We start from the raw sequence: 72,089 nt of genomic DNA, 5'->3' as shown, positions 1-72,089 counted from the left end.
TGTAGAGTGTACAGTTCCAGTTGTAGATGTGTCCAAGGTTCATGTTCAGATTTCCTAGGTTTCAGGTTAATAATGATGAAGACAAGGTTCTTGGGCAGCTTCAGATGACCCCAGGTTGCTAGCCCTTTCCTACTTGTGGCTTATTAGGTCTAGTTGGAACTGTGACATCCACAGGCCTCTGCAGTGTTACGGCATTGCAGTGCAATTTCTTTTTCTTTAAGAAAGCTTATGACATTGGCAGGATGCCACAGTTCTCTTTTAACAGTCTTTCCCCCTTTGTCCCTCTCTGCAAATGTTGTTAAATAGGAGATTCTCAGAGAAACCCACTGCGTGAAGTGTAGTGAAACCATTCCAATGATTTTCTATCTCTACTTCAACAAGTGGTTAGTCCTGATTTATTACTTCAAACCTGCCAGAAAAGAGATACAAACAGATACAAAGAGTGCTATCTTCTTGATTTTTCTGTAGGTTTTTTTTGCAGTTTTCAATATTGTCATATCTTTTTGAAGAGATTGCCCCATCTTGGTCTAGATAGAACAATTTTACAGGTAGTTCTCAACTTACAACCATTTATTCAGTAACTTTTTGAAATTATGGTAGTGCTGAACAAAGGAACTTATGAGCATCCCTAAAGTTAAAATCATTTCATATGCCTTCATAGACACATGACTAAAGTTGGGTACTTGGGTACTCTCCTATACTTAAGACCACAGGTGTGCTTCAACACTTAACTCTTCCCATCTATCTCCCTCCCACCTATGCCTATTTGGTCTTCTGCACTCTGTGACCCATACCAGCCTTCACCGTCTTCTTCCTTCTGCTGTTGACCAAGCATGTCCAGCCTGAGTCTTCACAAGACAGCTGATGATCACTTGAAGCTTTACTCCCCAGGTCACAAACAGCAATTTCCTTGCAAAACTTGGAGAAGATGGCCTGATGTGGTCAGCAACTGCCACGTGATGGACCAGAGTATATTTTGTCAGCAATGGGAGCATGAAGACAGCAAATGTCAGCTAAGGAAGCAGAGGCCATAGAGCACAGGATGGTAAGAGTGACTATGGCTGGGACTGGGATGTTACCATTTTATGCCATGCTGTTGGAACTTCTTGGGGCATGGTAGTTTTGCTTTGTGTTGTACTGCTAGGATTTCCTGGGATGTAGCAGCTTTTCCTTGGGCTGATTGGTCATGCTTGGTCAGCTGAAGCTGTCTGAGGATGGCTGTGGCTTCATGCTGCACTGTAGTTTATGGTCTTCATGGAGCCCCAGAATCATGACATTCCCAAAAAACCCTGTCATGATATGGCAAACAACCCTGGAACTACATGGTTTTGGAGCTGCATGCTGCACTTTAAGACAGGGACAGGGTGACATTGATAGCAGAGGTGAGGGGAATAGGAGCTGAGGATCATTTGAAAGGAATCCTTTCCATACCCTGAAAGAACCAAGGCTTGCGGATGTCAGGGGTGAAGCCCAAAATGATTTGTATTGTGCATTTTTGTTGGTAGAATTTATTTATTCAATTTCTATAGCCACCAAATTCAGTCAATGTCTCTGGGTGACTTACAATTCAAAAGGAATTGTAATAATTTACTTTATAGGGAGTTCTGGGATTGTTGTTGCTAAGTTATGCAGTCATATGTCACATTTTATTTGTCATAGCAGTGGAAATTTCAGTCCCAACTATGGTCATAAATCAAGGATGCATGTAAAGTGATTCAACTCATATACATATGACTGTTTCAAGAAGGTCATGCTGGACATTTCTGGATAACTGTGGTGTTTACATTGTGGAGTTCCAATATTTTCTATGGTTGCTCCCCAGTAATGTATATCTTGCACTTTCTGTACTGTTAATTCAGCATATATGTAGCAGAAACAGTTTTATTTTCCAAATTCTTTTAATATGAGTATCACTGTCTGTTTAACCTATTGCTGCTTTTTCTTTGTTACTTCCTGGGTCCAATTTTCTGCTGAATATTTTTATACCATTTAACATATACTTTAAATATTGTAAGTTATTGTTTTAATTGCTGGTTTTATCGAGTTACTTAAAATAATATTTAACCTATTAAATGTTAAATTTTATAAAGTAACAAGTGAGCCTTCAACAAGGGAGGAGCAGTTGTCTGATTCAATTTGCATTTCGATGGACACTTTCTGTGGTTGTCATACAGGTGCTATTTTATCAGAAAATGATAAAATTACAGAACTAGATGCAATATTGGGAACTATGATCTTAACATACTGATTTATTAAATGATTTAGGACTGAATTGGATGCATTTGAAATTAAGAATAAGAGAACAACCTTTCACCAACTAGTTTGATTGAAGAGTCCTAATAAATATTTTCCCGTGATTAGAAGAAGCTCTAGTGATTTCCAGTCTTTTTCTCACAGTGCTGACATTTTATAGAGAAAAAGTGAATAAATTGCTTTCTAAACACAATGTTTGTTTCTTCTCTTTTCCCTTTTTAGTCCCTAGACATGTTACTTGAAATCTCACAATGGTTCTGGTTCAGATTAGTTCCCTTTATAGCTATCCCAAAGATGTTTTTTTTTCCAAGAGGCAACTGGACTTTCTGCTTTATCAAGCCAGAAAAAAAGCACCTTTAGGACAACCATGACCTGGATGACTGAGAATCTCCATAGACTTTACAGCTATCCCATTTAACATTAGTAAGGCATGGAAATAATTTACCTTGAGAATGCAGATTCAGCCCAATGTTATGCATGTGTCTAATAATTACAGTGCAAACTATTCTCCTATATGTGTATCAGTAACATTTTGAAGAATGTGATTTGGTATTAAAACTATTGTGGAAAGAACATTTTGGATCTAAAGTATGAAGACTTGAAAACTAGTCTTGTAGACATATATTAGAGTCAAGCATTGAGGCAACTGGAAATAAGAAAAGGACAAGGTTTGCAAATCCTTATATGCAATCTTTCTGCAAAAATGATTTTGTTGGTTTTGTGAGTTAGAAAATTACTCCTCTGGGGCATAATATACCACTTCATGAAGTCCATAGGTATCCTGCCATTTAATTAAATGAGAAATAAACTTGTTCCCAAGACCAACAAAAGGGCTGCATCCCAGTGGTATTTAATAGCTCTTTATGTTTAATCAGAATCTTCTGAGTACCCAAATAATGACTTCAAAGGTTACTAAACGTGCTGAGTTTGGGTTCTGGAATTGTGATGCCAATGGTGTCCACAGTATTTTATGGACCAGAATTAATGAATTTTCAGATAGTCATCAGTTCATGTCGTTAGAGTTCATCACATCCATAATGTGCCAAACCACACTTCTATAGACAATGATCACACACTGCAACTTCATGGGGTGATTTTAGACAATAATGCATAAACAGGTACCATTTGAACTACAGCATATGAACAGCAACTCTCTGTGTATCCCTATATGAAATCCTATTTTAGAATCACTTAAAGAAGCTGTTAACTGTTTATGGGTATATACCTGCTGCTTTACAAGTATGTCACTATAGTCACATTTATGAAAGCATGGGGTTTTGGGTGGACAACATCATTTTAACAAACTTCTTTGATCTTAACTTTTAAAAATTAAAGCTCAGGCTGAAAGAGATTGGTTCCCAAAACAAAAAGACACCCAGGTCAAGGAAGAAAGAGTACACAGTTTTTACTCTACTTGGCAAGTTGTCTATTTGCCTTACCTTAAAAAAAAGGTTTTCTAGAGTATTCCTTGTCCTATGGTAACTCATTTTCAGCAATTACTTTCTGCAAATGTTGAAAAGATCAGCAGCAGATAAACATGAATATTATGTTACTGCAGTCAGAGAAAAATATAGAAAGATAAAACCTCCAGTCTCCATGTCACTATGGGTTCATAGTTATTTGGTACCAATGCTGAATCCAGGAGAAATTTGATTGAAGTTGCTAATGTTTGCTGGAATGCCTATGCTAGCACTTCTGATGCTTCTGCCAGTGTGTGTGTGTGTGTGTGTGTGTGTGTGTGTGTGTGTGTCAATGGTGGGTTTCCAATTTTTTTACTACCGGTTCGCTCACGCGTGTGACACTTCTGCACATATATATCCTGTTTCCCTGAAAATAAGACCTCCCTGGATAATAAGCCCAATCGGGCCTTTGAGTGCATGTGCTAAAATAAACCCTTCCCCAAAAAATAAGACCTCCCCAAAAGTATTGCAGCGCAGCAGCAGCCATGAGGTGATCCCGCTAGCTGTCTTCTGCATTTCAAAAATAATAAGATATAATAAAATATAATGAAATGGGGGGTCAAAATAAAATAAGACCCTGTCTTATTTTTGGGAGAACACGGGATATATCTCTATCTCTATCTATCTCTATGTCTCTCCATCTCCATGTCTGTCTGTCTGTCTGTCTGTCTGTCTGTCTGTCTAGCTATCTAGCTATCTAGCTATCTAGCTATCTAGCTATCTAGCTATCTAGCTATCTAGCTATCTAGCTATCTAGCTATCTAGCTATCTAGCTATCTAGCTATCTAGCTATCTATCTAATAAAATCATTTAATACCTCTAAAACTAATATTAAAACTACCAAAAGAAACTTCAAAAAGCTTTAAATCTTTAAAAGGCTTGAGTGAATGCGGAAGGTTCCTGCTCTTAACCTGTCTCAGAATTAAAGACATTTTTTCCACAGTATGATCTTTATTATAAAAAAAGCAGAATTTACTCTTGATGCTAGATATACCAATAGCAGGAGCTGCAAAGAATGTTCCACTAAACACCTAAGTGCAAGAACCAAGTTCCAGAGAAGACTCTCAGAATGGGAAGGTCTGCAGGATACACCACCATTCATTTCTATATTTTAGCATATTCATGATTCTTCCCAATCTGGAAGAATTCTGGATGGTATGCAGCATGAAACAAAGAGAAAAATAATAATAACTAACTCCAGAAAAGAATTAAAGGTAAACATAAACATAGAAAGCAAGGAGAAAAAAACAACTAAGGTAGGCACCTAACAGTCAGGAAGTTGGGACTGAAAATCTGTTGAAATAAAAAAAAAACACTAACCTTTACACTAACAACAACACTAACCTTGAGTATTACAAATATTTTTCAGAATAGAGTATTCCATAAAGTGAGTCTATTACTGAGAAGCCTTTCTTTCTCCTGAGTGTCCTACAAACCTCATTTAGGGAGTTTTCAGCAGGCTCAATCTTGATTACAGGACCAGTTGGGTAGATTAAAATCTGACAAGGAGTTGCTTGCTGCATATTAAAGGTAAAGGTTCCCCTCACACATATGTGCTAGTTGTTCCCGACTCTAGGTGGCAGTGCTCATCTCCGTTTGAAAGCCAAAGAGCCAGTGGTGCATTTTTACATGCTTTCAAACTACTAGGTTGTTAGACCCTGGAATATGTAATGGGAGCTCACTCCATTACGTGGCACTAGGGAATCGAACTGCCAAACTGCCAACCTTTCAGACTGACAAGCTCAGCATCTTAGCCATTGAGCCACTGCATATTGTGTTTAGAGTGTTTAGAGTGTTTATTATAATTTATAGGCCGCCCTTTTCCCTGAGGGGACTCAGGGCGGCTTACAAAACACGGGGAGGGGGGTACAAAGACAAAAGACATAAGACAATACATAATATTAAAAATAAAGCACAACATTCATTCATCATTCGGGAGGGGACAAACTAAGATTTTTATCCCCAGGCCTGACGGGATAGCCAGATCTTAAGGGCCGTGCGGAAGGCCTGGGCGGTGGTGAGGGTGCGGATCTCCACGGGGAGATTGTTCCATAGCGTCGGAGCTGCGACTGAGAAGGCTCTCCTCCGCGTAGTCGCCAGTCGGCACTGACTGGTGGATGGAATTCGGAGGAGGCCTACCCTGTGCGATCTGATGGAACGCAGGGAGGTAATTGGCAGAAGGCGGTCTCTCAAATAGCCAGATCCACTACCATGGAGCGCTTTGTGAGTGGTAAGTAGGACCTTGAAGTGCACCCGGAGATCAACAGGTAGCCAGCGCAGCTCACGGAGGATCGGTGTTATGTGGGCGAACCGTGGTGCGCCCACGATCACTCGCGCAGCCGCATTCTGGACTAGCTGAAGTCGCCGGATGCTCTTCAAGGGCAGCCCCATGTAGAGCACATTGCAGTATTCCAGCCTAGAGATCACAAGGGCTCGAGTGACTGTTGTGAGGGCCTCCTGGTTCAGGTAGGGCCGCAACTGGCGCATCAGGCGAACCTGAGCAAATGCCCCCCTGGTCACAGCTGACAAATGATGGTCAAAACTCAGGTGTGGGTCTGTTGCTACATAATTTTAGAGTTTTAAAACTAATGATCAATACATGGCGTTCGGCATAAAAGTCTACTGGCAATCAATATAGCAACTTCTGTTTAGGTATGATTTTATATTGACAGGACAGTCTTCACAATAATCCTGATCCTACATTTTGTACCAACTAGATGAATTACCACCTGAGGCAGCCTGATATAGGATATGTTAAGGTGTCCAATTAAGTGGTGAACAAGACTGACATATCAGGTCTTTTGTGGACAGTCAATGCATTGACTTGCAGCTGCTGAACAAAAAATGTTACCTTAACTTATGTACATATTAACCATAAATAGTACGAATCTACTTCTTCTTCAGAGTTCACACATATAGTCAATTTTTCATATGAAGCTTAATGCACAAAGAAGAAGGTGAGAACACTTTCTTTTTGCTCATTGGTCCTTTGCTAAATAGATTTCAGTTTAAAAATGTCTGAGGTTTTCTATGCATTTTATTTAATTTTAAGAATCAAACATCTAATTTTATTTAAATATTTACACACCCTATGTACAATTTCAAAGATCTTTGAATAATTTATTCACTTTAATAGCATCTCAGGAAAGTTTCTATTATTTGTTTCTATTATTTGTAGTTCATGCTCTGTCTGTTGGTTTTAGCAACAACAAACTGGCTGGTACACGTCACATGAAATGGCCCACTCTTATAATTGCATTGTTCTTCTTCCAGACAGTGGCTTTAACATTTTACCCTAATATTCTGTGCTACATGTTACAACACCAGCAATCTTAGTGTCAGTAAATGTCAGACATTTTCCTCCTAAGCTTCCATTTTTCCATTTTCAGTAAATATTCCCCTTCAGGGATTATCCTTTTCCATTCATTATAAATCATGAAATAAGTACCCTGTGGTGTCATGTTAACTAAATGGTTATAGATGTATTATCAAGTGATATATGATTTATGATAAGACATAGTCTTGATGGTAAATATCCTTTAAGCATGTCCTTATACTCACTGCTTTCCTATTCACAAATCTAAGCATTCAGGGGGAAAAACATAAATCAATACTACAAACACAAAATGCAGCTTGAAATATTGGATATTTATTCCATAAATAATCAAGCCAGGCTCTTGTCTTATTTTTGTCCATTATCATCAGAGACAAAGAGCTTTTATTTTACATGACCTTAAATTTTCAGTATATCTGAGAGTTACAAAAGCTGGGTACTATGGAAGAATACAATCAAGTCCATTTTTCTAATTGATGTTCCTACTTTGGTTCTGCATTAGATGTACTTGCAAATATCTATTCTTGCATGCATAGTGGATAGGAAATGAGGCTTCTCTTTCCGTGAAATAATGAAAACTGAATAATCGACTGCCTGCACTTGTTACAGATACATTAGAATTTTAATAGTTAATTCAGTACATCTTTAGACATCATTTATTTGCAGTTTTTGAAATACATTGATACAATTGTATTTTAGCTGACTAGCATGAGATCAGTGAGAGTATTAAGAGAATAACACATTTGAAGGTAATAAATTCAAATATAGACCTATTAACTATTAATTTTGCTCTGACTAAATGAATGAGGCATCCTTTGACTCATAGTAGAGTTCATATGTATGTAGTGGTTAAGTACTCTCTATATATTAAAAGTAAAATATATCAAGATGATCCTTTCTGAGGCTAGGAAATAGAGACAGAATCAATCTAAAATGTAGCCTCAATGACAAATTCACTCTCCAGCCGGCTTGCAATGAATAGCACCTTGAACCTGGCAACACTGAATCTCAGCTCTGACAGTTCAGTTAGCCTAACAGTATTTATAATTCCAGCTTTAGCTATCCTACAAAATAAAGCCTTCTTATCACTTGGTCCAAACTTTTCTTCAATGGAAGTAAAAATTATTTTCTTATTTCATAATAGAAAGGGCAAAAGTCTTTAGCAAAATTGTTGATGTGGCACTCAGCCCATAAAAATCTGACGTGGCACTCCAAGGAGGCCATTTCTCACTTGGCTTCATGCGATAGTCACTTAATGATCAAATTAGAGCATCCTCAGCCAAAGATGTGGTGAAATAACAAGGAACAGCTTTGAATCAGACTTCCACTTTAGTTTTACAGACTATTCAGGTGGAGTTCATTATGGTGAAATACCCAGCAGGATATTCTTGACAGTATATATATATATATATATATATATATATATATATATATATATATATATATATATATATATATATATATATATATATATATATATATATATATATATATATAAACTAAATTGGTCCTGGTTGATTATATGGCCCAGCTTATTTAAAATGCCAAGCTTTAGTCTTTCTCCTCAATGCACACAATTATCTATACCAATATACCGTATATACTCGAGTATAGGCCGACCCGAATATAAGCCGAGGCACCTAATTTTACCACAAAAAACTGGAAAAGTTATTGACTCGAGTATAAGCCTAGGGTGGGAAATGCAGCAGCTACCGGTAAATTTCAAAAATAAAAATAGATACCAATAATGTTTTTGAATATTTATTTCAAAGAAAAACAGTAAACTAGCGGTGTATTCAATGAAATACTTCACTCACCTCATGATGCTGATGTCCCGCTGTGATGATGATGTCCCGTGCAGCCGCGGGAGCGATGTCCCGCCTCCTATGACACACGGCACAGTGATTCCTATCATTGGATCACTGTACCAGAGGAGGTGGGACATCGCTATGTGGCTGCTTGCCATAACAAGGAGGAGGTGGGACATCGTTGCAGAGCGGCAGGAGGGGGAGGAAGGGGAATCGTAAGACAGCCCTGCATTACATTAGAACGTGAGGAGGGGGGATGGTGCGGTGCGCGCTGCGCGGCAAACTGACACAGAGGGAGGGGAAACTCACAGGGGCACTGGGCCATTCACGAGTGTCACCCAGCGGCATGGCTCCGCCCCTTTTTCTCCTCCATTTCGGGCAAATTTTTCACTGACTCGAGTATAAGCCGAGGCGGCTTTTTTCAGCCCAAAAAGTGGGCTGAAAAACTAGATTTATACTCGAGTATATACAGTATGTATTTGGAATGCATATACTATCCAAGAAGGTTGCACCATTGCTTTTTGCCATTTTGTTTATATATTATCTAAAATATTTATGAAAGTTGCGACACTAGATGTTTTAGAGTAGGAGTTCACAGCTGCATATTCTTAAGCTGGTGAATTCTTCACCATAAATAGAAAAGTAATGCATATTTAGGTTTCTAAAAATGGCTTAGTTTGAGTTCAGTAGCTTTGCTATTTCTCATATAGCAACCAAAACTCACCGAATAAGCAATTGCCATACTTGCCAGACATGATTACTTACACCTGCTATTTTATGATGAACAAGAGAAAGGATGGAAATGTCGTAACAGTCACAACTGTTTACAGCGAAAGTATGGCAAGTTAAACACATCTCTAGGACCCTGGAAATGATAATAAGAGCAAAGACTGAAGAACTGGTAAACAGATTGGTTCAAGGAGAGGATGGGACATGGCCACATCTGAACAGCTGTTCCTCATGGAATTGTGGATTGAGTATTAGGAGATGAAGGGAACAGTAATCAAGCTCACAACTGCAGTGGAGCCTTTTAAGGACACTAAGTTCATTAACTTCACTTTTTAATCACTTTCAGAGATTGCCTATTTGACCATCAAAGCTTTTGTAGAGCTTTGAAATTACAAGTTTTGACTAGTTTACTTATTGTACTAAGCCATAGTTCATTCAACCATGGTATTAGATTTTTTAATTTGTTGGGTGTGCCATAAATCATGGATTTCAAAAGTCAAGGACTGAGTTCATAAAAGTCATAAAATAAACAGAAGCAAATTGTGACTTAATGAAATGGGTGAGCCTAGTTAAGGAGCATAACCATAATGTGATCACAAAATAATCCTGTCTTGTGCTGATGCTGTTGGATTCTGAACCAGTTTAAGACAATTCTCTTGAGACTAGGATGCTTCAGCAGAGGATTCCCAGGTATTCAATCCAGGCTAACCAGCTATTGGGGTTGCCTATAGAAAAATGCTCATTGTGCCATCTCAATTCTCCATGCCAGAAAATCAATTGCCAATTTATGCAAAGGTCTTACTATACACACATATGGCTTGTTTACAAAGTTAAGCATCAACATCTATATACCTGCAGGAAACAGCTTTAAAATAAACATTCCTTTCTTATATTTCCCCCAGGTTTCACTCTCTAAACCTGACTGCAGTTGTTATTAGAAGCCTCTATCAATAGTGTATAGTTATTTGCTTCACATGCAGAGGCTCACAGGCTCAAAACCAGACAGGTATTTTAAAAATTACTATTTCCCTTTCCCTGAGCTACCTTCTCTTTTTTTGCAAGTTCACCTATTTTATTTTTTGCTATCACTTAAGCTAGAAGCTCCAGCCCAAGTCCAAAACATGTCAGTTGCATAAATATTGTAAACGTATTAAAAAATAAAGAATTCTAAGTTTCAGCAGTATCCTAGAAAACATTTAAATAAGTAAACAAAGCATAATATAAATATAATTTGGGTGTTCACAGTTCAGAGGGCAACTACTGTGTTTTTCTTGTTAATATAATTATGACTCACTGCCTTTTAAGCACTAGCACTGAATATACATTAAGCAGCTAAGGAACCTCACCCTTTAGACTTCTGATCAAAACAGTGTAAATAACAAGAAAAAGGGATAACGATCTGAGAGGAAAATAAGTCAATTCAATACATGAGAAATAAAGATGTTGTAACTGCCAGGTTGGAAAGTTCAACAAGAAGAGTCAAAGGTTTTTCATGTCTATGACAGCTCACCGCAGCCAATTCACTGTGGCCAACTTGTTGCTAGCCAATTCACCACAGGACAACTGTTATACTAATATCAAAGAAATAGTTGAATAGAATCATTAAAGAAAGGATGCCAAAGGAGGTACATAATAAAATTTGAATGTCAAAAATTTCAATATTTTAAATTATTTTAAATTGTCAAATTGAATTGTCGAATTGTCCCACAGCGAGTTGTCCTGAGGTGAGTTGGCCATGGCAAGTTGGCTGTGACAAGTTGTCCCATTCAAAGGTTTTTTTTAATCGTGGTGATGGAGTATGCTGCTAACTTTAAAAGGTAAGTTGATCCTTGATAGTCAAGATATTATTTCTTAATGAATGATCCCATCCTCACTTCTTCACCTGCTTCATTTAGAGAAGATGTGTAATTTCTACATTCCAGGCAATTTCAAAAAAAAGATTAAACATATTATAATTATTTGATGGTATTTAACTTTAGCCTTACAACTTTTTAGATATTTTTACTACTCTTTAACACACACGGACACACACACACACACACACACACACACACACACACACACACACACACACAAAATAATTGACAGCAAATTAGAGACATGTGGGAGACATATCATGACTTTGTATATGCAGGGGTGGGTTCCTGCCAGTTCTAACCTCTTCTATAGAAGAGGTTCCACAAATCTACAGTGCCGTTTAGAACCGATTCCAGCTCCCTCCCCCTGCCCGTCCGCACATCATCAATATGCAGAGCAAGAGGAGGAATTCTCCACTAGAGAAGTCCACAAGTCTTAAAGCTGTCAAGTTTGAACATTCCTTAAGACTTGTACACTTCAGTGCCAGAATTCCTGAACCAACATGACTGGAGGAGGAATTCTGGGAGTTGAAGTCCACAAGTCTTAAAAGCTGTCAAGTTTGAACACCCCTGGGGTTTTTTTTCCTAAAGGGTTAGGAGCGCAAGGGTCTTGTAACTTGACAGCTTTAAGACTTGCGTGCTTCAAATGCCAGAGTTTCAGAGCCAACATTTTGTTTGCTAAGCAAGAGTGTTGTTAAGTAAGTTTCACCACATTTTACAAGTTGGCAATGCCCACCCAGTCACTTGGCTGGTAAGCCACTCCCACCCAGTCATATGACCAGCAAGCCACTCCCACAAAGCAGGCCACACCTACAGAAGACGTTCTAAAAATATTTGAAACCCACCACTGTGTATATGCTATATTTGTATATGCTATATTTTTGCAGTGTTTTTATTATGGTTTCAGAATTTTCTGGTTTACACACACAAACACAGAGACACATGCACACACAAAGACAGATGCAGTTGGTTTAAATTTTCATGGTAGGGCAAGATAGTTTTAAAAAAAACATTGTTCACTCTGTATGCCAAACCCAGTACAAGAGAGATTGAATGATATCATGAGTCAGGGGGCAAAAGAAAGAAGGATTTGAAATAAGTATGCTTTTGAATCTTCAACATTTGGCACTTAAAGATAAAACAGAAATGTTTAAAACATGTTTGAAAACTTTTTGCTCCAGGAGTTTGATTATAATAATTATACATTAGAAACTATCAATATCAGTGTGATCACACAAAAAAAAACCTCAGAAAAGAACTCTCTAGAACCTCATATTTTATCAAAATAAGATTCCGTAAGATCAAATTTAAAATGAGCACTCATGTCAAAATATTTGCAAAATATATGCAGATATTTTTTTTAACTTTTTATACATTTTGAGAACAGAACATACATTATTCAACTAGTGAGGAGAGAAAGAGAAAAATACTGGAACAATAACAACACCCTTTTTAGAAAACTACCTTCCTTCCTGGAAACCTCTATGAAAAAAACATATTTAAAGGAGAACTTAATATAAAACAATAAGAATTATAATGAGATAGTGCTAATTAATACAGAGTGGGAGATGGAGGGTTGACTTTTGCATAGACATTTCAAACTTTGTATCTTCCTTTTAAAAACTTGCCCCCGGTGTTAAAACAGAAGGACTTTATACATATATGCAATGCATGCATGCATGTATGCATACCTACAATAAAATTGTCAGTGTGTTAAGCCATAAATTTCCCTGCTTCACCAGTTTTCATTTCACCATAGCTCTGCTCCCTAAATGGAAAGAAGCTTTAGTATCTTTTTAAAAATAGAAAGAGAAAGAAATGCCCATTTGGAATATTTCAGTGAAACACTTTTTAAAAATCCAGTGGTGTACCATTCCATTGCCCTCCCCTGACTCTGACCCCGAGGGATCTGGGCTACTGAAAGGATGTTGATTATGTGCTTTTGAAGTATGCATGTGTATCATATTTTAGAAGTTGACATAATGAAATTTGTCAATTTTTATTCAGCTTTATATCAAAAGACAAGACTTGACAATAGGACAATATATGGCCTAGCTTGGGGAGCCTATTCAAACATTTAATCATGTTGATGAAATTGAACATTTCAATACCATTTCAATACTTGACTTTTCAATTAATGATCTTCTAAAAATAATTTAACATTACTTTAAAGGCACAGCATAGGTAATATATGCAAACAATATCAAATCGATCAGATGTCTTTAGCTGGGTCTTTGAATATGCTTTTGCAAATTGTATAACTATATTACTATTATAATTATATATTATCCAAGCACCATGTTTGCCCTGCCCACCTCTCACTGATTGGCTGGCTCCCCAATCGCCCCGCCAGCCTCTAAGAGTCCTATCTAAACCTTAAAGTCTTAAAGTTGTCAAGTTTGAATGTCCCTGGGGGTTTTTTTTCTAAAGGGTTAGGGATGCAAGGGTCTTGTAACTTGACAGCTTTAAGATTTGTGTGCTTCAAATGCCAGAGTTTCTGAGCCAACATTTTGGTTGCTAAGCAAGAGCGTTGTTAAGTGAGTGTCACCACATTTCACAAGTTGGCCATGCCCAACCAGTCACATGACTGCCAAGCCACTCCCACTCAGTCACATGGCTGGCAAGCCACTCCCACCCAGTCACATGGCCGGCAAGCCACCCCCATAAAGCAGAAGAGGTTCTAAAAAAAATTGAAACCCACCACTGGCTCACACATATGTGCTAGTTGTTTCTGACCCTAGGGGGTAGTGATCATCTCCATTTCAAAGCCGAAAAGCCAGCAGTGTCCAAATACGTTTTTGTGGTTATGTGGCTGGCATGACTAAAAGGCAAAGGCACAACACTGTTACCTTCCCATCAAGATGGTCCCTATTTTTCTACTTGCATTTTTACATGCTTTCAAACTGTTAGATTGGCAGAAGCTGGGACAAGTAATGGAAGCTCACTCTGTTTCGTGGTGCTAGGGATTCGACTGCTGAACTGCAGACCTTCTGATTGACAAACTCAGTGTCTTAGCCACTGAGCCCCCATGTCCCTTTCAGAATGTAGGAGTAATAACTAGTAAAGAATATGAATTAGTAAATGAAAGCAGTAATAGTAAGTAAGCTGTGTGTCTGTGAAACCAAAAACCAAAGGGGGAAAGTTGTAATTGATCTGAATGAAGGTAATCTGAGTGGAATTACATGTTTTTTGGGATCAGTGTGGGTGTTCGGATTTAGAAGCTGAAGACTTTGCGCAGATGGAGTCTCAGGCTACACCACAGGGATAAACAAAACTGAATGAATTGGTGGAAGAGGAACTCAGGAAGATACAGGTGCAGGCTGAAACAACAGATTAGATCTTGAGTTAGGCAAAGTGCCAATGCTGGCAATATATAACACATTACAAAGAAGGACAAGCCACCCACTTGAAAGAAATAAACTTGACCCAGCAAATCAGTGAAACTGGTAAAATGACAGCTTGACTAGCTCTTTGTGACAAAGAACATTACTTCCTGAAACCGTGCATGTGTTGTGTTGAATTGGATCCTTTCAGAGTCTTTGATTTGTCTCTCTTTTCTCCCTGCTTTTTATGACTTACAGCAGGATGCTTTAAGTCTGCAATGTGCTTTGTTACTACAGCTAAAGATTTACAGCTGCAATAAGTGCCTAGAATTTGTAGCAGATGCTGTCTATGTGTGTAGTTAGCAGCTCAGAATGAGATGTAATGGTATAACTTTAATTATGAATGAAAGGCTAACATGTGTCTCTGTAAATATGCACTGATGTCATCTGGGTGGTGGATGTGCATGAAAATAGAAATCTATCCGTTAGTGGTATTGCATAGTGATAATGGAGGAACCAGAAATGTGGGGGGAAAGATTATTGGATCAATGTATTCCAGAAAAAATATATTCACCAAATGAATTGAAAGGACTGATGAAAATGAGACTGGAGAGAACAGATGTAGTCATTAAGCTCATTTGGAGACCTCAGAATGGATGAAAATTATGACAAATGAATATCTGCTTAAAAAACTATTTGTTTTGAATATATGTTTTAAGCCTAAGTCTATTCATGTGTACATGTGACAATGAAATTAATATACATCTAAAAGCATTATTCACTCCTCATGATGAAAAAATGAGAAAATGAAGGATACAATGAGGAAAGGATACACAATCGTTTTAGGTAATTGTTTTAAAGTTATATATGGAGTGAGCACCTGCAGTGGATTGGGCTGAATCCCAATGAGAGAGAGTGCCAAGAAATGATCTTGAGGGTAAGTGTATTACAGAAAAGGAAATAAGTGAAAGAACTGTAACACTGTAGAAAAAGAAAATACAAGTGTTATATGAAAAATATTGGAATACGGCCAACAGAATGAATGAAAACATAAGGAAAGAAGATATAGAAGCTACTTGCTACAGAGTGAGAAATAATGCTATAGGTGGCACAGAAGTGTATGAAACTCTGCTAAGAGAAATAGGAAAAAAGAAGTTTAATTGAATGAAAAAAGCTGTGGATGAAAAAATGTTCTGTGAAAAGAATGATTGCTGCAAAAATGAAGATGAGGAAAGCTTACTGTACAATTGAGTATGGGGAAACAGATAGTTGTAAAGAATGTGATCAGGGAACAAGGAGACTAAAGGAGGTAGAGAAAATGAAATGAAGTTTTGATGAAAATAAGTTGTGTTGGAAGTGGGGAAGAGCTAAATGTCAATATGTTGATGATACTGATTATATATCTTGATCTTGGGTTAGCAGGTGATGTAAGAGAGTGAAAACAATCAGGGATTGAATGGGTGAGACTGAATCACAGCAAGGTTGAGTGACTATTTTACTTTACTGGATGATTGACTGGCCTCTTCCCTGTCTTTGCAATAGAGCTTACATAGGGGTGCCTTTGAAGACCACTTTAAAATTTTAGTTGGTTTAGAATTAAGCAGTCCACATTCTGGTCGCTGAAAGTTAATTCAGTAGCATCACTCTTATGTATTAGACATATCATTGGCGCAATAAGTTTCTCCAAGACCATAAGAATATAGTCTTATTTGACTTGTAAAGTCCTAAATTCAAGCTTAGTTTGATGATGTCTTATTTTGATACTGCCTTTACCAAAATGTAAACGCAGTACAGCAAAGCTATTTTGGGTTTCCCTTTTTGGAAGGTTAGAAGAAATTGGAGACCTAGAAACAGGATTTCTTGTTAATGCTGCCAGCCTTCTCAAGTTGCTGGCCTGTTGAGGTCAAGATGTCTCCCACTGTGTTGACATTTTGGAAACTGGTGAAACCTGGATTATATAATAAGTATTAAAGCTTAAGTGTCTAGATATCAGCTGTACAAGCTGATAAATTGGAATTTGATAAATTAGCAGGATATGGGTGCTTTTGGTAAATACATAAAGTAAAAGGTTGCAAGAATGAATGTAAAATGCTAGGGGAAGGGTTGAGAAAATATTTTGTGGAATTCTAATTGAAAGAATATGAGATTAGTATTAATATTTAAAAAGAGTACTGCAAAAGATTTGCAGACTAGATATATTTTTATCTTTAACAGGTTATAGAGAAAGGAATGAATGTAAGAAAAATTTATTTAAAGAAAGCATAATGAATAAACTGGGATTATGGAATATTTGAATGAATAGGGAGTTGAACGTTGATTGCTAAGTGTGATAATAGCAGTGTATCATGGAGATAAATTGTATATAGCATAAATTGTATGCTTAGTGAATGGTTTAACTTTGAGAAAAAGTAAGAAGGATGTATGATGTCCCCTTGGTTATTTAATGTATTTATACATAAATGTAAAAGGAATACTTGTGGTGATGCTAATGTGCATTGGTTGAGAATATAAATGTAAATGTATTTACTTAATGCAGAAGAAATTCTGTTGCTGGCTCAAAACCTGAATGATTTATAATGAATGTTAGACAGTATGCATGATACAATAAGAAACATGGATATGAAAATTAATGTATCACCATAATTGACAGGGAATCTAGAGTGAAAATTGCAAGTTAAATATAAATAGCATAAAACTAAAGCAAGTAGTGGAATTTGTGTAACTTGATAGAAAATTTACTAAAAATGAGACAATGGATGGAGAAATGTAAATATATGCAAATATTTCAAATGGCAGTTGAATGTAACAAGAGAAATAAGAGTTGAAAAGAAAAGAAAGTTGAATGGAATATGAATACAGTTTTTAAGAAATGTGTGTGGTAAAACAAGATGTATCAAGAATGAATGGGTAAATGTTGGTTCAATACAAATGTGATTGACTAGTATGAAAAAAGTACTTTGATGTAGAGTGATTATGTAGAGAGAATCAGTGAGACATCAATTGCAAAGCAAATGCATGAAGAAAATGTGAATGTGTATCTACACTATTAAGTTCCCCCATTGAGACCATTGACAAGGAATCAGTTTTGAATGGTAGGAATGGACAATGTTATGTTGAATTCATCCTTCAGCCACCATGAAAGTGAACTCTATGCACAGTTTCCTATTACATTGTCTTGCTCCTGTAGCTCAAGTGCGTCTAACTGCTTTGCTGTGGAGTTTTCTTCCTAGCTATACTCTCATTTTGATGTGTATGTACCATGTTTCCCTGAAAATAAGACAGGGTCTTATTTTCTTTTGACCCCCCCCCCCCCAAATAAGCGTTTGGCCTTATTTTCAGAGAGGTCTTATTATTTTTGAGGTGCAGGAGGTGGCGAGCATGGTCACCTCATGACTGTTGCTGTGTTGCAATATTTTTGTGGAGGGCTTATTTTTGGGGGAGGGCTTATTTTAGCGCATATGCTCAAAAGCCCGATTGGGCTTATTATCCTGGGAGGTCTTATTTTCAGGGAAACAGGATATATGTGATCTATACTATATCATATATATATATATATATATATATATATATGTATGTATGTATGTATGTATGTATGTATGTATGTATGTATGTGTGTATATATATATATATATATATATATATATATATATATATATATATACACACACACACACACACACACATATATACATATACACACACACACACACACACACACATACACACATACAGACATACATACACAGAAGCAGCATAAGTATGCACTGTAAATACAAGAAGAGAAAGTCCTAGTTGTATGGAGATGGCATGGAGATGATCCACAGGAAGTGGGCACAGTAAACATTAAAATAAACACCTAATCTAAGAAAATTCCTGTTGAAAAAATGAAAACCACAATGATATTTCCTGTTGAGTTTGGGCCAAAACACTATGCAATAAAGCTATTTTAACTGGGTTGCAAAAAGCCAGGAGTAGGAGCAGCAGAAGCAGAAGGCTGATCCCCTTGCCAAAGCCCAGTTATCACAGAAAAGGCAGAGATCTCAGCAGACCACTTGGCAATGCTCAGTGCAACTTCTGTTTATGAAGGCATTGTCTATTGTAATCAGACTCTGTGTCATTAGGGATTAAAGATCATGATTAGCACTTTGTATTAAGTTCAGAAGTTTACTAACAACCATTGCAGCCATTTAGTGACATTAAAATCAATGTTATTTTACAGTGATAGGGTTGAACTGCCATTTCTCTACTAGCTATGTGTTTGTATATGTTGTATTTTTGATAATTTCCAAAGGTGAGTTACCCTTAAGATAAAAAATATCGAATAATTATAGTCATAAAAGGATAAGGTGCCTCATGGAAATGGCAAAATGGAAAAAGAAAACAGATAAGCAGAAGCAACTAAATATGAATTAAATAACAATAGTATATTTGGAAGGACTCAGTAACAGTAATAATAGTACACCATCAAAAGACCTGAAGGACCAAGTAAGATATAGATCATCATAGAGAAAATCTATTTATGTGATCAATAGGAATTTACACCAGTTGGATAGCACATGTTAAATATAGAGAATGGCTTTCAATAATAAGAAATCAATAATAATAAATAGTATCAATATTAATTATTGTATGAACAGATGTTTACTGCTAAGCATTATTTATGTGTAAAATTAGAAAGTGACCACCCACCATTTTTACACATTCTTTTTTTTAAAAGTCATTTTAAAGAGGACTTTGAAGGGGAAATAGCTCTTCCGGTGCTTTTTTTTTTTTTAAGAAACCTGCATTGAATGTTTGATATGGAAATAATAAAATGTATTGATGAAAAAGAAAAAGAAAAGGATTATCACAAATTTTTGAGAACATAAATGTGCATCTGTAATCTGTCCAATTAACATTAAAAACAAAAACTAAACATAAAGGTTACATCTTACATTATTAGCTCTACAACACAATATAGAATATTATTATTAATTTACAAATAATGTTGTAAAAACATCAGATGCTTATCAGATAGAGTTGTATATTTATTTTTCAAGATTTCATTTTGTCTAGGGTATTAATTTTAGTAACAAAGAAACTATTGAATTTTCATTTATATCCATTGCATGTTCTTATCTATGACCACTGGATTAATTAACAGTGTATTTTTATTATCACTTTTATATGCTACATAAATGATTTATTGCACCTGAATTTCAAGCCAGATTAGAATTGATTTCGTTCTGTATAATAACAAACATGTATTTTTTTTAAAAAAAGCACAAATATTTATATTATTATTTTTTCTTGGAATTGATCTATTTCCAAAAGTCTTCAGTATCTTCTTCAGAGAAATAATATCAAAATGTGAGAATTAGAAAGAAGATCAGTAATTAATAAAACATACTATCTGCAGAAATTAATGGTCAGTTGTATTGCAACAGCAGATTATCATTTTTGGGGTTTAGATAGCTCTTTTACAATTATTTGAATGTGCAGTGAGCCTTTAAGGACTTGATAACAATACATATTTGATTTCTTGCTAAAACAGAAGGAATCTTTTTCACCTAGACTTTTTGTATGCACTTTGTAGAAAACAAGCTTGATACTGCTATCAGTGGCTTCAGTTATAAGGGCACATAATACTCCAACTCCAGTTTTCTTATAATGTTTGAGAAATTTCAATGAAAGCAAAAAAAAAGCTACTTCTATGTAGGAAACCTCTGGATAAAAGTAAATAACTGTAGCTCAGAGGTGGGTTGCAAATCCCGGCACTACTGGTTTGTTTGTGCTCATGTGCGCATTTGCACACACGCATACCACTTCTGCATAGAAATCTCTGGGTGGTGTGCAGAGCCTCCCACCACCGCCATTACCAGTTCATCTGATCCAGGCCTTACCGAGAGCAACTCACCACTGGTGTAGCTTTCATGTTTATTCCTAGTAGATACATCTCTTGTATTCAGTATAGCAGCGGGCAAAAGAAAGCCAGCAGCGGACTGGTGCTTTTTCTTTTGCCCAGAGGTGGGCAGCTCAGGTGGGCTGCCACCTCTGGACAAAAGAAAGAAAGCACCAGCCTGCCGCTGCCTTTCTTTTGGGTGGGCTGCCACCTCTGGGCAAACGAAAGAAAGCCATGGACATAGAGGTGGGCAAAAGAAAGCCAGCCGTGTGCTGCCACTTTCTTTCTTTTGTCCAGAGGCAGGCAGCTCAGGCGGGCTGCCACCACTGGGCAAAAGAAAGAAAGCGCCAGCCCACCAGCCCGCCTGAACTGCCCACCTCTGGGCAAAAGAAAGAAAGCGACAGTCCGCCAGCAGAGGCGGGCAAAAGACCCGCCTCTGCTGCCAGGCTGCCCTGGACACAGAGAAAGAAAGCTGGCTGGCTGCCCTTCCTGCCTCTCCCTCCTTCCCTCTCTTCACTCTCAAACAAACTCTCTCTCAAATTGAGAGTTTGTTTGAGTGAAGAAACAAACACACACACAGGCACACACATACACACACACACATTACATACAATTACTTACAAATTACATTAATTTTGAATTCCTCCCCCTCCCTCCGACCCACATACCTTTTCCAGCTGTTTCACAGTGGATTTCAACTCTGCTCTTGCCTCCCATCATGAAAGTGTAAAAATGTAAAAGGAAAAAGGCAAGAGCTGCTGAGGTCAGGCTGGGCTAGCTGCTGCCAGAGTCCCCAATGGATGACTCTGCTTAACTGTTTAAAAAAGCCTCTAAAAAACACCCTCTGCAGAAGGAGGCAAGAGAACCACATGCCTCATCTACATAAGGAATTTTTTGGCTTGTAACCCTTGCTTAACTCTGCTTGAGTGATCATAAAGTCAGACTAAATGAGGCACGTGGTTCTCCTGCCTCCTCCTGTAGAGGGCACTTTTTTAGAGGCTTTTTTAAGCAGTTAAGCACTAAGCAGACTCATCCATGGTGATTCTGGCAGCAACTAGCTCAGCCTTTTTCCTTTTAATTTTTTTTTCTTTTCATGATAACAGTGGTGAGGCTCTGCCTCCCCTGCCTCCCCTGACTGCACATCACTACTTGTATATTTGTATTTTATTCTATGCAGTGGAATTTGTTTTAAATTGAATTTTTAGCCTGTTGTCTATTAAATGCCAGCAAAACATGCTATTGTCCAAGCCATTTAGAGTTCTGTGACTCTCTTCAAAGATTGGAATTGATAGCAAAAATGAATGAGAATCTGTAGTCTGAATGGAAATTTTCTCCATATAAAGACAACTTTATGTAAACAATTCTAAACATATAAAGGACATTTTCACTGGCAACAATTATGCTTCATAAATTTTAGCGAACTATACTTAAAGCCATATTTAAAACTGGATTGCTCATGCCACTTCATAAAAATACTGCATTTACCGTCTGATCTGGAATCATGAGAGGCAGAACCATTTCCCAAGATAATCATATTTAAAGTGAACTGAAACTGTATATGTATACCACAGCTGCTAAAATAAGTAGTTCTGATTATGTCAACAACAATAAAAGAAAAAAAGTAATGTGAAAATAGGTTCAATTGTGCTTTCCATTGCTATTAATGCAATGCTTGTAAAAGCTATGTATATTTGGTTAGAGGCTAAATTGAACATCTGGTAAATTGGAGCCTTCACACCTGTTTTTTAAATGAATAAAATATTAAATAATTGGTTTTGAATAATAATTTCTTTATTGTGACAAAATGATGTTTGTATAGAAATTCAATTCATAATGTAATATATACAAAAATAAACTAAGGCATTAAAAATGTTAATAACTACTTTAATATCAACTCTGCATTTATATTGAATAAAGCTAATAAAAAATTTGTAAAAATTTGTAAAACACGTTTGTAAATGAACCAAAAGCCAAAATAAAATGTATCAAGCTGCAGCAAGCAGATAATCTAATTGCTCTTGATTTTAAGTAAAACTGCAAAACAATTGACAAAGTAATTCTAGAAATAAAGACCAGTACAAATGTATCAAAAGTATGTCATTTTAAAAGAAAGAGGGGACAGGAGGGACCAACATTCTGCAAAAGAAGCTAAGTAGAGTCAAATATGTTTTTGAGTAGGAGATGATCAGGAAATTTCAGGATCGTGGGCTGGAATAAGAAGAACACAATGGCAAGCCACTTCAGAGTGAGTCATTTATCTTTAATTTATGGACATTGTCAGTATTTCCCATTATCAGTCTGGTTTTTATGAATTATAGCTCCAATTTATTTACAGTTTAAGTATATTAACTTTCTAAATGTAAGATGGATTTTGACATGTTTATACCTTGCACTGTAAGTGTAGTACGGTGGTTAAGAAGTTGGACTGAAAGGAAGAAGGCTTAGGTTCAGTTCAACCCTTAACTTCAGTAGCTTCAGTGGAAACTACTGAAACTTTTTAAATCAATGTTTTAGTGGAAACTACTGGGTGAATTTTGAACCAGCCATCTCTTCTCAAGGTAATTATTGTGAGATAAAATGAATAGAGACATCCCCCCCTCCTCTCTCTCTCTCCTACATAAAAGCTATATTGAATACTTATGGGAAAAGTGTAGTACAATTTTGTTTTTGTCACCAATGTTAAAGTCACTGATTGAATGTTGCTATATCACCCAGATACAATTTTGTGACATTATCCAGTTGCAGCTTTACAAACTTTCAGCTTCTAGTAAGATCAGGGACAGTTGCATGTGCTAGTTCTTTGCATGGCCCTTGGATTAAGGCGCTGCAGAGGACTTTGTATAGGATTTGGAAGACTGATTTAAAAATAATAATAATAAATAAATAAATAAATAAATTTTCCCATTAGGAGGAACTGGACTGGGGAGAGCATTGACAGCAGAGGGCAGATACTTTAGGGCTGTTGTAGATCCACCCAACATAATATGTCATTATATTCCAAGCAAAAGTCATGAAGAGTGAGACAGTCTTATGATGGAAATTGATTGCTCTTAGATAAGAACTAGGGGAGATTGGTAAGGATGGAGTGTATGGAATGGGACAACCCTTAACCATTCTAGTGAGATAGGTTGGTGGGAAAGGCCAGTGCTGGCAAGTTGTGTAAGGAAGGGAGTTGTATATATCCTGAGAGTGTGAGCTTAAATTATCTGGAGGACTCAGCTTCCCCATATTTTAAGATGAATGTGTGTAAGGGAGAAATGTGGGGATCCCCTGGTTTGGAAACTGAATGTGGTGTAGTGTTTGGAAATCTTGTATGGACCAGAAAATCACAGCTGTGATGGGCAAGGGAAAATATACAGTAGTATGCAGGCAGGGGTGGGCCACTCACTTTTGAGAAACAATAGCCCAATGTCTTGTACTGGCTCATTCTGGGCCTCAGTTCTAAACTTGGGTTTCTGGTCAGCATGCATTCAGAAGCTCTGGCTTTTGTTACTAAATGGCATATTGGCCTTTAATAAAACCTCCCTCATTTGTGATTTAATTACGGATGAGAGAGATCACCTGTCATATATTACTGAGACCTGGCTCGGTCCAAAGTTGGGATGTTTCCCCTTTGGAAATGTTCGCAGAGGGGTTTCAGGTATGGCATCAGCTGAATATCCAGGCTGGGCTGTGGCTGTAACAGCTTTCAGGGGTGCTTTTCCATAGTTGGTGGATGTGAGACCATCTTTGTTAAGTTGGGCTTTAAGCATCATTCAGGATTGTTGCTATTATACCAGGCTTTCTGTTTCAACTTCCTGCCCGAGTTCCTTGATTCTCTTTTGGGATTCTCAATGGCTTTCCCCAGGTTTATGGTCTTGGGGAAAACCAACCTGCCTTTTCTGAGAGAGAGTTTATGGCCTTCATGCCAGCCATAGATCTGTCCAAGGTCCCATAGAACCTGACCCAGGACAATCTGTGGTCAACTTGCTGGGGAAGCCAGCCTAGAAAAATTTAAATGGTGATCTTGCAGGACAGTTGGCAACTAACCATAAATGCATTCATTCCACAGCTTTTGTAATTGCAAACAGACATTAAATGACAGGTTATAAGTCCAAGACTAACTATTTCAAAGTGATAGTACTTCACACCCCATTGTGTCTGTATATTACTATCCATTGGCCTTGTTTTGGTTGATCCAAGACCTTTTGGGGAAGGGGAACCCCAAAATTCAAGGCTGTGCAGAGGAATTTTTAGAACATGTGTGAGAAAAAAATCACTCAAATTTGTTCTCAGTTAGAGGCCAGCTATTATGAGGTCAGGTGGAGATCCCTGGAGCACAGCCTTGCCCTGTTATCTGGGAATAGTTTGAAACTGCTGAGTGTGAGGAAATGGACAGGATACTTTTGAGTGTGAATTTATCTAACTCCTCCTTAGATTGATGCATTTCCTGGCTAGCTAAACGTTCCTGAGAGGGTACATGTGACTGGGTTCTGATGGTGGTTAATTCATCCTTGAAAAAGGAAGTTGCTCTATGACAACATAAGCTGAACAAAACAAAACACTTAAAAGTTAGACATTTTTCTGCAAAGTAGTGAAAAAAGCCTTCCATGATTGGTTCAGGTCCCATACTGAGGCCTTTACATTAAAAACAGGAGCTTCATTATCCCTTTAATAATCCCAAAAGTGCATCTGTGTGTATGAGGTGTAACATAATGTATACTATATGTTCTGTAGACTGTAGCATCGTTGAAATGATTAGTCACATTTAAAACTCTACATTTCATATTGCCATATGTTTCTTATATGGAAAATGTTATTAAAAATAATTGTCAAGCTTAATTAGCAATGCAAGCCTCTTCCAATTGCTAAAGATACATTTTTTATTGGAACTAGAACTTGTTTAATGTACTTTATTATAAACAAGCATGCTTTTCTTTTCTTCTGACAGGCATACCAGCCAAGAGACGCCAGCATTAAAAATGTATTAGAGTTGGAGGTCTAGACAGGGTCCAAAAGATCCCAAAGAGATCTTTTCTCACATGCCTACAGAAAAAGATTAACAATTTTCAGACAATGCTGGGCTATTAAAATTGCATGCGGCTGTACAAAAAGAACTCCAGAAAGAAGGTTTCTTAAAAAGCCTCTGGATATGCTATGTTTATAAAGCAGATAATAAAAAAATCCCTCTTTATATTGAAAAGACAATACAAGACTTTATCCTTGGAAACACATTAAATCAATCAATCAATCAATTAATTCCTCTTAACAAAGACTTCAATCTTGTCCTTATAATTTAATTTTTATTCACTACTGTCAATATTACAATTATTGGCTATTTATTTATTTGCCAAATTTATATGGCTGTCCATCTCACACAAAGTGTGACCCTGGATGGCATACAATAATGCCAAGAAATTAAAACATTACACAAAACCGATTAAAAGAATAAACATGAATAAAACGAGACCAAGAGAGGGGAAATATTAGATATAATGCATCTAAGGTGCGGCCTCCCTATTTCCAGGGGGACTCAGACTACATGAAAAAACATGTTTTGAGAGCCTTCTAGAAGGCCATAAGGGTTACAACTATCCTCACTTCAGGAGGTTGATGTTCTGGAGGGTGGGAAAAAAAGATCCCTTCCAATGTCACATCAGATGGCAATCTTCCATAGGCAGGACATGCATCAGGCCTCACCTGTCTGATCTGATGAATGAGATTGAATAAGGTCAGGAAACCATGAGACTTCATCAGAGCTACCACTACTCTGCAGAGTGCCAGGATTACAGGTCCTGTGCCTTGAATTTTCTGGAAAGCTCCAGTTTATTGCATGGTCGGCTGATGATACATATTTGATCATAAAAATTAACAGCTTTGCTTTCTGCATGTCAAAAACTGATGTAATATTTTTATGCAATTGGCTTTCCATCATTCCAATGGCCATGACAATAATGCCAGGGAGATTTTCATATAGGCTTCAGCAACAGAGGTTTTAAGTATTTTTTTTTTTCAAGGAACCAAATAGCATTTTCTTGGAAGTTACTTAATTTGCTAAACTCTTGTCACGAATTAAAAGATTGCATCTTATAAAGCCATATGTAAGAAAAGAGAGAGAGAGCCATAGTAAACAATTAATTGTCTACGAAAGAGAGCCAATTAATCATCCAGCTACTATTTGAAGAGATACTTATGAGAGATTTAAAGGGCAGCATTAGGGTTTATGTTGCTATCTGTTGTATTAGAGATGTTCAGTGGTGGGTTGCAAATCCCATTCCAACTGGTACAGTTGGAACGGGGCCAGCGGCATCTTCATGGATGTGCGCAGTGCACACATGTATCTTCGTGCCTCCTCAATGCTCCAACTGCTCTGCAGAGTGTCGTGCAGGCACTGTACATGTGTCTGTGTGGAAGAGCAGAAGCCTTTAAACACCAGTAAAAAGCTCGGGTGGGTGGGTGGGCCCTCCAGAGCACTGTACCAGTGCTCTGGGCTGGCTCTGGTACGCCCCTACCAGGGCATACCGCCTGCAACCCACCACTGGAGATGTTTTATATTTACTTAACTTTGCAGAGAACCAGAATTTTATTCCTCAAATAATTTTTATGTCAAATCATAAGAACATCGTATCCCTCTATTTACATATGTTATGTTGCAAAAAAAAAAACCATCAAAGTTTCTCTACTGAGAACAAATAAACTCCAGAACAAGAGGATAGTGAAGAATCTGTCCTCTCCAATTAGAGATGATCATGATAATTAGCAGCTGGTGATAGCAATTTCGTCAATGAGAGGAGGGCAGGATTTTCATTTCTGCTTACTGCCATTTACCTCCCAGAGACCAATAAGATCACACAGATTGGGCCTCCTCCGGGTACCATCGGCCAGTCAATGTCGGTTGGCGGCTCCCCGAGGGAGGGCCTTCTCTGTAGCTGCTCCGGCCCTATGGAACGATCTTCCCCTAGAGATCCGGACCCTTACTACTCTTCCGGCCTTCCATAAAGCTATTAAGACCTGGCTGTTCCGGCAGGCCTGGGGCTGTTGATTATTATCCAGCCCCACTCTAAGCAGTATGCATGTTGTGTAATTTTAATTATTGTATTCTTATTTTAATTTTTTATATGTCCCTTGTCTGTGAGCCGCCCAGAGTCTCTAGGGAGTGGGCGGCATACAAATGTCAATAAACCTAAACCAAACCTAAACCTTAGCTTCTCTTCACTTTTTGCCACAATATAATCCCACTGTTCATTTTGCCATTAGTCTTTTTCATCTTTGTCCCATATGAATAAAAACTTGATTCACATATTTCATAGTTCCATGATGGCGAACTTATGGCACGCATGCCACAGATGGCACCCAGAGCCATTTCTGAGAGCATGTGAGGCATTGCCCTGTTAGCTCCAGCCTGCATGTGTGTGCTGGCCATCTGATTTCCAGGCTTGATTTTTGGTTATTTTTCACCCTCTGGAGGAATTATGACACAATGATTGGGCTCCCACAAGATACAATATGAGTTACAATAATACATGAACCCAGTCAAGGTATAACAGATGGAATGAACCAAACTGACTTTATAATAACTGATCAAATTCAGTACATATCCAACTTGGCTCAGAAATTGCATTATAATGTTGCCCTTCAGGAACTTATATGGTTCCTTTCAGAAAGTAGAATTCTCATTGTATTCTTTGATAATAGCATATCAAAGTCATCCTGAGATATGATGTTGGCCCAGTTTTTAAGCTTCATTTTTTCAGCTCCAAACATCTGACCTGAATCCAATTATCTGACACTGAGATTAGTGTCACTCTGAGGAGTCAGCTATCTGAACAAATAACATTTTACAAAGAGATACAAGAATAAGATTATATTCATTATAAGATATTCTTTCCAGATTATTTGATTTATTAATCAAATTTATATAGCCACCTCCCTCAACAAAGGCAACTCTGGGCACTGCAAACAGATTATTAATACTGCCTATAATAATTGCTTGGATGTGTCTCAGTGTCACCACTACTATTTGTCTATTTCAATAATTCCTTTGTCAGCAATATTAAACAAGTCAGGCCTTAACTAATAAACATCAAAATCATCTGCCAGACTATCCTACCTTCTTTACATGGATGTTTGAAGCTGTATGGAAAAACACAATTTGAAAAGGAATCACTGCTTAACACAGTCCAGATATACAGCCAAGATTTTGCAATAGAGTTTGAATTGGATACATTCACTCTCACTATTAACAGGGGGGAATGGTAAAAACTAAAGGAAGCAAGATGCCTTTTGGAAATAACATCAAGAGTTTTGATGAAGAAGATACATGAGCATCGTTCAGGCTGATGACAACAAGCACAGTGATGTCAAGAAGAAGTTATAGTGAATACGTCAGAAGTGTAAAGAATATCTTAAAGTTCAAATTCAGTGGCAGAAATTCCAACAAGGTGATGGCTGCAAATCCAGTGGTTAGATACAAAGCTGGACTAATGGATTTTACTATGGTAGGACAAAATATTACATGGCCAGCACATAAAACAAATAGTAGACAAAGCAAATAACAACATGACCTGACAATGGATAAAAGTGGAAAAATTGAAAAGAGGAAGTTGCTAATTCTGACTGCACAGGTCAAGTCTTCAGAACAAATGTATATAAAGACAGAATTGTAAGGATAGAGTAGTTACAGGTACAAATGCCACCTGTGAAAAGAAACTGAAGAAACATGGACCACCGAGTTAGCTGCTGCAAAAAAGATGACACAGATTACAAACAATGGCATTACAAAGTAGCAGCAATGATATATTGGAATACCTGCAAGAAATACCATTTGTCTGCCAGCAAGAACTAGTGGGACCACAAAACAAAGTATAGAAAGTGAAGAGGTTAAAGCTGGGTCTTTAGAGTTCAGACAAGCAAGCTCCTGTGACATAACACCCCAGACTTTAAAAGTTGTTGATGAGAAATAGTCTGGATAGTAAACATTGCAATACCTGGAGATTGCAAAATAGAAGAGAAAGAACTGAAGAAAAACATAAAATGTAAGGTTCTACAAATAGCAGTAGAACAACTGTGGCAAAATAAAGCATAGATAGTGCAAATAGTATCAGGTATCTTGGGTGCAATCCTAAAACAACTGGAGCAGCACTTAGCAATAGCAATAGCACTTACCATATTTTTCAGGCTATAAGACACACTTTTTCCCCTCAAAAATGAGGGGAAATCTGGATGCATCTTATACACTGAATACAACATTTTTTGCCTCCTGAAACCCTGCCCTTCACCAAAATGGCCAACATAGCCTTTAGGAAGCTTTCAGAGTGGCTGCGGAGGGCAGATGAGGCCATTTTTTTTCTTGTTTTTCTACCCCCCAGGAGCATTCTACAAGCCTCCTAAAGGCTATTCATGTCCTCTTTTTGAAAAAAAATGGGGCTGTTTTTGGAGGGAAATGGGCCGTTTTTGGGAGGTCTGCAGAATGCAAAAACTTTTTTTTTAATTTGCCTCTTCAAAATCTTGGTGCATCTTACACTCCGGTGCATCTTATACTCTGAAAAATATGGTATATACTCAGTGCCGGATTTAGAGGAAAAGAGCCCCTAGGCTATTCCACTTATGAGGCCCTTTCACCTCCCATTTTTAAGTTTGTAAATTACATGAGAGACAATAAAATACATCATAACTGTGATATATATCAATATATATCAATATATATAGCTGGCCTCCCGACGGAGGGCGTCTCTGCTCTGTGGCAAAGGCAGCGAGGCCAGCCACCTCCCCTGCTGCGCTCAGCTGCCCGGCTCGGCCCCCTTGCCCTCAACGGCCTGGCCGCTGGTGGGCTCCGCATCAATGGGGCGGCTACTGGGAGCGGCCATGCCTCTTGCCTGACCGCCGGTGCCGGGAACGCAGGCAGGCTCCCCAACTGCCGCGGTGCTGGAATGATCTTAACCAATACATTTTTATGTTTGTTTATTAGTCATATGCGTAGAATTTCTCCTTATTTTCGGTTCAATGTTTTAGTGTTCACTGTTTTTAGAATAGTGTAATTTTAATTTTGCTAACAATTTGAATGTAGGCCCCTCTTGATCTTGAGGCCCTAGGCTGAAGCCTAGTTAGCCTATAGGAAAATCTGGCCCTGTATATACTGCTTCATAGTGCTTTACAGCCCTTTCTAAGCTGTTTAAAGAGTCAGTGTATTGCCCCCAACAATCTGGGCCCAATTTTACCAAAATGGAAGGATGGAAAGAAGAGTTAACCTTGATCCTGATGAGATTCGATCTGACAAACTGTTGGCAGCTGGTGATCAGCAGAAGTAGCCTGAAGTACTGCTCTCCAACCACTGCACAACTGCGGCTGAACACTTGAAGGCCATTGGTATTGATAAAATAACCATCAATCAATTGCAAAAGGCAATTTTACTTGGAACAGCTTACATCCTATTACAACATATTTAACACCATCAGACAACAACATCTGCCTATCCCAGGTCCTTCTGAAGGACTCAGTAGTTGGATAAAAATGCCAAATCCAGTGTAAACATGGCTGACTGTGTGATCAGCCATAATAATAATAATAATAATAATAGACAGATATGACATTTACAAGAAAGAAGTATGGATAACTGACATTACTGTAGCTGAAAATAGAAAAAAATCAAAGAGAAAGAAGTACTAAAACTAAAAAATAGGAATAAAAAACATAAAGACCTTCAAATGTATGAAAAAATGTAGAATAAGAAAGTTGTAGTGATGCCAATAATAGTTGGAGCACTTGGTGCCATTCCAAAATATCTGAAAAAGTATTTGGATATAGCAGGAATGGACAGAATCTCAATTCATCAATTACAAAAGCTGAATTACTTAAAACAGCAATTATATGCTGATATATTTATCCTAAAACTTTGAAAGGAATCCCTTAATCAAAAGTGTCAAATTGTAACTATTTTCCAGACTGTGGTTATATATAAATTATAACAGTAATAATAAATGATAATAGTATGGACATTTTTGAAACAATAGTCAAAACAGGTTTATGCTTTGGTTGACTTGGATCTCTAATATGTTTTTGATGGACGGCTCCAGAAACCTTCCAGAACTCTGTGCTGATTGCTGTACTTTTATTTTGCCATATAGGAATCTGTTGTGGCTCGGCTGGAGCCTTTGGAGCTGTTATCAGACTCTGACAGCGAAGGGCCATATGATTCATGCTTGGAAGAGGAGGAGGGCTCTGGACAGGGGTCTGCCTCCGAGCAGGGCTCAGAGAGACTAGTTGGTCCCCAGGTAATGACTGAGCCTTGGATCAGTGGGGAGGAGACAACAGAGGTTGAGAAAGAACCCTCCTGTGAGTTATTTCGGGATGCACATAGGAGAAGAACTGACCAACGTAAGGAACAATTGAGGACTCATAGGAGGTGATAACACACAGCTGTTGCTCGTTAGAGTCTTCTCCTACGTATAAAAGGACTGATGGTGCCATGCCCTGGTTGCAGAAGTCAACGTCGTTTGTTTGTTCGTGAGTTCAGTTCCGTTCCTGTTCAAGTTTGTGATTCAAACAGGCACTTGGATAAGTGATTTGCTTTCTATAAACCTGGTTTGCTGTAAGAGTTTTGTTTTTGCATTTGTTGTGTGACTTTTTGCCAGAGACTTTATTATCTATGTTTATTTTGATCTCGCAGCCAGCTTGAGCTGGGACTGATAAAGACATTCTTTTGCACGCTTCGTGTGGCTGTAGTTTTGGAACAGACTAAGTGGGGGCCAGAACAGGAATCATAGAACCAATCTGAAGAAGAAGTTAAGGCACTAGGCTATAAACCGAGAGTGTGTGAGTTCTAATTCCACTTCAGGCAGAAGCCAGTCACTCTCTTTCAACCATAGGAAGCAGACAACAGCAAACCATTTCTGAAAAACAGCTTGCCCAAAAAACCTGCAACAACTTATCCAAGCAATACGCCAGGAGTCAACACTGACTCGAAGGAAGGAAGGAAGGAAGGAAGGAAGGTAGGAAGAAAGAAGGAAAGAAAAGGAAGGAAGGAAGGGAGGGAAGGAAGGAAGGAAAGAAAAGGAAGGAAGGAAGGAAGGAAGGAAGGAAGGAGTGAGTGAGTTCCGGGTTTATTTCCTAACTATGTATTTTGTCTTAGCATTTCTATAGCTGTTCAAGGCAAAAGCTTAGTAGCACAGGTATATAGTCTGCCACTGGTTATAAACTATTCAGCCACTGTTTGGAAGCCTGACTGATGTAGTGCAAAGTATAAAATAGTTACCAGCCTTTTTGTTAGACTAAGTAGCTACTAAGAGACAAGACTGTGCTGTCTTACCTTGAATGGAGGATGGGAGGACCAATACCCAGCCTGGATCTTGATCTCATTGTATACTGCTGACTGCTTGGGATTTGAAAGTATCAGCTACAAAGAGGTCTGTTTCAGGGGTGGGTTCCGGCAGGCACTTCTGCTGGTTCGCTCATGGGCATGCTGCACACGCTTGATGCATGCTGGGTGTGCATGTGCAGTGCAATAAAATTGTTCTGTGCATGTACAGAAGCAAAAAGCAAGATGACAGCAGCTGCGGCTTTACCTGGAAAACTGGTTCAGGGGCATGGCAGGCCTGGGTTGCTGCCGGTTCCAGCAACCCAGGCCACCAAATATTACCAGTTCTGCTGAACTGGTCTAAACTGGTAGGACCCCATCAGTGGTCTGTTTGTATAAGAAACAGTGTTTAACAGTTTATATTGACTCTACCTAATCATTAATGAATATCCAATTCATTCCTAAATTTCCAGAGCTTCACAACATGAGCAAATTTGGATGAGGTATAAAATGTACCCATTTGTAGACTTTAAGGTCAGTCTTCTCATATGATTTTAAAGCAAGAGCACTTAACTTATCTGCTTATAACTTCTGCTAGGTTTGCATGGGTTGTTTGGGGTCTCAGTAAGGAGAGTTTGGACTTAAATAAGCTTAATTTTTATAAAATGTGAAATAAATATCTTTTGACCCTCTGCAAAGTTTAAAACACCCCTCCTTCAAAAACAGGTTGGTTGTTTGGTCCTGTTCCTCTCTGCTGGAGTTCTGGAAGCAACAAAATAGATACTGGTAGGATACAACCTTTCTTTAGGCTACATTTTTAATACATCTGACTGAAAGGTGGGATATAAATTAAGATATTGTAACTATATCTTCATTTTAATAGTTGTTTATTTTTATAATGGATGTATAAAGGCAATGCCTTTATCTAGACTTCAGTTTCCGCCAGCATGTCCAGTTTCCTTAAAATAAAGAGATTTTTTTTTTGCAGTGTGAACATTCACAAGCAGATGGTCGACATAGGGAGCCATATGTTCAAAATGTTTGATTTTTCCCAATAACAGAGAGCCTGCCTGTGGATAATATGCCAGCAATATCTGTGCACTCGCTAGTGGGCTAAGGAGAGCATTGATTGTTAGCAGCTGTAGAAGCCTTTTGCTCAGCTCCCTGCTAGAATAACAAGTACAAAAGGCCTGTGGATTTTACAAGAAATGCTGGGAATAAAAAGCTGAAGCAAAGATAGGGGTATTTTTACAATCAAAGTCAATCTCCATGAGCACCAAGGAAAAAGTGGTCAGTTTGCCTCTTGGAACACAATGGTTATCTGTATGGTCACTTCAGGACCTACTGGCAGTTCTTACATAAACCAGCTGGGAGACATTAGTTCCCTAATAGCAAAACAGTTCCCTGAATGATGTAAACATGTTCTCTGTCTCTGCGGCATGCCCAACTGCCTACAATTAATATAATAAATATTATGAGGCAAGGAGAGTCAGCATATTCTGTTAATTGTGTCCCTCTTAATGCATTATTCCTGTGGGTGGCCGAGGACCACATTGTTTCCCATTCCTGAGGGGTCTGCATCCCCTGATCCAGAGCAAGGCAAGGTTCTCTTGAATTCTAGCCCTTTTTGACAATCAGAAACCTTGATCTTGTAGAACCTGCTACTTGTCCTGCCCGAGCCTCTGTTTGAAAAAACAGAAATGAAAATAATTATACCTCGAAGCCTGAGCTGTGCAAAACTCCTTGAATCTAAACCAGAGGTGGGCTGCTCCCGGTTCGGGTGAATCGATAGTGGCGGTGGCTGAAGGCTCCGCCCACCCACCCGGATGCTTCTGTGCATGCGCAGAAGTGTTACGTGCATAAGCGCATGCATATGCACAAGTGAACCGCTAGTAAAAATAATGGAAACCCACCACTGATCTAAATGATGTGAAGATTGAATCAAGTTGAACCAACCCTTTTACTATGGAATTGTTTGAAGCTCAATCTGGCCCCTTTTTCTTAGATTCCCTGTTTGGGAATTGGTTTTTCATTATTGATAAATATTTTTTCTAAAAAAAGAAATGAAAGATATGTTCAGTATTTGTCTTACACTAGACATTCAAATAATAAGGAACATACAAATACACCCACATCTTTACAACCTCCCTTTTTTCCTTCAAATCTGACTTCTTTTTACTAACCAATATTGTTATGTAGCAAAATCTAATAGACTATATGTGAAACAAAAAAGAATATGGTGCTGAAGCTGGAGCTGTCATTTTCATACACAGCACAATATTTTTATCAAAACTATATTTAAGACTCTTCTGTACAGTGAATTAAATATTTTCAGAAGTCTTTCCTGTCCCCCAAATATTGCCTTTTAGGATAGATTAGATCTGGGCACAAAGTCTTCTGTGATGATTAAAGCTTTACAGGATACATTCTCCTGGGCATTTTCCCAAATGAAATGGCCAAATGAACCAAAGGAAATGGCTGAAAAAATCCAATGAAACAGCTAAAAGACTCGATGAAGCATACAAATTCTGACTATTTAATATAATCAGGTGGGGAGTTCATATGATGTCATGTTACACTTCACTAGGAAATGAATCAAAGTAATTGTCACAAAATGAATGGCAGAGAACTTAAGGGAGAAAGATACAATTGAGAAGATTCATCAAATGATTTAATAATGTGGCTGTCAATTGCAAATTAAAAAAGCAGAATAACTAAATAGCCTATGGGACCGCCATAAAATTCAGGTAATCAGAAGTATGGATAAATGGGAGTCATGTTTACACAAGAAGCCTACAGTGAATTTGGAGACTTGTGGGGAAATTTTCATACTATGGGCTTACGATCACTCTATAGTGAGAAACTGTCACATTAGTAGAACAGTGAGATATATTTTTGCATACATAGTTCTAAAAAAAATTACAAGTAGAAGTGAAATAGCAATAGCACTTGGATGTATATACTGCTTCATAGTGCTTTATAGCACTATCAGCTTACAAATGACAGCCTATTGCCTCCACCAATATGGGTCCTAATTTTACTGACCCTGGAAGGATGGAAGGCTGAGTCAACCTTCAGCCAGTCAGGATCGACCCTCTTCTGTGGGTAGAGTTAGCCTGCAATACTGCATTCTACCACTGTTGCAACCACAGTTCCTAAGAAGAAAGAAGTATCAATTTTTGTTGATTTGCTCCTTCCCCCTACGGTGTCTCAGTCTCCCACCCCCAATAGTTTTTGATGAGTGTAGCTGTCATGGGGAACTTTCAAAACAATGAAAAGTAGGAATGTGGCCAGAAGGGAACAATTGTTGCTTCAGCAGGAGCTTTATGATAAATTATAGTCTCTGAAAATAACAATTAAATATAAACACTCAAATGCATAATGCTAAATGTTTTTTTTGTTTTTAAAGTCACATGCATGAAACATCTGACTAGCAACAATTCCGTACAATAAAGTTCAATTTAAACTTTATCAGTTTAAATTCAAATGCAGTACCTTAACTGAAAGCTGAGTTGTAAATAATAATAACAAATGATACTAAATTTTTATGCTTGCATTTTCTTGCTTTTATAGTTGTTCAGCTATTTTTAATTTGCAGTTATTTTTTATTTTAGTTTTTCAGTATTATTTTAACAGTAAGTAACTTAGAGTCTTCTTTCTTAAAGGTTCCCCACTGATCTAATAAATATACATAGTTTGCAGATTAAGCTGAACCATTAATATATGCATATGTATATACCTATATATATACGTACGTATGTACGTACCTACACACACACACACACACACACACACACACACACACACGGGATGCAGTGGCTCGGTGGCTAAGACATTGAGCTTGTTGATCAGAAAGATTGATAGTTCGGTGGTTTGAATCCCTAGCACCGCGTAACGGAATGAGCTCCCATTACTTGTCCCAGCTTCTTCCAATTTAGCAGTTCAAAAGCATGTAAAAATGCAAGTAGAAAAATGGGGACCACCTTTGGTGGGAAGGTAATAGCATTTTGTGAGCCTTCGGCATTTAGTCATGCTGGCCACATTACCATGGAGACATTACACACACACACACACACACACACACACACACACACACACACCTTGTAAATTTCTGTGCTACTAAATAAAAACTGAAGCTGAATATATTATTTTTCGATTCTAAATACAAAATGGTCGTCCCATTGTTAGAGTCTTCTTCTATAATGTAGAAGTGTCTTTTTCTTTATTTTCTGACACTTTTCAATAACATATGTAACTGTCTTAGTATGGCTTTAAGATAGTTTTGCAGTCAGATAATTTACTATACTGCCTAAAAGATGAAAACTATAATCATTGGCCATCATTAAGACTATCCTGACTCTCCACCACCAATGGACATCCTTGATGAGTTGTTTGGATAGGAAGTAGTGAAGACAAATAATAAAAGATTATTAGATTTTTTTAAAAAAAATTAGCAATCTAAACTAAATTGTGTAAAATCCCTTTCAGAAATATAGCCATAAAAATATGTATACAATAACCTTAGCTCCAGGAAGACAATCCAGCTCAGTGTATTAAAAAGATATTAAAGCACCTTCAAATTACATAAGATAAAGAATGACTATAAATTATTGAATACTGAACAGCAGTTTTGCCTGCCTAAAACTAAGAAAAAATTGAGCCATATCATGCTGGAATAGCAGACATATTTGTTGTCTTTGACAAATTATAAAAATGTAACAATCTTACATTTACCAAATCAATACCGAAAAGAGATTGCAATGACACACCGTTTAGTGATTTAATTTGTTTAAGTTTAGGTTGTAACCCAATAACACTCCTCTGACAACCATGCACTAGATATGATTGTTTATAAAGAAACCTTAGCACACAAGCAGCTGGCCAGTTTAAGGAGCTCCATATCATTGGGGTATCTAGTTATGGGTAGGTCCTAATGTTAGTGAGTGCTTGATTAGCACTAATTAGCATTAGTGACAGAGAGCCCTTATATGTGAGTACTTGATTGTGCATTAAGTTTCTATTACAAACAACTGTGCCAAACACGTTCTGATCAAGATACCAGCTAATCCCAAACAGCTGCTTCTAATTGCATATTCCAGATGTTTTAAGCATAACAAGGTGGTGACAGGAACTTTCATAGCCTAGAACTTACTTTACCCAAAGTTTATATAGTGTTGCAATGAATAATTATTATGGTACTTTAGGCCTGGGAAGTTAACAACCCTACAATGGGGATATTGGTACAATGTCATGGCCCAATGAGAATGAGCATCCTGTGAAAACAATCCTCTTAACAAAGCTAGGTGTGTGGGTGTGTGTGCGTGTGTTGTGAGCACGTGCGTGAGCACGAGCAAGCGTACATGCATGTGTGCATACACACACTCATGCAGAGTCATTAAGACACCTTTTTTTGCATGCTGGTTGAGATTGTAGAATTTCTAGCATTAATTTTGGAATTAATGTAGGTTAAGTTTCTTAAACATTTAAAAATTGCAAGTAAAGTATCTTCTATGGAGTCCTTAGTGTTGTCTGGACTAGGTTGATTTCTTGTAGATTTTTCTGCTATCCAACTAGGTAACATCTTCAGTGCACCAAGCAGCACCAAGCTTAATGAGCACCAAGGATTCCATATTTCAATTGTTACCTACTTACATTCTCTTCTGTTTGGTCCCATTACAGACAAGACAGCCAACAGGAACATTCAGATGTGAATGGGTGCACGCCTGCACACAAAGGAAATTATGATGGTGACTGCAAAGTTCTGCCTACTGTGTTTCTCTGAAAATAAGACAGGGTCTTATTTTCTTTTGACCCACCCAAATAAGCGCTTGGCCTTATTTTGGGGGAAGTCTTATTATTTTTGAGGTGCAGGAGGTGGCAAGTATAGTCACCTCATGGCTGCTACTGTGTTCCAATATTTTCGGGGATGGCTTGTTTTTTTGGGAGGGCTTATTTTAGCACATGCACTCAAAAGCCCGATTGGGCTTATTATCCAGGGAAGCCTTATTTTAGGGAAACAGGGTATTTGTATGTTTATTCCCATTCATAGAAATAACAGACACACATCAGGATTTGTTCATAGCAAGACCTGATGAAATTATGATATTTGATAACCAGGGACTTATTTTTCTTTCAAAATCAGGGCTGCACCTTTTTCTACTTATCTTCTATGTCCTCTGATAGTTTATTTCTAAACAGCCTCTTCATGCATACTTTGCCTTACTGTAAATAAAGAATATAGATTGCAGCTTCAAGGTAGCATGCAGATGTTCTAAGCTTTGAGCTTGGAGTTTGGAGCTTGGAGTTTGGAGCTTGGAGTTTGGAGTCTCCCCAAACACCTCTAAAAATGGTTTCCCAATTGTAATAACAATGTTAGAAAAGCCATATGTTTTTTTTAATACATGAAATGTAATAATATGACTTAATTTAATGAAATGGTCTTGATGCCACCAAATTTTTGGACTAGTCCCCAAAATGCTAATCCTAGTCTAAGAGTCCTTGGCCTGACAAGGATTGTTTACTCTTGAATACAGATTTCTCTCATTAGCAATTGTACAGAAATTTTCAGTAATTGGTGTTCAGTAATCTGCTTGGCCTTTTCTGAGCCTTCAGTCATCATATATTTAGTTGCTGTGTTGTCTTTCTATGCATACGTTCATCAATCCTACTGTTTAGTGGAAGCAGTGAGATGGGCAGCAAACAAATTAAACAAACAAACAAACAAACAAACAACTTTATAAGTTATTATAAGACTTGTGATTTATCTAAGACTTATTTTCTGTGTTAGACACAAACTTGATTGGTTATGATTTTCTGTTTAGAAATTTGTTCATTTCTAAATCTAATCAGTGGAAGTTGGACAAACATAACCCCATAGGTTTATCTTTTATCAGCATAATTTTGATCTTACCTTTCCAGAACAATAAATTCATTAACTTGCTGCTACTGAATATTAACATAAAAAGTAAAATAAAGTTGCTTTTTAGTGGAGATCAAGTCTTGGCGAGTTCATGGAATTTTCTTAACAATAGTATGAAAATATCTCTCCTTTGTTTTCTTCCAAAGTGTTATTGGTTTGGGTTTTTTTTATTTATTTATCTAGCCTACTGCCTATATTATATTGTGTATTGAAACATGTGGGTGTTAGGAATAACTTCTGTCAGTGAAATGCAATTTCTCCCTGCCAATTTTCAGTTGTGTGCAGAAAGATAGCAAAAACGAATAAAAACAGAACCTGACAACTTTCCATCAGAACACACACATTGAGATGTTCTGCATTACTACACCTACCACCATTCTCGAATATGTACCCAAGCATTGCATTTGCGACAACAGTCGCAAAAATTCCAGGTCATAGCCATCCCACAACAGTGTGGCATAAATATACTGTACAAGGTCCTATGGGGCTTGTTCTTGTCACCCATTCCTTCTCTCCACCACCCACTCCTGTGAGGTAAGGTAACCGTATTTGGGCAGCAAAAAGCCAGATAACCTTAAATGACAACCAAGACTTTGAGCTTTTTATTTATTTTTGGTATGTCTAGTGCTGGTCTGGATTTTTCCAGCATAGAAGTGGTATTAGGATAGAGAAAAAACAATACTGAAAGAAGGCACGATTAAGTGAAAGAAGAGATATGGCTACTACTATTATCCTCTCCCTTATCTCTACATCTGAGTCAATCATTGTTTTAGCAAAAGCAACATGTGTGATATGTAAAGCACCAATGGATTCTTGGTGATCTGAGCTGGCTACTTTCTTTCTTCTTGCTGTTTGTGAAGGAATCTGAGGAGAGCAACCAGATTTCAACTGCAGAAATCCAAAATACCTATACATGGCAGCAAAGAGATACCAGTCAGATGCTATGAGAGTAAGGGAAACTTTCAGGGAGTTGAAGGGAATCCAATTTAATGTGTGCTGGAGATGTGCATGCAAGATGTTGTGTGTGTGTGTGAGAGAGAGTGATACTTATGGTGACTAAGGTGCTACAATAAAAACCTTGTACAGCTTGTTTGCTGCTGCTGCAACAGTGATAGAACACAGATAATCATGTGACTGCAAGAATATCAGAATTAGACCTTTCACACTGGTGAATAATCCTGTGGGGGGGGGAGGAGATATTGCCCCCAAAAGTGTCTGTATATCCCCGTGTTCTGACCGAGGCTTCCTCAGAAAGCAAGAAGCAAAGTCTTGGTCCCGACAAAACCTCTTTTATTTACACGACTGTGAATTCCTTTCATTCACAGTCAGCAAGGCTTTAACAAACAGTATTTTAGAGGAATGTTTATCCACACGCACCTTATCTCATTTGAGAGTGCTGCCAGATAACTAGTTTCCAAACACAGGACAAAGCAAAACTTGGCACAGAGTCTCTTATAATCACAAACAAAACTTTCCAGACCAAATGAATGAATTGTTTCCTGCAAAAGCCCATTCCCCATTCGGTCCTCTTTTGTTTCCTCTGGGAGGGGCCAATCACCTCCAAGGTATGGCTTTACTCTTAAGTCAGCCCTGCTTTCTAGTTGTTTTTATCTTCTGGCAGCTCTGTGCATGAGCATATTAGGAACAGGCTCCAGCTGTTCTTCTGTCTCACTGATGTCTAACTCCCTCTCAGTCTCCAATGCAAAGCCCTCGTTTCAGCTTCCCTCAGGCCCCAGGACTACCCCATGTTCTTCCCCAACCTCCTCACTGTGCGACTCTGCTGTCAGTTCCACTGGCTGCCAGCGGGCCACAATACCCCGTGCAGAAAATAGATGATTTCTCCCTTCTCCTTCACATCAAATATTACATGTCCTGTGTTGCTCTGTGGATGTGTGGTTGTGACTGTCCAGTTTTCCAGTTTCTGTTTTTCAGAACAACCTGGAAGGAAGCCATAAATGCATTTGGGAGTTACTCAATGTAAGCACCAATTGGGAAGTGCATGGCCAGTACAGCAAGTTAGAGATGATTTGTAAATTTAGGGGTCAGAAATGGCAGCGTTCATGTTATCATAGCCCTTGGGACATGACTCTGTATGATGATGTCACTGTAGATAAAAAGGTTAATTTTAAATAGACGTCTTGCCTGACTATTCAAGGGGTCCAGAATAAAATCCCACCAAATGTTTATGAAGCATCAAAAGTTCTTTTTGTAGAGGTCAATATGATTGCAATAATTATAGTTTTAATAAATGTTCTTATGTTTGAAGTATTAGACTGCTTGCTTAACTGAACTATCAATAAATGGTCTATTTTGAAAGACTCCTGAGTTTGTATGAATAGTATATTGTATGAAATATAACTGAGAACTAGATGATAAACATTCTAAATCTCTCCTTTTACAGGAAAATTTGGTACTCATTCAGCTTATGGAACCCTGCTGGTACTCTAAAGAAATTTAGAGTTGACCTTGGGGAATGTATGAAATTGCCATTAATAGGGAAGGTAAGATAAGCTGTTAAACAGGACTTTGATGGTGATTACACAACCCAAGATAAAAAGAAATGTGAAAAAAATCCACTCAAAATGTCCTTACCTTGATTTTATTTAGTATAAGATGGAACAGAAAAAAACTTAGGAAAGGTTTTCAATATTCTGTAATTATGCTCTACAATTGGGGTGGGGCACTATGGCCTTTTCATAATTTGTGGACTTCAACTCCCAGAATTCCTGAGCCAGCCAGACAAATGCAACTCCCAGGAATTCTGGGAATTGAAGCGCACAAGTCATAAAGGGACCATAGCAGAGTCACCTCTGCTCTACAACAATAAAGTAGTACTCCTGGACACCATGCAGTATTTGTTTCTTGATCTGGCCTAACTTGAAGGGGTGATATAGCATTGAGGGGATGTTAAATGGTGAACAACCCCCTTTTAAAAATCACAATCATCTTATTTTTGGGGTAATGCCCCTGCAGACATTTCTGTATTTTTATCTACAACTGGAGAACTGGAAAATCAATTGAACTTCAAAGAATCTTTCTAAAGCAGTATATTTAACCAGTTCATTCCATCCGACTATATATAAAGCTGTGGTTGGTTAGAATCTTGTTGCAAAAGCTGTGTTTTTCTGTTAAATGAAATGGCATATACAACATTGTATTTGATTATCTTGAAGCTAGTGAAAAACCTTGCCTTTTAACAAAAATTAAGAGCATATGTTTCAGAATTCAGTCCTAATTTGCAATGAATTGCTTCGGTAAAGCCACTTATATCAGTATTGTTAATCTTAATGGGTTCAAGTGACCCATGTTCTAATAATCCAGACCATCAGTTGAGCATATTTCTCTCTTTTTTTAAAATTAAAACTATTTGACCACAAGAGGGAGTTCCTTGCCAACTCTTTACCTGTCATGAAAGAGATGTGCAGTCCACCACAGTGGCTTTTAAAATGACTGAAATATAGCTAAAATAGCTCCACTTTCGTACAATTTCCAAACAGAGGAATGAAATTCATTGAAGATATGCTTAAATTGACATAAGTAAGCACATTTACTTGGGTAAGTAAGAGGCGCAAAAATAAAAAATAAAATCTTTCAAAATTATAGAAGAAAGGATTTGCAACAAGTTGTTGCAGTGTAAAGTACAACTGTTCAGGCACTCCATTTCACTTTCTTATCCCCAGTTTTTCATGCTTTTGAGGCAATATTTCGGTGGAATTGAGCACACAAGAAGCTCTGTCTGTCTGGGGGAAAATAATTAGGTCAGTATCAACAACCATCCATGGATTTCCATTCTTTTCAATGGCAAGTTGTTCTTATATGCCAGATACTACACCTGCATCTCTTTTCTGGTTGCTATGAACTGAATATTCACTACTCAAGAAATATCTCATAATTCTCTGGACTATAATTCTGCAAAGGTATCTTGGCAACCAACCTTATCTTCTTGCCCAGCCTCTCTGTTGTATTTGAATTTGAAAGCTAACTTAGATCCAGTAGTTTGAAGGCTGAGTGACAATTTTCTAAGCATTAATATCTTATGTTTATGGAAAAAGTCTGGTTTTTCTTGTGATGCTTATTCCCCCATATCTATAATCTCACTTTTAAACCAGGTCCTTGCAAAAGCACTTCACTTGTTTTTAGGAGAATCTCCTAGGAAATAGTTTAGTTGTTGTGTTGTCCTACTTAATCTTCTGAAGTTGTTCTGTTTTGGCTTATCCCACTAACTGGTGTTCGGGCTACCCCACTTTTATCCATTTGACCTAGGTTTTTACCTTGGTGTAGGCTAGTGCACTTTTTTTTTCTATCTTTATTGATTTTGCTTGTAGGGTTGAGGTGTTTGTTTGTTTTTTTGTCCTATGCCACAGAATGGCAACAGTCACCTTGAATTACGGTCAACAATCTAAACTCTGATATTTGATATATTGCTGCTTAGGTATAGAGGTGTTTTGTTTTTCATACCCTTTCTTTTGCTGACGCTGTGCCAAATCTCTCATGGAATATATTGCTAGCTGCCACTATAAATCCCTTAAGCATAAATAATAAGGTGTCCCTCTTGGGTTTTCTGAGTTATGTCCTGGCATATTCTGATGCTATATTTGCCCATAGTGCTAGTAAAGAATTTTGTTTCTAGTAAGGAATATTATGTTTAGTATTTTAGTACAAATACTCCTGAAAGCCCAGTTTCATGTAGCAGTTAAGCCATCAAGTTAGAAACTGGAAGAATTAGATTTCTATTCCTACCTTAGACTAAAAGCCATTTATTTGATCTTGAGCCAGTCACTCTCACTCAACCCTAAGAAACAGGCAGTGGTAAACAACTTCAGAAATCTTGCCAAAAAAACTCTATAGGGGATTGTCCAAGTAGTCACCAAGAGTCAACAGTGATTTGAAGGAACAGTTAGTTTTCATTTAATATCTGTTTCATTTAACAATATTTGCAGTTATGGTAGTGATGAAAAACATTATTTCATCAATAACAAATATGAGCCAGCTGTGCACTGCAGCTGCTAAAAAGGCCTACACAATCCTAGGCTTTATTAACAGAAGTATAGAATCAAGATCACATGAAGTGTTAATACCACTTTATTAACCTTGGTAAGACCACACTTGGAATATTGTATCCAGGTTTGGTTGCCACAATATAAAAAAAATGTTGAGACTCTAGAAAATGTTGAGACTCTAGAAAGAATGCAGAGAAAAGCAACAAAGATGCTAAGGGGAATGGAAGCTAAAACGTATGAAGAATGATTGCAAGAATTAGGTATTTCTAGTTTAATTAAAATAAGGACTTGGGGTGATATGATAGCAGTGTTCTAATATCTCAGGGACTGCCACAAAGAAGAGGGGGTCAACCTATTTTCCAAAGCACCTAAAGGCAGGACAAGAATCAATGGATGAAACCAATCAAAGAGAGAATCAACCTAGGACTAAGAAGAAATTTTGTCATAGTTAGAACAGTTAATTAGTAGAACAACTTGTCTCCAGAAGTTGTGGATACTCCAACACTGGAAGTTTTTAAGAGAGTTTGGATAACATTTGTCTGAAATGGTATATGGTTTCCTGCTTGAGCAGAGGGTTGTATTAGAAGACCTCCAAGGTACCTTCCAACTGTTATTCTATTATTCTATGTGAAAATTGTAAAGCAAATATGGGGATTAAGGAAAGAAATGCTATTATTACATACCTTGTATAGCAATATGTCTATCTTTAATTGTATCCCTGCCCACTTTTCCTGATGTAGATATACTGGGGAGAACCAGTTTTATGCATATCAGCTGTGGAGGAACTTAAACTAGAAAGCTATACATAATATTCACTGGTCTGTTTTTTAATTTCAATCATCCCATTCTCAGGTTGCCTACATTGAACAGTAGATCTCCTTGCTATCTTGAATTCCACAACTGACAATCTCTATTATTCAACTTTATAATTCTTAGACTAAACTGCTTGAAATTTTATGTACAAGTTCTAAATGTTTTTTTTTTAATCTTGGATTCAGACACCAGCTAGAGCAGCAGTAACTAGGCTCATAACCTACCAGCAGAATATATGTAGCACATTTAATTGACTCAGAAAATAGATAGCCTGTCAGAAATACAGAGATATTGTGTTCTTTTGGGAAGGAGGGAGATAAAGTTCTAAATTGTGAACTATTTGGGATCACAATAAGATAAAAGCATTTTTTAAAATCTCACTGCAGAATTATCTCATATTGAAATTATTTCCATCTATTCCTAACAACTTGAGCACAATGCCTTTTCTATAGGGAGACAACAAACAAGTCCCCTGTTTCTAACCTAATTCAGGCACTGGTTGGACCATTGCTTTCTGGCAATTCTTTCAGGAAAGTTCAGTTGATTCATTCTCAAAGTCATCTAAAAATTCTTTCCACAAAATAGTAGGCATTTTCTAGTTAACAATAAAAGCATCCATTTGTACTCAGGAGAGCTTCTTGGAATCAACAGTAAATCTTTTATTTTATTGTTAAACGTGTCACTTGATTTTCTTTTGCAATTTTTTAAAATATGAAATTTCCTCTCTATATTGCCAGCGAGACATTTACATTACTCTGAACAGATGTGACATATTAAAATTGTATTGTAATGTGACTTTAAAGCATTGCATTACCATGGTGATTTTATCTCAAGTGTTATTCGTCTAATAATTGGACAGATTTTGTTACTTGGTGACAATTTTAAGCTAATGCTTTTTTTAAAAAAAAAAATATTAATATTCCTTATGCTGTGATCCAGAAAACAATTCCTTGGAAGTAACTTTCATTGAAATTTACAAGATCTACCTGGAAGGAATTGTATTATTAGAATTATATTCTATTCCCTTTGTTTCAAGATAGATTTACATTGATTCTTACACAAATCTTTTCTACTTTGCTGTTCTTCTAACTCTTCTACCTGCTCAATGTGCAAATGGAGAAATAAATTCAAATTCTAGGAAAGAGACTTCCCCAGACTGCTTTAAACTATTGCTGACATGTTATATCAGACTAAGTCAATTGTTTTGTGCTAATTTGACAGAACAGAGCAGGCAGAAGAATTACTGTATTTTGTTGGTTTTAAAGATGAAACAATATATATTTCTGTCCAATTGTTCACATTAAAATTCTTTGAAAATGCAACTGCTTTACAGCTGCATATATACACACTGTTCAAGAAGAGAATAATCAGCAGATAGTTAATTTGTCTTTTTAGGCTTACACTATGCTTATTCAATTTAATTAGGTTCTTGCATTATATTCTTATTTGAGCTTGTTAATTAACCTTAAACTGTGCTATGTCTAGATGTACACATTTATTTTATAATAAATGAAATAATTTAAATCACGCTTCCTAAGGGATTTTACTGTGCAGTTTCTCTCATTCACAGAATATTATATGGGTCCCAATATTATTACCTTCCATTTTAACTCTCACTTAATTTTGTACTATTTTTCCAAGTTGTAACTAACTGCAGAGAATCTATTAATGGGGGAAAGACATTACAAAATATCTTTTGGTTAGTAGAAATATAGTGCTTTTCAAAGACATTCCAACAAATGGATACACATAGAATTTTATCAAAAAATGTCTGACTACTCAACCCATAAGACCACAGCCAACATAAGCTATGAAAAGGATAAGACTATCAAATATCAAAACTAGAATAGAAAAACAGAGTTGAAAGGGACTTTGGAGGTCTTCTAGACCAACCCCTTCCTTAGGCAAGGAACCCTACACCACTTGGTTATCCAACATCTTCTTAAAAACCTCTAGTGTTGGAGCATTCACAAGTTCTGAAGGAAAGTTGTTCCACTGATTAATTGTTCTTCAGGAAATTTCTCCTTAGTTCTAAGTTGCTTTTCTCCTTAGTTTTCACCCATTGCTTCTTGTCTTGCCCTCAAGTGCTTTGAAGAATAGCTCGATTGTCTCAAAAACAACCTCAGACTATTGCAAGCACACAGCATTACTGTAGCACACAATTCAATTAACTCCCCCAAACATCTTAAGTAAATCAAGACACAGTAACCCAAGAAAGCAAAACAGGAGTCATCTACAACATACATACCCTATGTAAGTTAGGTAGGAAGAAGGCTAGTGGACATATCCCCTTTACAGCAACTAGAAATGAAGATATGATGAAAGTCCTTTAATCTTACCACATTTGGGAAGACTCAACCATAGTTTCAACTGGGAAACTGAGAATACTTTTTCTTTCTTTCTGTTCAATCATGTTCAATTCTCGGACACTGCTTGGATGAGTCCCTGCAATCCAGGTTTAACTTTCTAGACCTAGCTAAATCCAAAACTGTTAGTAATTCTTAGAAGCTTGGTATTCAGACAAATCGATAGATACATAGAGGTAGACCACATTTACACACCATTCAGAAGAGACAATAGAAAAGCTAAGAAGCAAAAAGACCAAAACAATTCCTTTAGAGTAGTCTACACACAGAGAATTAGAGATTAACAACAGACAAAAATCTTATTAAAGTTTACAAATACAGATTAAAAAATTAATTAATAAAGACAAGTGGAAAAAGATTGAAAACAGGGAAAGAACAGAAAGAAAAAGATATTTCAAATAAATATCTTCCCATATTGCTCATTCCTCATTTGATGTCACAACACTCTCTACATGCATAAACACAGAATTAGCAAAGGAATTCATTACAGCACTACACTGCAGCACACTTGAAGATTGAAATATCCAGAATCATGGCCTCATCAATCTTTGCCTGGCCATATTCTTCAATTTCATGGAGAAATATACCAACAAATCAAAGGAATACCCATGAGATCACCACTTTTAGGACTCATAGCAGAAACAATAATACAACACCTAGAAACTATAGCATTTTCACACATACACCCCAAAGTATGGATCTGATATATAGGACACTTTTGTCATAGTAAAAATAAATGACTAGAGAAAAGACATGAAAATATCAGCAAGATCTTCAAAGGATTAAGATTCAGAAGAGAAGAAGAAAACACGTTAGCCTTCCTGAATATCCTCATCGGCATTGATGGTAAATTACAACACAAGATTATAAAACAACTACCCACAACCAAGTGCTCCACTACCAAAATAACAATCCAACCTCCCACAAGAGAAGCTGTGTAAGAACATTATTTAGACGAGTCTGCAGCAACTCTGAACATCAGGAAAAGAAAGCAGATCATCTATATCTTTCAACAAAATGTATATCCATGTACTTTAGTACTTTGAGTGCCTAACCACTCAAACCATTATAGCACAACCAACACAAGTTGTGAAAAGGATAACATTGCCATATATCAAAAACATCTCAGAAACTATCAACAGACTATTACAACAACATGGTAAACAAACCAACTAAATTCCTCAAAAACGTACTTTAAACTTTAAACTTTAATAGGATTTGTATGCTGCCCACTCCCTAGGGACTCTGGGCCGCTCACAACAGTAAAAGCACATTAAAATATTTAAAAATACAAAATTAAAATCAATACAACATCCATTCCATCAAGTGGGGCTGGAAATTAATCAACAGACCCAGGCCTGCTGGAAGAGCCAGGTCTTGGTCGCTTCACGGAAAGCCGGGAGAGTGGTGAGGGTCCGGATCTCTGCAGGTAGCTCGTTCCACAAGGCCAGTGCAGCTACAGAGAAGGCCCTGCCTCAGGGAGCCACCAGCCGGCATTATCCAGTCGACGGCACCCGGAAGAGACCCAACCTGTGTGATCTTATTGGTCATTGGGAGGTAAATGGCAGGAGGCGGTTTCTCAGGTAGCCAGGTCCAATACCATGTAGGGCTTTAAAAGTAATGACTAGCACCTTGAAGCGGGTCCGGAGACCAATGGGAAGCCAGTGCAGCTTGCAGAGGATAGGTATAACATGAGTGTACTTCAGTACACCCATTATCGCTTGCACGGCTGCATTCTGGACCAGCTGTAGTCTTCGGACACTCTTCAAGGGAAGCCCCATGTAGAGTGTGTTACAGTAATCCAGTCTTGAGGTGACGAGGGCATGGGTGACCATTCGAAGTGCCTCTCGGTCCAGATAGGGCCGCAACTTGTGCACCAGGCGAACCTGGGCAAAGGCCCCCCTGGTCACAGCCGACAAATGGTATTCTAACATCAGCTGTGGATCCAGGAGGACACCCAGATTGTGAGCCCTCTCTGAGGGGTGAATAATTTCACCCCCCAGGCTAAGAGGTGGAATATCAGGACCATCCTTGGGAGGCAGCATCAATAGCCACTCGGTCTTGTCTGGATTGAGTGCAAGCTTGTTCGCTCCCATCCAGACCCTGACAGCCTCCAGGCCTTGGCACATCACTTCAACTGCTTCACTGAGTTGGCACGGGGCAGACAGATACAATTGTGTATCATCCGCATATTGATGATATTTAATCCTGTGCCGCTGTATGATCTCACCCAGCGGCTTCATGTAGATATTGAACAGGAGGGGGGACAGGACCAAACCCTGCGGCACCCCATATTTGAGGAGCCTAGGGGTCAATCTCTGTCCCCCAACCAACACCGACTATGACCTGTCCGAGAGGTAGGAGGAGAACCACCTTAGGACGGTGCCTCTCACTCCCACCTCCCGTAACCGTCGCAGAAGGATACCATAGTTGATGGTATCGAAGGCCGCTGAGAGGTCAAGAAGCACTAGGATAGAGGAATGACCTCTATCCCTGGCCCGCCAGAGATCATCGGTCAGCACGACCAAAGCAGTTTCAGTGCTGTAACCAGGCCTGAAACCCGACTGAAAGGGATACTAAGTAAACCAAAAGATCCAGCAATCCCTAGAAGAAGAAAAAACAGAAGCCGCCTACAACTTAACTGTACCATGTAAGAACTTTCAATGGCCAATATGTAGGACTGACAAAAGACTTGCAGAGTGCATTCATGGACACCAACTAGCAGTCAGAAGACATGATAAAAACTTTTTTAGAAAGTTCTTAACTCAAAAGAAACCCTTAATAAGCAATTTCATTGAGTAATTAAGACAGGAAGTAGGCAAACCCAATGTATCTTTGAAAGGCACTGAATGAAGCTTAAGCAAGATCATCAGCCTACAGACCTCTCAAATCCAATGAAGATGTCGACTTCATAAGGAGCATCTATATGGAATCAAGCATGAATAATCTTGTAACTCTTCTCCTTAATCTGGACAGGAGTTCTGAAAAACGGACCCCTTCACCAGGTGCTATTTCAAGTTTTGCAAATAACAGTATTGTGCTCAGTCCACCATGTTACCATTAGAAGCACCACAAATCAAGCAGAAAACAGAATCTAATAAAGAAACTATCAAGGGGAAAATAATTCTCTTCCTGACACTGTCTACTATATATAAAAGGGAGCAAACCCTACATTCACTAACAATGATGATGTTACCTCTTTGGGTAATCTGCAAGGAAATAGTCAAGGTCAGAAAGACCAAAGACTACAAATTATTTTGTGGGAGTTTAGAATTAATTCAAAGTTAATTTAATTCACCAACCCTTGAATTTAGGTGGTAAATTAGCAGAAAGAAGATCTGATTTACAATAGTAAGTAATACTACTGCTAAAAAAACATGATTGGTATAATAAGACAAATACTTCTATTTCCCCATTTTTTAAAAACATTTGAGATCTGTGTTTGCTATACATGTCAGTTTGCTATTCATTGGATCCAGTTTAGAGTCAGTTTGGTTTAGAGGTTAAGATATTCAGCTAGAACCAGAGGAAACCATGAGTTTTCGCCTTGGGCATGAAGCCAGCTAGCGACCTTGGGCCAGTCAATTTCTCTCAGTCCTAGGAAGGAGAGCCAAGGTGGCGCAGTGGTTAAATGCAGCACTGCAGGCTACTGCTAGATCAGCAGTTCAGCGGTTCAAATCTCACCGGCTCAGGGTTGACTCAGCCTTCCATCCTTCCGAGGTGGGTAAAATGAGGACCTAGATTGTTGGGGGCAATATGCTGACTCTCTGTAAACCGCTTAGAGAGGCCTGAAAGGCCTATGAAGCGGTATATAAGTCTACTGCTATTGCTATATATTGCTATTGACAAGGGCAAAGGACTTCTAAAACATTTTGCCAAGAAAACTGCAGGGAATCACACAGGGAATCTTTGAAAATTGAATATGATTGAATGGAAGAACAGTTTATCAACTCTGTATTCTTTCTCTAGTTTTGCATTATTTGTAATAATTCAACATTACTTCTCAAAGCATATTGTCACAATGACATAATTTATATGTGTGTGGGGGACATGGGCAACTTGTCTCAGCAAACTGCTTTGTCTTATTGAGGTGCATCATTGCTTGCTGATGAATAGTCAAGGCTTGGACAATGCACACTTGTCAATCAATCTGCTTCACAAAGACCTCTGAGTTGTGAGTCATGTACCTAGAAACCACTGTTGCCAAGTAAAGTGACCACACAGGAGCTTCACTTTGTAGTGCTGTTTCATAAGAGCACTTTTCTCAAATTTGCCAGAAATTTGGAGTGTCTTTTTAAAAGTCTGAATATCCTAATCTTAATGTTGAACAAGACTAGGTCTTTAACTTAGCAAAGAGTAAGGAACTAAAGCACTTTATATTATAATATGAGTCCTTGAATAATCTGTGAAAGAATTAAAATGGAATTAAAAGACCTGGAAATCATATGCACATGCAAAGTAACTAGGCATAAATAGTTCAATTTATATTGCCATAATAAGGTTGAAAATTATTTAATCCTGAGAGGAATGCTATACTGTGCAAATTAATCCATTCAGATGCATTATAGCATATTTGGGCATAGAATATGGATCCTTGTCAATTTTCCATAATCTTTACAGAAAGTTTTTAGGAGGCATATTTAGGATGATCATATCTGAACTATACACAGCTGGATCACCAATAGATAGAAGCAAAGAGATGCAGAACCATAGATCTAGTGTGAAGCAGAGGAGTTCTTGTGAGATGACAATATTCTATCAATGAACATATAACAATGAATATATAATATTCATTTTAGGATTACAAAATTTCCAGTTGTAATGCCAATTTGTTAACTAAGTTTCCTATTTTTAACTTTTACCTGTTCTAGAAACTATGGTGTTTCTGAATAGCATTTGCTGGCATTCAGAAGACAGAAAACTTAATTTCATAAACAATTGTCAGACTTAACCATAGTTTCAACTGGGAAACTGTGAAAACTAAATCACTTGAGAGTTCCTGGAAGCCTGGTATTCATTTAAATTGGCCATCAACAGGCACATAGGAATAAACAACATTTATATTCCATTTAAAAGATATAATCAAAATGCCAAAAAGGAAACAAAAAGTCACAAACACCACCTTGTCAGCAATCAACCAGATAAGCAAGGATTAAAAACAGGATTAATACCCGATCAACAATGAAGCAGTAAACAACCCCCCAATCAAGAAAGAATAAACTCAAATTAACAATCTATCAGTAAACAGCACCATGATCAAGGAACTACAAAGAAGAAAACAATACCGTGGCAGAGTAAATCCACTCTATAAAAAGAGAGAGCAAGTCCCAACCCCTTCTAGCATTGAAAATGTTATCTAGTTTGGTAATGAAACATCTGTAAGAAAACAGTTCAGAGAGCACATGGACTCCACAAAAACATGTTGCATGGATCAATTGCCATGCAACATGCCATGAAGAAGTTCTCAGGCAATGGGAGACTTCTAAATCTGTTGAAAATAGAGAGACATTCTTCACTGCTCTAGGGTTAGATTTCTCATATCTATAGAACTTGCAAAGTGGAAAAAGAATAAATTAAGACTGATCCTGGATGATTCCACTGCTGTAGATGGCACAAGATCTCATCTCATCATCATTCCTGAATCTTTCATGCAAGGATCCCAGACCATAAGATTCAATAATTTATTTACAATCCTTTCAACTTCCAACACTTTCTCAATTGGAAAAGGCCCCTTTATTTACCATATATTTTACTCAATAAGAACCCATCTCAGTGGCACATTATGGTTTAGAAGGCTGCACTCATTGCCTCCCAGCAGGAACATTATGGCATGAGGAAAGCCATATACTAACATAAGGAATATTGACAAGATATTTCCTTTGCATTGTTTCTTCTTTTCTATCATGGACTGGAAAAGTGCAACAAACTCTAGCGTCATCTATTGACAGAAGGAATCAAAGTCTAGTAATTGCTGTTCAATCCAGAATCACAGCAAAGACATATCAACCTGCCCCAAATTTCAAATAAATAAAAAAGTGGCTTTTCTCATCTATTTTTTCCCCTATACTCCCATACTTTTTTATTTTTTATTTTTACTTTGTAAACCTGATAAAATGATTGGTCTTCTCCCTTCCTCTTTTAAACTGATTGATATTTGGGAAGCAAATCATTCTCAGAAGTAGCCAGAAAGTTCAATATAGAACAAATGGACCCAAATACATGCTTAAATTATACCAGTGATAAGCAATGGGGCTGTCTTACTGATTTTAGTCGGTTGTTACAATTGAATATTTGGAAAAATAAGTTAAACTTTTTCATTGTGATAGTTTTTAATGTAAAGGTAAAGATTTTGCCTGTGCAATTCTGTCTGACTCTAGGGGTTGGTGCTTTTAGCTGTCCATTTCATAGTTGAAGGTGCCAAAGATACTTCTGTGGCCATGTGGTCATGTGGCTATGTGGCCATGACGTGGAATGCTGTTATGTTCTGCCGAAGTAGTACCTATTTATCTATTCAAATTTATATGCTTTCAAACTGCTAGGTTTGCAGGAGCTGGGCAAGTAAGAGGAACTCAACCTGTTAGATGGTGTTCGGGTCTCAAGCACTGGCTGTCGGAATTGCAGCTGACAAGCTGAGCATCTTTAACCACTGAGCCATTGCATCTCCATTTTTATTGTATTTATTGTATTTTAATTAATTGTTATATACCACACAGATTCATTTTTAAATGAGATGGACAGCTACACAAATATGATAAATAAATTCCACAGTGCTGCTATATCAGTGACATTTATTTGTTCATATTTTAATTCTAAGTTTCTTATTGCAATTACTGGTTTGCATATGCTAGGTGAAAAGTGGTATATAATTTGATAAATTATAATGTGGTGTAGAATATATGTGATTTTATTGTCCTTTCTTTATTTAATGCATTCATTATTTAATTTCTACTGTGATTTTCCCAAGGGAGTTCATTGTAGCATTTTATTCTCAAAATAATATCATGATACCTTATAATCAGAGTAAAAGATGCTTGACCTGGTATATACTGTGGATGAGTTGTGACATGAATCCGAGTTTTCTAATCCTAGTCCTGCTCCTTAACTACTTTATAATCCAATTTAACCTGAGGGACTTGTTGTATGGCTTCACAAAAAAGGATTAAGGAGCCATCAACTTGAATTTTAGCATTTCTCCTTTAAGAAAGCATAACAAATTCAAATTCACTGCATATCTCTCCTTAGACAACACTGTTAAAGTCATGCCAAATATCTTACCTGTTTCAATATATGCATAAATAACCATCACAATGTGTCCAAGACCATCTAAATTGATTTCACACTTCAGCATTATCTTCAGAAGGTGAAAGCAAATGCACTAATTATTAGAAAATGCAAACTGACAGAAGTGGTCAACACATTGATGAGCAAATGTTCTATAAAGTGACAAGTAGATTAGAGACAAAACATTATGATTCAGTGGAATAAACAACCAGGCTAGCTTCAAATTTTGATAGAAGCACACATAATAATTAAAATATTCAGGTAGCTGGGAATCTACATTGTTTGTTTGTAAAGGACCATATGCTTCTTGGGACAGATGGAGAAAGTTCTAGCATGTCATATGATACATCAATGGTTTGAGAAGGGAGATCACATTTTAATTCAGACTTATCCTACATAAATTCATCAATCTAAAGCACAATTTTCTAAATTCCATGATGAATTTACCAGACTAAAATTGTATATGTTTTTGGGGGAAAACAGTTAATGTATGCTTGAAAGTGATACTTTAAAAAAAATCTTATAGTAAGAGAAATTGCTGATATATATAAAACTAATTAGGACAGAAATTCATGTTCTGTAAATAAGAATTAAATTAGCTATATTTTGCATAGAAAAAGTATTAAATAAATTGGAAATCTGAAATAAATATGAAATAGACTTTCAATCAGGTTTAGTTCATCTGTTGGGATTAGAGTTCAGTTGACAACCTTATGCTGTTGCAAATATACCCCACAACTGTCAATCCAGGAATGATTGATGGAATTCTATCATTGCGAATGCCATTATTGAAATGACAGGGTAACATTCTGTCACTGGTTCTGCATTAACAGAATGATACTTCAAACCAATGCAGTTAATCTGATTCCACACAGTATTTACATTGTGGACAAATAAAATATTTAAATGCATACTACTTAAGAGCAATGCAAAGAACATAAACGGTCATATTTAAGAAAAACAGAGTACATTATGAGTCTTAGTTAATTCACTTCCCTGTTTATTAATATCTTCACTAGTTTTGAGACACTGCAGTTATCACTTTCTCCTATCTTTGAAATACACTGGCAAAGTCCTGTGGAAAGTTCTTTCCTCTGACCATGTCAGTATACTTTCCTTCCTCCTTGAATCTGGAGAAAAGTGTATCAACATAAATTGCATTGGCCATAGTCCACTTCCCACAATTTAAGTCAGGATAGCTTCAGGATAGTGACTCACTGTCATCCTTCTCTCTCCCACCCAGCATCAGCAACTGGTCAGGAAATCAACCAATTGTTCTCTTCAGTATGAAGGGAGCAGTCTTAATATTTGTTATTCCCTATGTGCTTACTTTAACAGAGACAATAGAACATGTTCAAAAAGACAATTCATGTGCTATTTTGGTTTTACATCAGTCAGTCATCAATTAGCTTTCTAGGAAAGGCCAGATGGATATAGGCTGTCTGCTAATTACTCACAACTTCTGTGCTGGTAAACAAACTGCTAATAGGTAAAGTCCTAATTTAAGCATGAAACACAGATAACACACTTAGAAGCCTCAGAAGCATCAATGTGACCCAAGCCAAGCGTTTATAAAATGAGTAGGTCCCCTATTGTAATGTCCCAAATAGGTTTTTCATAGCTCTTTCTGATGCAGAAATAGCAGAGAATATTCTTACAAAAAATATTCCTTTAGCACATAAAATACCTCAACTTCAGATATGAAGATTACCAAACTCAAAACAAGAAAGGGTAGTCACAGAATCTAACATCTTTGTCTTCTCTAGTTGCAGTCTAAAGTGAGTAAGACCATGCATATATTGATATTGGATTAATCTGACATTTAAGTCTTAGCATTGATAAATTGATACGTGTCTTAAAAATTGCTACATTATTCATGTGTTTCTATTTTTTATTTTCCTGGAGTATAGTACTTAATGACTCTTCTTATTGAGATCTCATTCAAAATAATTTCTATTTTAAATTCTTCTGCTTTTTAACAAATTGTGACTTTGTATGGATGAGCATTAGCCATATAATGCATTGCAGCATATAGAAACAAAGTCCATCAAATTGCACAGTAATTTCCGACATCAAGTACAATATATTGTGTAGCCTATTCCCAGAATGGCTCAAGAAGGTTTGGACATCAACCTGAAAACAAGACAATCACCTCTAAGGAAAGTGATAATTTAATGAAACATTTCAGAGGTTCCCACAAAAAAATCATCTGATGGCATCTATTAAATCATTTCATAGGATTTCCTGGGAGATCAATTTAGTTCTGTTACAGAGTATACAAAATAACCTGGACTGAGTGACTTTTCTTCCTCTTGAAAATAATTTACCCCACACATTGCTTTTAATAAGATAAGAAATCTGTTCTCTTTCCTATCTCTCATTCCATCATGTGTGTATGTATTTCTACACTTTTCCTATTTTATAAAGTCTATAGTATAACACACAAACCAAATAGTAAGATTCCTGACTGACATATCTGTATTCCCTTGAACATTCAGTAACTTATTATGAATAAAAAACACACAAAAACAAAATGGTCACACATTCATCAAATGGTAAAGTGGGAGAATACCAACAACTTCCTGGGGCATTTGGAGCTTATCAGATGATTGTTCCTAACTATGTAGTTCCCAAAATTTTCTTCAAGGTGATGGGTTGTCTACATGGGAAGGTTTTTCTCTATAAAAATAGAAAAATAAATTGTAGGTTGAAGTGGAGGATTCATGTATGGCATCATAAGGGTATTTTCCTTAGAAATAATTAGTAAAGTATTGATATGTTGTTAAGGATCATCCTGGTCTTTACAATTAGAAGCTGATGAGCTTAACTAACTTAACTGAGCTTAACCAGGTCTCTGGAGCCTGGGGAAGGCAGTTTTTGCCCTCTAGAGGCTCTAGGAAGCTTCCAGAAGGTAAAAAATGGGCTTACTGGAAGTTCTGGAAGTCCAAAAATTGGTCTGTTTCTAACTTCTGGAGGCCCTCGGGAGCCCTGGGGAGGCCATTTTCGCTCCCCAGGAGGCTCAGGGAAAGCCTCCAGAGCCTGGGGAGGGCAGAAACACCCCACTCTGTGGTGCAGGAGGCCAAATAGGCCATGCCACCATGGAGGCCCACCATGACCACACCCACCCAGCAACTGGGCAGAGAACTGGTTGCTAATATTTTTGAATTCCAATGCTACCTAAGCCTCATCCTGCACCACAGGAATTAGTTGAAGAAGAGTATACTGGAGGAAATATAGCTGCAGGTGGAGTCAGCTATTTCAGAAGATAAGCTATGCAAGGCCCTGAGCCCAGCAACGGGTCACAAATTGAAGGAGCAAAGGAACTCAAGCTGTCCACTTGAGAGAAAGAAGTGTGATTCAGCAAATGAAGATAGTAGTAAGGGTTATATCAAGAAAAAGTAGACTAACTTGTTATTAAGAACCTTAAAAACAACTATTCTTAAATTATTTTTGCACTGGCGTTTTGTTTTTGTTTTTTGAATTTCCTGAAAAGTATTTCATTTTCTAAGTACAAATTTTGCAAAATGTAACATGTTAATATTGTTAACGTTCAGGGTTTACAGCTGCAATAAATACTTTGTATCACAAGCTGGATGTATGTGTGTAATTAGCAGTCCAGAACATTGCTAGTAGGCAAGTAGGAAAGCACATTTAGAAAGAAGAGATATAATAATCTCCATTGAAAGCTTTTTTGTATGGATATTTTCCACGAAGGATTCTGTTTTTTCAGAATACTTGGTTTTATAGAATGTTGCTATAGACAGGTATGACTGAATATTTATTCCAGCTTTCCTTAAATTGAAACAAACCAATGTTCTTTCTTAAATGTTAGGAGAGAGTACAATCTCTTTGGATATGATACCTGATAAACCTGTCTGCTAGGCTTATGTCTACTATATTTTATAGAACTGAGATTTCCCAAGTTCTATTTTATGCATCAATCATAGGCCCACAGCGCTGAAACTTAATGGAAGATCTACATAATTATAATCAGTTCCACCTTGGGTTTTCCAAATCTGGACATACTAGATTCTGTCTCATCAATTACAACATAGTCTTATCTATCTAATTTTCAAACCCAGATAATCTCTTGGCATTATTTCCATTTTCCTTCAGGACCTAGAATGGTATTTATGTAAGAGGAAAACATATAGAAAAAGTTGCTCTGAAATTGATGATTTTTGAAGAGGATTTATTTTTAATCACTGTAAAGTTTTCCGTAGCAGAACCATTCAAAGCTTGTCTTGAAACTTTATACTACTGTTTGATGTAAAATCTTGCTTTGCTGCAGCCCAAAGTACAGAAAAGAGCTGATAGAAATATTTACACTTCACTATACTTTTAGATATATTTTTTGAGGGAGAGAAGAGGAAGAACTCTTCCAATCAAGTAGCTATTGAATGAAATAACGGGTTTGATATTCCTTCCAATTCAGGTCTCTCATCCTATAAGGAGGAAAACAAATATTTGATCTGACATGCTTAATGAACCTATTACACTGGCCACATGGTTTTGTGCAGATCCCAGTGTGCACTTATATCACCTCTCCTGCGGAAGCTGCATTGGCTGTCGATTTGCTTCTGGGTGCAATTAAAGGTGCTGGTTGTCACCTTTAAAGTCCGTCATGGGATCAAGTTATCTGAGGGACCGTCTCTTGCCAGTCACATCTACCTGATCTATCAGTGAGTGAGATACACCTGGTGGAACTTAGAAGAAGGACCTTCTCTGTGGTGGATCCCTCTCTCTGGAACACCATTCCCCTGGAAATTACAATGGCCCCCTCTCTAATGTTGCAGCAAATTGAGGTTTGTAATCTACTTACGAAAGATCAGGACTTGAGACCACGAAGGAAGAGAAACAGGTTTATTGGATGCATCGAGTTCAGCGTGTTCACACACCAAAATCTGAACTGAACTGAGCTCTGCCCAGGATCCTACTTTTATGCCGTGTTCCACATGGTACATTCTCAAGGCGTTTCCATACACGAGACAAGCATGACATTTCAAAAGGGGAAGTTCACTTGGACTGTTACAGCAAAGTACATAGGAGAAATATATAAAAAAAGAGAAGTTCCTATTTCGTCTTAAGCTGTCAGCAGCTTTTACCTCTGTTCTATCTCTCACCCACGTCTGGCTTCCTGTGCCTCCACTTTACAGGGTCTTGCCACACAGTTCAGCCCTATTTGTAATACTTATGAGGAAGTTGGGGAGAAGGTTCACTCCAGCTAAAAGTCAACTTTGGGACTCCAGGGCACTAGAATGAAAAGCCAAACTAAAATGAATTTATAAGGTCCATTCTATTAAGACCACCTAATCTGGCCAGCCACTGGTGGGTTTACCTGTGCAACCCATGCTGCATCATTCCCCCCTATTGAAACTTCACCTAATCCTAAGATTACTGTGTAGTTTCATAAATGGCAGGTTCCTCTCCATTAAGCATGAGCCCAACATATTTGCTCGAGCGTCCTTCTTTTGAGCGTCCCACCAGGGCCAGGACCTTTACAGTGGCCCATTTCTCCATCAAGAGGGGTAAAGAGTTTGTGATAGTGGACAAAGATTGGCATAATGCAGGGGATGATTGCACAGCCTGCTGCGATCAGGCCAATCAAGGCAATGATGACCTACAACCTTGGCAATTTTGGGAACCAGGAGTTAAAAGTGGAGGTGAAATCAAATCCTTTCCATTCCTACCCTGGGAAATAAGTGAGTTGCCTCATTTCTGTGGTGAGCTGCTTAATGACACGTCCAGTCTCATCAATTTGAAGGCAGCAATTAAACAAATTGAACTTCCCACAGACCCTCCTTCCCTTGCGTGGAGGTAATCAAGAGCCAATCGATTTTGGTACACTGCAGTACAGAGTTTGTCAGTGGCAGTGGAGAGGATATTTAAAGATTTGTCAATCCTCTCCCCAGCCAGGTCCAATACTGCCTGCAAATGCATGATCCAATTGATCATGTAAATGGGGGTGCGGTAACCCCAAGACCTATCCTCTGCCCAAGTGGCCCTCCCATAGGTGCATACGATTCTCTCTGAGTTCCACATGTCGAATTTTTCATATTCAGCCAGTTCCTTACAAGGAAAGTTAGAGAAGGCTGTGTCTACCTTCCTCTTCTGACGGAGGGGGCTCACTGAGTCATGTTACATGTTCTCCGGGGCTTCCCAAGTGCCGGATGGGGTTTGTGGCTTTTTCCCATTTTGTCCTTCTGTGGACCCTGCAGGCATTGATATGTTTCCAAGCAGTTGGATTGGGTTATCCAGACCTCCAGGCAACTGGCTTTAGCACTATGGTTACATGTTACACCTATGTGCCAGTACTTACTCAGAGTTTGTGCATTCATGCTTGACAGATTCTCATCCTCTGACCACCATTGTAGAAACCACTGATTCCTTACATCCCCAATAAGCTGACAAGTTATCTCCACTATTATGGGAATCTGGTCATAAGTTATGTCATATTCCATTTTCAAACTGAAATCAAGGGGTGCCCGCTTCACCTGAGCCCTTGTCCTTTCTGGAAAGGGGTCTGGGAAGAGTCTCTGAATGGGCTTTTTGCGATGGCACCTAATGGTTGAATTGTATCATTTGTTTGGTGCCCAAGTTGTGACATTGGGGTTCATTTGACACTGCCAATAGTTCCCTGTCTCTTCTGAACAGGGGGATAGCCCCTCCTCCGGATGGCAATTTAATAACCAGCGTTCATTATACACAAAATGCAGTCCCTGTTCACCCTGATAAAAGCAGTCTTTGCAAAGGGGGAAGGGCCCTGAACCCATTTCCTCTAGCATTGGCTCAGAAGTTACCTGTGGAGGGGAGTCATTTGTAGAGGTGAGAGGCCTAGCTTCCAGTTGTTGGGGAATACCCTCATTATCCTCATTCCCCCCCTATAGGAAATGATGGAGCAGGAGAAGGGGTCCTCGTAATCATTCGTAACCTCCCACACCACCAATGGGGCCTCACCCTTTGCTCTGGCCAAGATTGCCTGATAGAGATAAAGAGAGTCAATGAGAATAGAAATGAATAGGAGAAAAACCACGATCAGAACTGCTGGCATCAGGCCTCTCCTAATGCACGCAGCTTGGCGTAGGCGCTAGTCAGTCTCCATGGTTGTGCCAGGGCATTGGACGGGGTGGAGTTTCCATGGGAGACGTGGTACATTGCCTGTGCGATAGGTGTCGACGGCACCTGGAGTGACACCTGCAGAGGGCGTTGATTTTTCACCACCTGTTCGTAAAGCGACAACTTCCCATGTGTCCGCAGAAGAGGTGGCGTTCCTCCTGGTGCTTCTGGAACGTGAGGTATAGAGACTTGGCAGGGTCACTGGAGGCCTTCCAGTAAGCTTTCGCAGCTAATGTAAAACGGGTCCAGTGAATCCAAGGCCTAATTTCAGCTACCTTAACAACAAGGGGAGAAAAAACAACAACAGTATACGGCCCACACCATTTGGGGCCCAATAATTCCTTTTACCAGTCCTTCACCCAGACTTCTTGTCCTGGGTGGAAGTTGTGGACTGGAGTCACAATTCCACGAGAACGACAAGGCAGAACATATTTTTGCAATTGGTGGACTATGGCATTCAGGGCTTGCAACTGTTTGAGCTTCACCATGTCTGCAACTTGGGGTGGGCAACACCTGTGGGCCATGCAAATTAGGAACCCTCCCATACAACAACTCAAATGGCGAGACACCCAACTCCTTGGTGGGAGCGCACCTCTTTGCCAGCAACGCCATGCTGTGGGCATCCGGCCATTTGAGATGGGTTTCCTGACAAATTTTGGCCAACTTATCCCTTATGGTGTGATCTGCCCTCTTGACCCTCCCACCTGAACTGGACCTTGACGTAAAACCGTTTTTCCTAAGTGCAAATGCCTATGCAGGGAGGAGACAGCATCCCATGCCAACTGCTGGGAAACAAACACCCTTTTTGTCCGGCAGAACCCACCACCCATCTAGTAGTTCCACCCCTATTGCTTCAGCTTGTTGGGTTCCTGAGTGACTATACGATGGGGGTTGTTCTTCCCAGGCCGGGGTCCACAGAGTGAGGCATGTGGCTTGTAAAGAAGGGGGATCCAAGGCCACTGCTCTGGCAACTCTATCAGCTTTGTTGTTTCCTCCTTCAGCTGTTGAAATCCCTTTCTGATGACCCCGTACATGCATAATGGCAACTAGTTTGGGGGCCCATACACTGTCCAACAAATGCACAATTTGGGCCATATTTGATGTCCTTTCCTCCAGCTGTGATGAGGCCTTTTTCCTGTGATGAGCTTTTTCCTAAAGCTCCATGGACATGAACGGTTAGGAAGGCCTATTTGGAGTCTGTGTAAATGTTGACTCGTAGATCTCATGCCAATTCCAAAGCCTTGTGAGGGCATGTAGTTCTGCCAGGTGGGCACTGGTTCCTGGAGGTAGGGGCATGGCTTCCCTTACCTCATCAAGAGTGACTACAGCATAAGCTGCTTTTCTGCATGCCCTCATGTAGAAAACTGGTTCCATCTGTAAAAAGGGTCGCATCTGGGTTGGGCAGCTGGTATAGGTCTCTTCAATTGTTTGTAAGCAATCATGGGTGATTTCAGAACCTGGTTCAGGCAATAAGGTTGCTGGATTCAAAGCATAGATTGGACAAACTTGATGAGGGGGTTATGTGTAATAAGCCCCTGGTATTTCAACATTCGTGGATTGGTAAGCCACAAATGACCTTTCTTGGTCTAGGACAGCCCGAAGAGCATGGGGGGGTGTAGATATTTAATTGCTGTCCAAAGGTGAGCTTATTGGCTTCCTGGGTAAGTAGGGCAGTTCCTGTCACAGCCTTGAGACAGGCTGGCCACCCTTTTGCCACCTGATCCAGCTGGTTGGACAAATATGCAACCGGACGATACCATGTTCCCAACTTTTGAGTCAACACCCCAACAGCCATATTCTGTTTAGTGTCCACAAATAAATGAAAAGGCCTGTCAGGTCAGGAAACTAGGAGCCTGAGTCACAGCATGCTTCAATTCCAAAAAGCTGTTCTGTTCCTCTTCCTCCCACCTCAAGGGTTCCTTTTCCATTCCCCTTGGTAGCTTCATAAAGTGGCTTTGCTAACAATGCGAAGTTGAGAATCCAAATGCGACAAAATTCTGCTGCCCCCCAAAAGCTCCTTAATTCCTTCCTATTTCGTGGGGCTGGCAATTGGCAAATGGCTTCCTTCCTCTCATGGCCCAAAGTTCTTTGTCCCTATTGGATGTCGTAACCCAAATATCTAACCTCCAATTGCACTAATTGGGCTTTGGTCCGAGAGGCCTCGTAGCCTTTCTCTTGTAGGAGGAGCAGTAGGGCTGCTGCATTGGCATGACAGGCTTCCTCCGTTTGGCCTGTGACCAAGTAAGCTACATCTTGCAAAATCACATCAGGTGGGGCAATGTCTAAAAGTTCCAAATCCATGGCTAATGCAGTTCCAAATAAGGTGGGGGAGTTTTTTCAAAGCCTTGATGCAAGCGTGTCCAAGCATATTGCTGCTTTCTGCCTGTGACTGGGCATTCAAAGGCAAACAAGAAAGCATCTTTTGAATCAATGACTGAAAACCATTTCGCCTCTGCATGCCATTGAAGGGCCTCCTGTGAGATTCACGTCTCCTAGGGCAGCTTGGTAGGGGAGGGATGCCTTGGCATCCTAGGGCGGTCATCTTCCCTTTCCTCAGGGGGTGGAGCCCAGTCCCGGTTGAGGCACTCCACTGCCCAATGACCATGTTCGTAACAGATGGCACATCGGTTCCGTCCCAAGGGTGGGGCCCTGTTCCCCTCCCTAATTCTTCTTCTCCCTCCTGGAACTGCTGCCACGAGCAGTTCTGCTTTTTTTTCCCTGCATCTTTTTTTCCTCCAACAAGTCCCTATTGACGAAAGTTTTTCTAGCTACTTCCATAAGCTCGTTGAGGGGCTTCCCCAGTGCCCTTTCCAGCTTCTGCAGCTTGTGTCGGATGTCAAGGGCTGACTGAGAAATAAAGGCCATAGCCAGCATCCGAGCATTTTCAGGAAGGTTAGTGGTTACCATAAATAAAAACCTCGGGGCTTTCAGCAGAGTTTAGACATATTGGTGGCTGGCTTCCCTCCCAGTCGGACAGCTCTTACAATTAACTGTTGATGATTACGTAGCAGAGTCAACTGGTGGGGGTCATAGGGGCTCCATATCGGGTCCCTTGAAGGGAAGCATTGCTCAGTAAAGTCAGCCAGATTGGTGTGAGCAGGAACATCAGGTTTTAGAATGTTAGACACTGCAATTCTAATCTTCTCCCTCTCTTCAAACTGCTCTATCTCCTCTTCCTTCTTCTCCCAAAATTCTGGTGAGCTTAGAGGGTCCCCATCCCCTGTCCCTCTGGCAGAACTTTCTTCTGACATCATAGAGGTCACAAAGTCCAGCCCTCGCTCTATCCACCCCACAGATGAACGGCTTGTTGATGCCCTCGAGTCTCCTGAGCTACTAGGTGTAGCCCCCCTTTGGCATGGTCGTGGTGAGGGTCATGGTGATCTTCTTCCTCTTCTGGCAACTCTTCTGGGGCACTAGCTAGGATTGGTGGTCTCTGCTTGGGACATTTGGGGTGTGCAACCCGAACAGCCATAAGAATACACTGTTGGTCTTTTGCATTTGTTTTTTAGCCAAGCTGTCTCCTCAACAAATTGTACTATACGTCAATATACGGATCCTGTTTGATCAGGATCAAACACTAACCTATGGACATTCAAAGCTATGTTGAGATCAAAAGTGCCTTTGTTGGGCCACCCAAAACCAAAAGTGGGCCATTCAGATTCACAAAACTTTTTAAGCTCATGCTTGCTCCACTCAATGCCATAATCCTGAGTCATATACCCTTCTTTAAAATGATTTTACATACATTGTAAGGGGGTCAAGGGAACACCGCTGCCCCCCCAACTCCTCCCAGGGTACCAGACAACAAGGATTTAGCAATCACCCCACATAGGATTCTGACCCAAGATACCGGATGGACACGGCTATCGTAGGGAAATGCAGTAGCCCCCCCCCACCTCAATCACACACACACATACACTAGACAATCCTCCCCAAAACCTTCCACCTAGTGAGGGAGATCAGGCCTCACCTCCGGCTCAACAAGGAGTCCGGGCCTAAATAGGGTTCCCATAGTACTTGCCTCATGTACTTGGCTTCCCTCCTGCGACGCTGGCCAGCCTTTAGATGCCTTTAGATGCCTGGTCTCTGGTCCTTCTCTGGTGGTTCTTGGAATCGCCAAACGCTGCTGCCAGAGCCCTCTTCTGGAAGGTGCTGAAGACCTGGTTCTGCCAGCGGGCCTAGGGAACCCAGAACGGGATGCAGCTGCTCATGTGATCAGCTGACGCTGGGTGGGAGGTGGGGTGGTGGTGATATTATTACATTAATTTATTTGCTTTTTTATTAGTTTTACTGTTTTTAGATGTGGTTTTTATATTCTGTAAACCACCTTGAGTCGCCATGGGCAAATAGGGTGCAATATAAATTTAATAATAAAAATAGATAAATAAAATTATATTACTCATAATCAGTTTTTGATTTGGATGGCATGACCATTTTCTCAGGTGACGGTTGACACACTAGCTCATTTGTATCAAATGTACAGTAAATATACAACTTTGGAAACTGGCACTTTTGGAATCCATGGAGACCTTAAAATTGTAAAAGTTAAACTCTTACATTTGGTAAAGATTTGGAAGCATTGAGAATAATTGACATTTCTCGTGAAAAAGACGAATTAAAACTTTCAAAGAAAAACATCAGTGTTGTGATAAAATCATCACATATTCACCAACTAAACTGCTCAAAGTATGTGGCAATTCACAAAAATAAACTAACAATAATTAACCCACCTTTGGTGTGCAATAGTGGGGACTTTTGTTAAATTACATAGAAGAATGCATGAAATCTCACTACCAAACGATTTAAAATTGAGATAATGGATACTTACAGATTAAAAACAAGACACAATCATTAATGGCAATTTACTCCTATAAGTGTTAACTTTCTGATATTCAGCACTAGAAGCCATCTTTTACAATTTTCAAGGGAAGCTACTGAATTGAAATATCATGGAAATGTAATAATGATTTATCCAAATTTTCCTTTACATGTGTTTTAAGAAAATACTTTGATGCACATACTAGTAAAGAACAAAATAGTTAATTATTTTTTTCTTGTATCCATAAATCTTTAGACTCTGTCTTGGATATGAGATCAAAATATTTACAAGCTAGCCTACTACTGTAGAATTTCTACAGGCTCTACCCTTACTTTATTAGTAACAGTTGCCATTTTTTAAAAAAAGAACCATTCATCCCTTTTAAAAGTTTTTAATAGTTGTGGCTAATATGCTTTTAAAATATATCTTCCTGTAACTTTATTCCTAGGGCCTTAAATATGAATAGTGAGGACAGCAAGATTACATCATTGGCATTTGTGAACTTCACAGCTAGCTTCTGACAAACAAACTTAATGCAGAAGTCGAGCAGGAAGTTGCAATTCATGGTCATGTCACATTTAATGACCCATAGTGATTTGCTTAATAATCATAGCCAGAATCGATAAACTGTCATCACAAGGGCATGATCACATGATTTTTCACTTTATGACCCCGTCACTTAGTGATTGCTTGTCCAAATTGTGGTCGGTAAATGTGACTTATATAATAGCCCTGTTAAGAACACTACTGAAATATTTCACTGATTCCAACTATAATCTCTAACTCTTTAATATGTAATTTGTGTTGGAGATTTTAATTTAAATTAAGATGGGTAGAAACATTGAAATATCCCCTTTACTTTTTGTCCATATTGTACCTCAAGCATATATGTCAGGTTAAATAGGATTGACAGCACTCCTCTTATTAATCTCTACCTTTTGGAGATTAATATTGACAACTAGGTATCCCATGAGAAAACTATACACCTGACAATTGATTCAGGTACATAAATGTTTATGTGAGATTCACTTTTGTCTATATTTATTTCTTAGAAATATGAGGTAGCTTAGATGCAAGCTAAAATTATGAAACCAAGTTCATAAGAGAGAAGCAGTGTTTGATTCTGATTAAATGAAAAATTGACAGTAAGAATCATGAACATTCCAGGAAAGTAAAATATCAACATAATGCATAGTATGGCTAGTAGCAAGTTTCGATACCATATACCAGTTAGTGGAGTCTAGTTTTTAAATTATAAATTAATATCAGAGAAATTAATAACAGAATAATGTTAATGGGATAATTGTTATTGTTCTCCTTCCTGTGAACTCCCTTCACTCTTTCTTAAATTTGTTTCAAAGTGAGTTAGTGCTCTCCATGCCAGATTTGCAAGCAGAGATCACTAGGGGATGTTTTACTGGAAGCGTTATCCCAAACTCAGTGGTTTCAATTTTTTTTAGAACCTCTTCTGTGGGTGTGGCCTGCTTTGTGGGTGTGGCTTGTTGGCCATGTGACTGAGTGGGAGGGGCTTGGTAGTCATGTGACTGGGTGGACATGGCCTACTTGTAAAATGTGGTGAAACTCACTTAACAACGCTCTTGTTTAAGCAACCAAATGTTGGCTCAGGAACTCTGGCATTGAAGTGTGCAAGTCTCAAAGCTGCCAAATTACAAGACCCTCGCACCCCTAACCCTTTAGAAAAAAAACCCCAGGGATGTTCAAACATGACAGCTTGAAGACTTTAAGGTTTAGATAGAGGCTTAGAGGTTGGTGGGTGATTGGTGAGCCAGCCAATCAGTGATCAGCGGGCGGGGCAAGCGTGGTGCTGACGGGCAGGGGGAGGAAGCTGGAACCGGTTCTAAACGGCATGGTAGATTTGTGGAACCTCCTATAGAAGAGGTTAGAACTGGGAGGAACCCACCCCTGCCCAAACTCTTGGCTAGACTTTCCATTCTAGTGACCTCTGCATGGATTCTTTTCATACCCAACTTATCAGAGTACTCCCCATTTGTAAAAATTGCCTGCTTTTTGTGCAAAGCAACTCCTCATCTTAGTGTTTTAGAAAATGGCTTGTATTTTTGTAAATTATATTGACATAGATATGTTTATGTGAACAGTGAAGTGAAGAATTTCAGTTCTTTTAACCACATTTTGCACACTGCTCTATCTCTTTATTATAACCAAAATTCTTAGTTTGTTTTATCATGCTATCTTTAACTTGCTTTTCTTCCATTTTAAATTTCAACAAGAGTGTAATATATTTTGTCAATCACATGTTCATCATTTATATATAATTCAGTTTCAGATTTTGTTTTATTGTTAACTACAGTCTAATTTTTTGAAATAACATACAGTTCATATTAGACATGGTGATATCTAAATATTTTCCTTTCTCAATTTGAAAACCAGTTTTTACAATCAATTCTTTTTGTTCTTTCATCATCATCTCTAACTTTCAACTCTCTTTTTATATATTAAAGTGACTAGATTATGATCTAAAAGGTCTTTGGCAATATTTTCACTTTTTAAACACATGGTATAAACATTTTACAAGTCAAAAACATGCCTATCCTTAAGAAAAATCTATGTCTTCCAGAAAAAATAGTATATGCTTTAGAGTCACAAATTTTATGTCTCCACATATCTATACATTCAAAATTATCCATCATTTCAAAAAATATTTTTGATAATTTGCCTTGTGTTGTTTTAAATCCCTTTTGCAGAAGATCTGTACTTTTGGAGGCAAACCATTTTATTGTAGTCTCTCAATAAACACTAAGTTTTATATGGCAAGTCTATTAGTTTTTCTACAAGTCCTTTGAAGAACATAGTTTTGTTATCTTTTAGGTCATACCGTGTTTCCCCGAAAATAAGACAGGGTCTTATTTTCTTTTGACCCACAAAATATGGATTGGGCCATATTATCCGGGGAGGGCTTATTGTTTTAGGGTTGTCGGGCAGCTGTTCCCTTGTGAGCGGGCTCCCGAAGAGCTGGGCACAGCCTCAGGGGTGAAGCAACCATGAGGTGACCACACTCATGAGAAGCCACCTGGCAAACCCCCTCTCCAGCCGGGCAAAGCGCCATTCACTGCCCGGTCCCCAGCTCCCACGGCTTGGCACATTTGGGATACCCCCTGGGTCAGTGCATGGAGCTCTGCCCGGCTAGAGAGGGTGGTTGCACGAGTGCCTGTTCTGCCCCCAGCTCACATGCCTCCCAGTCTCACCATGCCCTGGCTCAGCTCTACCTGCAGGGCCAGGGCACTGCCGTCGCTTTTGCCGCTGCCGCCGCGCTTCGACTATAACGTCTTCTCTGGCTTCCAAACTCTGGAACTCAGCTTCTGATTCTTCCAGCAACGGCCACTCTAGGAGTGTGCTCTACGGTTGTGGGCCGGCTGCCTTTCTCCCCCCCCCCGGCTTTGCACCTTTGGGATACCGCTAGGTCGGTGAGCGGTGCTCTGCCTGGCTGGAGGGGGGGGCGTTGTCCAGGGGGCTTATTTTCAGAGGGGGCTTATATTTTTGCCCACACGAAAAATGTGGCACAGCCTTAGTTTCAGGATAGGTTGTATTTTCAGGGAAACACGGTATATCAGAATCTTGATTTCATTCAAATTAATTTCAGTCCCACATATCTACCATAATCGTCAATCAGTTTCAAGCTTTGATCATAGCTGTGGGTTTACATCCACAAGTCAATTTTCCTTACTTTTTCCTGGCAAAATACATTCTTGTTACAATTTTTTGTGCTCCTTTTTTCTTATGCCTATATCTTAACTTTTTCAAATAATGGAATACCTTTTTATGTGATGCTTTCATCCCATTTATGTTCCCTGTTATGTATTTAAAGTTCATATTTATGTTGCAAATTTACAAAAATCTATACCTGTAGGGACCAATGTAATAGCCGCTTTCTCTTGCTATATTTGTTGCATAGCAACCTACTTTTGATCCACCTGCATCTCTTCCAATTCCTCTTTAAACCTTTAAAAAATCTTTTGCCTTTTATACTGAGTTAAACTAAGTCAAAATCTATTTTTTTAAAAAAGTTAAAATCACTCCTCCCAATTTATCCATATGAAATGCTATTTTTTTTCTGTTTAGGTTTATTGGTCAGCAAGGTGTATTCTTTTCTCATAAATGAAGGCAAATATATGTGTCTCAGAATAATGTGGCGTGATCCAATTTGGGTTGTCCCCAGGACCAGAGGTTCAGTTTTCCAAGCTTTTGGACTCATGCTGGAACTCATCCTGAAGAAACTTTTCTCTTACCAGAATGTGTCATATTCTGGTGAGGGAGAAGGTTCCTGAAGATTGGTTCCAGCACAAGTCCAAAAACTCAGAAGATAATCTCTGACCCAGATATTGACCCAGAGACTGACCCAGATTGCATCCTGTATTCTTTTCTGTTAATATTCTGATAGGTATTTCTCTAAGCATAATCACATCTGAATTTTTTATCCTCAGGATAGTATTAAAATATTGTTATAGAATCTGGTCTCTTGCCTTTTTCCTGACAAAATACAGTAGTATTTCCCTAACGTGGCATGTCTTGCATTAATTCTGTACACTTTGTCCACTTCTGCATCCATATAATCTACATTCAGAACAAGCTGAATATCATATGAAATGTATTAATCAGCCGTACTAGAAATCAGGTGAGAAATTACAGTATATAAATCAAAGGCTGATAACTGAGTAACACAGTTAATTTCTTGGGATTTATTGAAATAAAAAAGAGTTCCAAGAAAGATAAAAATAAAGTGGCACAACCAATGAGATTATAAAAAGTATAGAAACAATTAAATTTCTAAAATCAGAGTCAGCACTGGACCCAAAATTCTTGTTGAATGACTAGCACTTAAAT

Source organism: Thamnophis elegans, chromosome 3 (genome assembly GCF_009769535.1).
Source record: "Thamnophis elegans isolate rThaEle1 chromosome 3, rThaEle1.pri, whole genome shotgun sequence".
In the NCBI taxonomy this organism is placed as follows: Eukaryota; Metazoa; Chordata; class Lepidosauria; order Squamata; family Colubridae; genus Thamnophis; species Thamnophis elegans.
This window is presented reverse-complemented; position numbering follows the sequence as displayed.